This window comes from Panthera onca, chromosome A2 (genome assembly GCF_046562875.1).
Source record: "Panthera onca isolate mPanOnc1 chromosome A2, mPanOnc1 haplotype 2, whole genome shotgun sequence".
Taxonomy (NCBI): domain Eukaryota; kingdom Metazoa; phylum Chordata; class Mammalia; order Carnivora; family Felidae; genus Panthera; species Panthera onca.
The window spans coordinates 104,355,896-104,427,984 of NC_138340.1; the positions used below are offsets into that span (position 1 = coordinate 104,355,896).

General features: G+C 37.5%; 1 pseudogene; it reads left to right on the forward strand.

Moving 5' to 3' along the window:
* Positions 1 to 2,943: 2,943 nt before the first annotated feature.
* Positions 2,944 to 50,367, forward strand: LOC132676624 (centromere protein V-like; annotated as a pseudogene).
* The last annotated feature ends 21,722 nt before the right edge of the window (positions 50,368 to 72,089 follow it).

The following is a 72,089-nucleotide window of genomic DNA, read 5'->3' on the forward strand; positions in this document are numbered from 1 at the left end:
TAGAGAATTGTAACCAGTTTTCCACAGGAGGGTAAGGAGCTGCTGAGTCCCTTCCATGCAGCCCTCCTGGGACCTTCCAGCCAGCAGTAAATCATCTACATACTGAAGCAGGACACAGCAATATTGATCCACTGGGAAGCCTTTTAAGTCAGGGGCTAATGCAGTGCCGAAAATGGTTGGGGAGTTTTTGAACCCCTGAGGCAACCTGGTCCAAGTTAACTGGCTCTTGTTACCATTTTTAGAATCCTCCCATTGGAAGGCAAAGATCAATTGGTTCTGGGGGGCCAGGTGGGTGCAGAGAAAGGCATCCTTAAGGTCCAAACAGGTGAAGAAGGTAGCTTCAGCAAGAATGAGACCCAAAAGTGTATAGGGGTGCGGGACCACTGGGTGTGTGGTGACAGTTACCTGGATTACTGCTCACAGGTCCTGAATTGGCCAATAGTCATCTGTGCCCGGTTTTTGGACAGGCAAGATGGGTGTGTTCCAAGGTGACTGGCACGGTAGGAGGATCCCATACTTTAAAAGTTTCTCCAGGTGCTTTTGGATTTCTTTCTGTGCCTTGTGAGGGATAAAGTATTGTCTCTGGAGGGTGGGCTCTGCCCGGGCTTCTTCCTTGAGACTATAGAGACGCCACTCTTTTCCTTGGGGAATCGTGAGAGTCATAATCTTTGCTTCTGGTTTCCATAGGGTCAGAGCAGCCTGCCCCCAAGAGCTGAAAGTTATCCAAGCCTGTGCTTGTCCAACAGGTCATGGCTTATTAAAGCTGTGGGGCAGTTGGGGAGGTACAGGAATTCATGGATGACTTCACAGCCACCTAAATTGTATCCCCGTCAGCAAGAAAGGATAGCACATCTGACTGCCTGTGGCCGCACTTGTCTCTGTGAGAGGGGGCCCATGGGTTGGGTCACTACTGAGTGTTCTGCTCCAGCATCCACCATAAAGTCAATGGGTTGCCCTCCCCCCCCACCCCCACCTGCCACATTCATTCAGACCATGGGCCCCTGAGGGCCTAGCAAAATAGAGCCCGGCCTTTCCTAGTCCTCCTCATAGTCCTCCATGGTGGTTATCCCCACAGAATCATCTTTGGGGACCCTATGAGGCTTGGGGCCAGTTGGTACAGGCCCTGGACCACATGGCCTCTTTCTGCTTGGGTCTTGCTGAGAACTGTCCAGTCGCTGGGGGCATTCACTTTTCCAGGGCCCTCCTGACGGCAGAAAGCACACTGATTCTGTCCTAATTTTGGTTCAGGGTGAGACCCTCCCTGTCGTTCCACCTTCTGGCCCTTTCCCCATGGGGCACCTTTCCAGGAGCATTCCTACCACTCCACCAAGGCAGCAGCTAACAAGTCTGCCTGTTTTTGCGTCTTTCGGCATTCTTCCTTCGGTGCTACCTGGTCACAGTTAACAAACACCTAGGTTGCTACTTCTAGCAACTGACTGGCATGCTGGTGAAACCCTCTGGTTTTTGCGGTTTGTGCCGAATGTCCCCCTGGGCCTCACCTACAAAAGCTGCACTATCTCCTGGTTAGCAGGCGCTTCGGGATCAAAGGGGGTGTGGAGACAAAATGCCTCACATAGTGTCTCATAAAACTGGCTCAGGTTTTTCTCAAGTCCTTGGAGCACTTCTGATGTTTTACTTATATTTATGCCCCCCCCCCCATCCTCATGCCATTTAGAAGGGCTTATTAGTACCTTTCAGTCCTTGCAAACCCTCCATCTATACTGGCGTCATTTGTATCCCATTTGGGGTCCTCCCCAGGGAAGTGAGCCCAACTGTAGGCCTGGGGGCCTAGTGTTCCACCTGGGGCATTCTCTAACCATTTTAGGGCTGCATAGGTAATGCGGTGATGCTCCTCTGTATCGAAGAGGGTTAGAAGACGTTGTCGGCAGTCCATCCAGGTAGGTTTTTGGGTGTGAATTATGGACTGAATTAGGTTGATCATAGCCTGGAGTTTCTCCGTATAGGAGGGGGTATGTTGCTTCCAATTTAAGAGTTCTGTAGTGACAGACACAAAAACACGCTGGCCTCCTTGGGTCTGGCCTTCCTGATCATAATAGATGGGTCCCCTGGTTTCCCTCAGTGACATCTGTAGAGCTCCCCGGTGCTGCTGCAGGGAGTGGCTGCCTCCGCTGGCCTAATTCTCTAGTGCAGTCCAGAAGGCATATGCGGGGTTAAGACTGGTGGTCCGGGTGGTTCAGTCATGGTCAGGGAGGCTGGTGGTGCTAGAGGTGGTGAGGCCTCGGGACTAAGGGCAGACTCTGACAGGGTTTCAGCAGTGAGAGCTGCTGGGAGGCACAGGTGGCAGTGAGGGGTACAGTGGGGCATATGGTGGTGGGATTTCTTTAGGTTCTCCTGACAGTATGGGCTTTTTAATTTCTGGCCAGTATTTGGAAGAAGCCGTGACGCGAGACATCATAACTTTACAGCTTTCTTCAATAGAGACTTTTAGCCAAGGTGGCCGAGATAGGATCAGGTCTTGCCAACAGTCAATGTAAGGAAACTGGTCAGAGTGTCCTGGGTCCCCTGCAATGACCCTGATCACTGGGCCAACTAGTTCCTTATCAAGTGAGCCCTCAGAGGGCCAGCCCACCCCAAATGATGGCCAATCAATTTCACAGAATGTCCTGGGCTTTCTGGAAGTTAATTTCACACCATAATTTCCTGAATATCCCTTTTTGAAATTCCTCATCATACACTCTAGGGGAGTCAGTTTACTCTGTTTTTCACCCATTTCCTTCCCCTAACAGACAACTTTGATACACATGAGGGGAAAAAAAGAGGAAGGAGGGGGGACTATTTTGGAGAGGACACACAGTTGCTTTGTCTGTTTCCGACCACTCTCATCTCAGAGATATTTCAGGCACCTCTTAGCATTGGTGGGTTCAGTTTCAATCCCTGACCTGGATCAGACTCTTAGGGAAGTCTGACGCTGCCTTAAGCCGTATGAGGTTGCCACGGAACCTCGGATCAGGACTTGTCAGGACTCAACTCCCGCTTCAGCCTTTGGTCAGGTGGGAACCTTTCTGTTGTCGGTCTCATTCAAACACATTCACAGAAGGACTCCAACCCATTGCCCTACATTCAGCGCCTTAGAGTTGTGGCTTTGTTCCTCTTCCCTTGTGGAACTACTAGGGCAACCTGGGGGGATAATCAGGTTCCCCTTCTGCCTCTTAGCGGCAGGTCTGCCAAAACCAACCTGGGTTCTTACCAGTCTGATGGGCAGCATTCCGTAAGCTGGTTCCTGGGCCTCATGGGTTCCTTTGGGCACACACAGGGTATTTGCCCCTGTGCACTGGTATAGGCTAATCTCTTAAGCAACAAATGGTCCACTGGCACCAGGTGAGGTTGCTTCTCCTAGCGCTCAGAGGTTCATACCCTGGGGGCAAAGGAGGTGGAAACACACCATGGCAAGTTCCCAAATAACGTAGCAGGATTCTCTTTGACACTGAGGCTTACTTTCCAGGAAGCAAGTTTATTTGTGGTGCTCAGTTGGGTTCGTACCTGAAGAACTGAGTCCCAAACGCCATGTGGCATAGTTTTTTTCATACATTCTCTATTTCTTTGTCTCCAATATACGGTAACACAGACATGCAGTCTGATTAAGTGGTCTCATGTTACAAGGTCGTGAGGGATGTTGTCACTCTGTGTACAGCCAGGTTGCCTTGAGGTTTTGTTTTGTTTTTTTCTCCTTAGGGAGAGGAACTTACCACATGGTAACTTACATTGATTGACTTTCAAATGATAAACCAATCTCACATTCCTAGAATAAACATTACTTATTCATGATCTATTATTAATTTTATATATCCCTGGATTTGGTTTGCTAAAATTTTGTTTTAAGGGGCGCCTGGGTGGCTTAGTTGGTGGAGTGTCCAGCTTCACCTCAGGTCATGATCTCGCGGTTTCTGAGATAGAGCTCCGCATAGGGCTTGCTGCTGTCAGCATGGAGCCCACTTCTGATCTTCTGTTCACCTCTCTCTCTGTCCCTCCCCTGCTCTCTCAAAAATAAAATATTTTTAAAAATTTGAATATTTGCATCTATGTTCCTGAGAAATAGTGATTTGTGGTCTTTATTTGTAATATCTTTGTCTAGTTTTAGTATCACAGTAATGTTCTTTCTTTTAGAATAAAATACAAACTGTTCTCTCTTTTTCTGTTTTCTAGAAGAGTTTCTGAGTAATTGATGTTTCCTTCTAGATATTTGGAAGAATTCACCAGTGAAGCCACCTGGGCTTGGAGTGTTCTTTATCAGAACATTTTTTAACTAAAAATTTAGTTTCTTTAATATGTAGGGGAATATCCAAGTTATCTATTTCTTTTTGAGTGAGCTTTGGTAGTTTGTGGCTTTCAAGAAATTCTGACTTGTTAAATTTATTCAATTTATTGGTTCTCAATTCTGTGGAAACTCTATCAAAGTAGTTGTTTGGAACAATCAAGGGATTTATCTCATTTATTTTCCATCTCTCAAGGATCATTTTCTTTTATTGCCTAATATCCAATGTCTTAAAAACTTCATGTATTTTGTATGTCTTTTGTTTTTTCAGGAAGGAGAGAAAATTCAGTTCTTGTTTCTCCATTTTGATCAGAGACAGAGGAAGGGGCCCAACTATTTTAAAATTAAAATTTTAAATAGAATAAAAAGTTTCTTAGAAGTCAGTTTGTTGGGAGTCACTGTGCCAGCCCACATTCATGAACTTGAGTCCACTTCCATCTATTCTGAGGAGTTATGTGCTTACTAAATTATATTCGTATTAATAACACTTTCCCTAAATGAGATTAATTGGATTGGGCTTCTTGTCCTCATTTAACTAAGAAAATATGAAGAAGTCTATATTAACTCACTATTGGTAGTATCCCTCCTTTCCAAGACCAATCCTTTCTTAAAAGGAGAGGGAGTCTTTTCTTCAAGAGAGTACCAGAGATGATTTCGACATAAGAAACTCCTAGTCAGTTTTATTATTTGTAATTTAGGGCCTTATCCTGGATCAACAGTGAAATTGTTGTTGGATAAAATCACAGTTCCAAAGAACAAGAAAGAGCCACAATGTTGGCTGTGTTACTAACCAGAATAGCAATACATTATAACTACCAAAGGAATGTTTGCTTTATAGAAGCAAGAAATGCCTTATTTTCCTATTTGTTTGCTTATAATTGTTTATAGTTATGAAATATGGCAAAGCAGGTCAAATTCAATAAACCTTTTTAATAGTACACATATGCACTGTTTAAGCAAAAATCCTGACATCTGGGTAGAATATGAAGAAAACAAAAATATTTTTGCAGCCTTATATTTAAAACAGGTTGTACACTGACAGACCAATTTTCTTTGTGAGCCACCAGTGCTCAGCTGCTCTGTTATACATAGCTTCTTTTAAAATTTAATCTTACTCCCTCCAAATGTTTTTATTTTAAATATACATACATATATGACACAATAATAAGATGATACTACTTAAGTTTAAATCATTAGTTTTAAAATATAATTATTCCTATAAGCATAATTTAAGACAGTATTTTCACTCCACTAGTTTTATCCTCCTAAAAATATTAAGAATAACAAATAAGAGTATATAGGTAAAAATTATTGTGTGGTGACTATACTGTTGCTAGTGTCCCTACTTCCCAAGTATCACATCCTCTGTTGTAAGAAGTTTCTATTTATTTTAATTACTTAAACATTTCTAAGCCTTAGGTCTTAAAGTTAATTAAGTCTGAAGTCTTGGAGTTAATTAAGGGTTTTAGAATTACAATTTAAGCTGACATTAAAGAACAGTAAATCTACTTGCTCTTAAATGCTTATCCCTAAAATTTTACTCAGATAATACAAATAAGGTAATTGTGGAGTCAGGTAATTTTTAGCATTGCTTGAACTCTATAAAAACAATGTTTAAGATGTTCATTATTTTAACTCAACATGGTTTTATATACATATTTGCATCTTTGCAATCTTAAAATCTCATTGTAATTAGTGATTACTTATCTGATCTATATGACAAACGCAAGTTGTTGCCAATAAATTAGGCTCCTGTCAGAAAATAAATTAGAATCATAGATGAACTAAAATGTTGTTTGCATTTTATCCTGCACTGTAATAATATTTCATTTGTACATGTATTACCATAATTAGGAGTATTAAATAATGTAATTTTATATAAAGTATTTATAAAATATTTATCAATAATTAAAACATTTCTGTACTAATATTTTTAAAAATTTTCTTTGAGTAATGATAAAAACTCAATACAGAAATGTTTCGTCGGGCGCTTGGATGGCTTAGTCAGTTAAGCCTATGACTCTTGATTTCATCTCAAGTCATGATGGTTGGTGAGACTGAGCACCAGCCCTGCATTGGGCTCTAGGCTGATAGTGCAGAGCCTGCTTGGGATTCTCTCTCCCTTTCTCTCTGTTCTGTCTTTGCTTGCACACACATGTGCTCTCTCTCTCTCTCTCTCTCAAAGTAAATAAATAAACTTAAAAAAATGTTTATTAAGGATGACCTGATGAGTGTTTATCTTTCATTTTTTTTTGGTCTTAGTCACCAGGATCTTTTTTTTAATTAAAATTTATTTTCTTTAATGTTTATTTATTTTTGAGAGAGAGAGAGAGAGCATAATCAGGGGAGGGGTAAAGAGAGAGGGAGGCACAGAATCTGAAGCAGGCTCCAGGCTCTGAGCTGTCAGCACAGAGCCTAAAGCAGGGCTTGAACTCACAAACTGGGAGATCATAACCCCAGCCCAAGTCCAAAAGGTGCCCTACCAGGATCCTTACCATTAAATATAATTCAGGGGTTTCCTTTTCAGGGATTTTTGTCCCTTTCTGGTAAGGGGAACATAATTATTTTTATGCTTTTAAAAATTTTTATTTATTTATTTCTAGGGGGAAGGGGCAGAGAAAGAGGGAGAGAAAGAGAACCACAAGCAGGCTCTGCACAGTCAGCATGGAGTCCAGGGCGGGGCTTGAACTCATAAATGGACCGTGAAATAATGACCTGAGCCAAAATCAGTCATGACCTGAGCCTAAATTAAGTGTCTGACCCTTAACCGACTGAGCCATCCGGGCGCTGGAACATAATTATTTTTAGAACCAACCATGGAAAACTTTATTGCAACACAATCAATATGTAGGTTATTATTTCTACTTAGGTTTCGTTTTTTCAATGATCTATTTCTTTGCCAATATAGAGGTGAATCAAAAGGGCTTGACATTTACTGGGGATTTTGAAATGGATTTGGACTAATTCAGGCATCTCTGAAATCTCTGTACTTGCATGGATTTTCTTAATTGTTACATTTCTCAAACTAACACTTATTTTTTGTAGATTTCTTATTGCCTTCTAAGATGTTATATTGGCAATGTTCTTTTTGTTTTTGTTGTTGGCAATGTTCTGATGCACTTTCAATCTCATCCACAGTGGCTTTTTAGCAATTGAACTTTTGCTCTTCACTAAGCTTTGAATTTTAGAACTTAGCCTTAAAAAGTATCAGTCAAAATGTTCCTATCTTATTTTAGGATATGAGATATCAGAATGTTCTAAAAATAACTAATAGTAGCAGACTTAGTAATTTGATATTGGCTTTCCAGAGTTTTGTATACATTTTTATATTTTGGTTCATACAGAGATAATTTAGGTTCTTTATTTGGAAGAGTAGTTTTAAAATTGATTTTGTTTATTTATTTAATCTTTTAATTTGTTTAATTATTTAATCTTTTAATTATTTAAAGAATTATTTAATTAAAAGAGTAATCTTTTAATCTTTTATTTAATCTTTTAAGTTATAAAGATTCTACAAAAACTTCCATATGAATTACCCTTCCTATAGATGCTGCAAATGTTAACATTTTAATCATACTTGCTTTGTTATTTTCTATGTAAATATGCATATAAGTATTAAAATTTTTGAAACATTTAAGAATAAGTTGCAGATCTATAATACTTTAAAGCACCATCAACACTTCAATGTATATTCCTTATTAAGGGATACATTTTCTTATATCACCATTGCACAATTATCAAAATCAGGAAGTTAACACCAACACAATACTATTGTCTAATCCAAAAAATCTCATTCAGATTTCATTGTCTCACTAATATCCTTTAGGGCACACATGAGATTACTGGATCCAATCAAGGAACATATGTTGCATTTAACTTTCATGTCTTTTTAGTTTCTCTGAGTCTGCAACAGTTTCTAAATCATTCTTTTTCTTTTATTCCCTTGATATTTTTGAGTAGTGAGGTTCATTTATTTTGGTAAAATCTTCTTCACCTTAGTATTATCTGAGGTTTTTCATCTTGATTAAATTCGAACTCTATAGTTTTGACAAGAATATCACAGAAGTGATGTTTTGTTCTTCTCAGTACATACTATCATGAGGCACATGACATTTGTTTTTCCTATTACTGGTGAACTTAACTTGGATCACTTGGTTAAGGTCATGTTTGCCAGGTTTCTCTTTGCTGTAGCTAAAATGCCTTCATGGGGATTTACTTTAAGACCTTGTCAATACCCCTTTTCTCATCAAACTTACATCCACTAGTTTTAGTATCTATTGATGATATTTGCCTAGAGGAATTATTAAGTGGTTGTTAGATGGTGATTTGTCTAATTCCAGTATTCCTTCTTCATTTATTACTTGGCCAACTACTGTAAGGAAGAACAGTCTTCTTTCCCTCTATTTATTAGTATAAATTAATGGACTCATGGACTCATTTAATGGGATGTAATCCATTATTATTATTGTTATTATTTATTTTTATACTGAAATTGTTCTTCCTCTTGCCAGTGTGAACCTTTGTGCCCTTTTGCCATTTCCCCATCATTCTCTGAGCACTGCTCTACAAAGCAATCAAACAGTATTTAAGAGGACTTCACACTTGAGACTTGTGTTGTCTTTTTGAGAATACATTGCCTCCATGTTCTAGGGCAGACCCTGACTTCAAGAAATTTTGTCACTATTTGATTTGAAGCTTCTCAGCTTTGTTATAGTCATATTAAAAGCGACCTTCAGTGGTCATATTGATAGATTAAAAATGGCCATAGAGTCTTTGCAGGCCCTTCCATCAAGCTTTGTGACTTGCTTTGACTAATAATATATGGCAATTTCTACTTTCACCTTCTTGAAATTTTGCTCTGAGATCACCATGCAATAAAGTTAGTCTAGCCTATTGGAGGATGAAAGGCTACCCAAAGGAAAACCAAAGCTCCCAGTGAGAACAAGGACCAACGTCTGACATGCAAGTGAGGCCATCATGTATGTTCTAGCACACATGACCCTCCAACTGTATTGGCTGCATGAGTGAACTCAGGCAAAACCAGCAGAAACATTTGGCCAAACCACAGTATTGTAAAGAATAATAAACTTTAAAAAAATCTTTCAAATATTGGGATTGCTTGTTACATAGCAATAGTTAATATACCATTGTAAATTCAAATGATCTCTAATAATTACATGTTCTTAATTATCTTAGACCTTTTCTCTATATGCATACATAGATAAAAAGTCCTCTTGAGTCCCCTTGGGGGGACTTGACTGGAGATCTATTTGTTTTGAGTTAGATAACCCCATGGTAACACAAATGATGAACCCTGCAACTAATGACATTTTTCATGGAGTATTATTTTTACTTAAAAGAAAAACACAGGTTATTCAGACTTGGGCAATTGGCAGACATTTCTCTGAAAATGAATTAAGTATCACTTCAAGAAAAACATCTGAGGAATGCCTGGCTGGATCATTCAGTAGAGCGACTCTTAATCTTGGGATTGTGAGTTTGAGCCCCATGTTGGGTGTAGGGATTACTTAAAAATAAAATCTTAAAAAAAAAAAAGAAAACAGAAAAAAATATCTGATAGTATTTGTTGCCAATGATGAAATTTCAAGTAAAGTTTTTGAATTTTAGAAAACTTGTATCTGTTACTAAGAGCTTTATAACTTAATAATCTTTTTAAAGTTTGGTGATGATATCAATTAAAATGATTCTTTTGTTTTATTTTATAATAAAATTTGTCAGCATTTGGAAGGTCTGCATAATTCAGTGAATACACATTGTCCAAATGACAAATGCATGATATTATAAAATCATTATGTGTCAAAAAGATCCACTTAAGCAAAGTAGAACAATAGATTTTAATGTAATGACATATAAGAAGTTCATTCATATGGTATCACGTTCCACATACCAACTAACATTTTAAAAACTGCCAGTTACAGAGTTTTAGTGTCAAAGAATATTCACAATTGTCTGAAAAGTTATTAAAGAATTCTCTCCTTTCCAACTATTTATCCATATAAGTCTGGATTTTCTTCGTTACTTAAACCAAAATAACATATTACAATAGGCTGAACATAGAAGCAGGTATGAGAATATGGCTTATCTTCTATTAAATCCAACAATAAAGAGTTTTCCAAGAAAATAAAACAATGCTAGTCTTCTCCTTCAGTATATTTTTGTTCTAGGGTGCCCCGTGGCTCAGTTGGTTGAGGAACCAACCACCTCTTGATTTTGGCTCAGGTCATGATCTCATAGTTTATGAGTTCAAGCCCCACAGCCAGTGCTGCACTGACAGACCAGAGCCAGCTTGGGATTCTCTCCCTTTCTCTCTGGCCTTCCCTGATTCATGGTCTCTCTCTCTCTCTCTCTCTCTCAAAAAGAAATAAACATTTCATATATATGCATATATATATATGCATATATATTTGTATATGTATATACATTCTGGAAAATGTTAGTTCTTTTTCATAAAATATGCTATTTAGGCTAATATGAAATTGTTTTATTAGTTTGTAAAATAATAAATATTTACAATTTTTCTTAGTTTTTATTTACAATATATTAAAAAATCAGTGGATAAAACTCCTATAAAAAAAGCTGTTTGGAATCCTCAATTCTTTTTAAAAGTATAAAGGAATCCTAAGACCAAAAGTTTGAGAATAGCTGCTCTCAGCAAATGGGGAGTTATATATCTAAAAGGTTTTCAGAAAATTTCGCTGACCATAAACACAAGGGCTTACAAGTAACTTACTAGATATGTAGGCAAACATATAGAGACTCCTGAGTGAAATATAATATTCTAGCCAAAAGACAGACACAAATGTGTCCAAGAACAATCTCAATCTTGGCAGGAAAAAGACAATATATGATCATGAATTCCTCACATATCTCTAGAATTCCTGAACCAAAACCTTAAGATTTTGGTAAACATCTATCTAGTTCCCCTGTCTGAGGGAACCTGATATTCCCTATATGCCAAATCATGTGCTCTTGCTCTGGAGGAAGTCACTGATAGGACCCACACTACAGTCCCAAATTACCTTTATCAGCTCTTACCTCAGATGGCAAGATGTCTCAAAAGTAATCATCTTTTAAAATGGCTGAGTAATAGGCCTCCAAATATGCCAGTGCTCTAATCCCTGAAATCTATGAATATGTTATGGCAAAGGAGACTTTGCAGATATAATTAAGACATTAAGAGAGACATTATCCTGGATTATCTGGGTGATAGAATCTATGAGCCTGTAAAAGTAGAGACTTCCTCTGGCTGCAGATGGAAGAGATGGGGCTGAAAGAAAAGTCAGAACAATTTGAAGTATGAGAAGGACCTGATGCATTGTTGCTAGTCTGAAGATGGAGGGGGCACACATGACAAGGGAAGGAGGCAGAATTTTTTTTAATTAATTGGGGTTAACTAATAATCTGAAAAAGGTTATTTCAGTCCTATAACCACACAAACTGACTTTGTTTAGCAACCTGAATGAATTCATAAGATTCAGCCTCAGAGCCTCTAGAATGGAACACAGCTAGCTGACACCTTGATTTCAGCCTATGAGACTCTTAAACAGAGGAACCAAGCCACCCAGTACCTGGACTTCTGACCTAAAGAATCATAAGTTAATAGATTGGTGTTGTTTTAAGATGCTAATTTGTAGTCATTTGTTATTGTGGCAATAGAAAATGGATATAGTACCCATTGGACTTTGACATATGAGCATTCTGAAAATGAGCCCAGTTTTTCACAGCTCAGCAGCACCTTCCAGTTGAAGCTCAGAATCTAGAAGGTTAGGACAATAGAAAGGATCTCACCAGCATGCTTGTACTGTTCCTTAATCCCTTTAACTCTGGTGGGTCCTTTTGAGAAAAGTGATCTTAATGGGTTCTCCAAGACTGTTATAAATACTTTTGATGATAGTCACGAGCTCATGTCAACATTTTATTACAATTTTGCAACAACTGAAAAGATCTCTAGCAAGCAGCTCAGAGATTTACTTCAGTAGTGATATTTATAGAAATAAAAAAAAACAACAAAGGATGGTTCAATAATCATGGATGTAACAGACAGAAAGGGAAGCAAGTATCTGGTTAAAGGTCAAATGACAGTCAACTGGAATATACATATTCCAGATATAAACTGGATTATATTGCACTGAAGGTGCTGTCCAAGTCAAGTGTGGGACTGTTTTTTCTTCTGCAATGCTCTTTACTTCCCTCTTGACTGAATTAACTTCTATTCACATTTCTTAGGTCATATCATGTATTACTTCCTCACAGACACCTGTAATGACCTTTCTAATTCCTAGATCCCTCTTTGCACCCATAATGTACTTCATGCCTCCAAAACTCTCCTTACACAGGCAATTTTACATTTGTGCCATCCATTATGTAAACAATGCCTCTTTCACTTACTGGACTTTAAACTCCCAATGGGCAGGGGCTATGACTATTCTTGTTTATTATTATTTCTTCAGTGCTCAGTAGTGCTGTCCACATAGGAAAGGCTTAGTACATAGATTTAAATGAATAAATGAATATTATACCATTTAAATGAGGTCATATATATGAATATCCTTAATAGGAATATTGAAATTTTATCTTTCACAGTGGTTCACCGTCACTTGTGAAGACCAGTAAGAGGTACAGTATGAATGTATGAGAGCAATTGCTTTAGTTCACTGTGTTAAAAAAGAAATTTTGGTCGGATTTAGATAAACTCTGATGAGAAATTGGACCATTTTGTAGTTAGAGAAAATTTGGCCTTTAACAAGTTTACTGAAATCAAATAGAAAATCAGAAGTGAGATTATATTCTTAGGTTTTTCATCTATTACTTTAATAAACAAAAAAAGCACCCTTAGGAAAAGAAAATAACTTTTTACATTGCCAAGTAGCGACTGCAAAATGCTAATAGGAATGGGAGTATATCTATAAACAGAAAATTTAGTTTTCTTGATTATAAATAGGATAATATACTGGGTGTTCTACAAAGCTCATATATGCAGGGAGGGTTTTGTCAAGTCTTTGTTTTAGTGGCTTTCTATTCAGGATATGAAATATTGAGCCCACCATGCCTTCTCCCATTCTTCTCCACACTCCATTCTGCTGGTCACCTACTTATTCTTTTAGTGAATAGCTGTAAAATATCATGGTGCTTAGAAAAATCTCTTTGTAAATGTTTTTCTTGCTTTCTTTAGCCAGGAGCCAAAAATATCATGTGTTTCTGTTTTGGGAGTGTAACAAAAAGAGCTTCTGAAAAATACGGATGGTGTAGCTGAGATAGGATGGCAGTATTTTTTAGGAACACGTTTTTATAGAACCAGATGGTCTAGTATATTCTCAAACAAATATGTCACCTATAATTTGATGAATATCTTCCAAAGGAAAATAATTTTTTCAGTAGATAACAGATGGTATCAGTCAAAAGCATATCGAGACACTTTAAGAAAAACTTGATGGCTCAAGTGATTTAACCAACAGGATTTTCTTCAATGTACCAAGCGTGTTTTAGGGTCTAAAATTTGTCATCTGCAAATAATTCAGCCTCATTTCCAAACTTCACTCCATGGAGAATTGAATGCAACCTGTTTTATATGCTAACTATAAAAATGATGAAAATTCTAAAGTTGTTTTCTGGCTGTGTTTTTGAAGTATCCATTATATTATGCTAAAAGAAAAAAAGTACATATATAAGTGTCTTAAAACTATAAACAATTTATACTCAAATATAAAAAATATTTTAATAGAACTGAACTACATTTTACCTATGTGTAAGGTTATGTTACTAGTGACCCTTTCGTTAGTGCTTTTCTTAAAGCTGTAGATATATGAACATAACAGAAAAAAGTTCTGAAGCTACAGATATAAATTATTGAGGAATACTTAGAATATAAGAATGTAAGTCATTTATTTTGCTCTGGTTTTGACACATGGTACTGTAACAGGACCATGGTTCAAAAACCCAACATAGTGGTGTGTTGATAGTAAGATCTAATGACATATATAAACATGGGAGGTAGGAGGTACAGTGAAAATTGGAATATTGTCTTTTTTCATGCCTTATATCTATATATGAACTAAAGTGGGACCACATAATTTATCATTAACCTGTGATATGTTTTTGAGTAAAAGGGAAACTGCTTGTAGTTACTTAATCATTGCAAACATAAACTGGGACTGTCCAGGGAAAATTGGTCTGTCTGTCTATCTATCTATCTATCTATCTATCCATCCATATCTATCTATCTATCTTTCTATCTATCTATCTATCTATCTATCTATATCTATCCATATCTATCTATCTATCTATCTATCTATCTATCTATCTCTCCCAGGTATACACAATTAGTGCCATGATAAAAGAATCTACTGCTTTCTAATTGGCATGTTTTGGAAAGTGGTCACATCTTTGCCACTTTAGACCTGGTTAGGTGGGGCAAACACAATTATTTTATATTATCTAGAGTATCATTATTATTTCCAGATACTGTTCAACATTATAGGCAAAAGACTTGTTTTTGAGACCATATGCGATTCTATTTCTTAACGTGGATCTCAAATAATTGAACATGTTTGTTCGTTTAAGTGTAATAAGGTTGAGATTATGGTTACACGTATGATATAATGGAGTATGGGAAGACAACAATTCCACTATAACAAATTTTAAAAAGAAGATAAATTGCAAAATTATGTTTACAAAATATTAGACTGTATATCAGTAAGGAGACTACATGAACTGAAATTCCAGAGAGGGAAGAGACTTTTCCTAGATGAGTTCACAATTGCCAGTCATTTTCTTCTTTGGGGGCATTTGCTTACTTGGTACAGGTATATGGGCCTTAGTCTAAACAGAGGGTAATCATGCTGAGGGGAAAACTGAGGATATTTAAAAAATTGAGATATAATTGACATATAACATTATGCTAAGTTTAAGGTGTATGATGTATTGATTTGATACATTTATATTGCAGTAAGATTGCCATTGTAGTATTAGTTAAACATCTCTGTTGTGCCATATAATTATCATTTCTTCTAGTGGTAGGAACAGTTAAGATTTAGTCTTTTAGCAAGCTTAATGTTTATACTACAGTATTGTTACCTATAATCACTTTAATGTGTATTGGATACTAGTATATACTCTTAAACAACATCACTCCTATTTTTCCATTTCCAGCCCCTGGTAACTACCATTCCACTGCTTTTTCATTTTGGTTCTTCTTTTTATTTTTTTTAAGTTTGATTCTTTTGGCAATTGTATAAGATAGTATGATTGATTGAATTCAGATTGGACTCAAAAGTATACTTCCTTTTTCCCATGAAACATAGATTAAGGACAAGGTCAAGACTTCTAAAACACAGGTAAAATTTCTTTCAGTTTCCTCATGTGTACAGACACAGCCCAGCTGGAGCAAGGGGGCTTGGCATGGCCAGTCTCCACATCAAAATATTTAACACATCACTATATTTGATATGTATTTGAAATAGTGTGAAACAGGAAACTATAAAGTTAAGCTCAAAATCTAGAAAGGATAGAATAGAATCTCCTATAGTTTTTCAGGGCTAAACAAAGACCTGCCAGAGTCTACAGAAATAGTACAGAACATCCAGGCCCAAAAAACACTTTTGAAGTAATGGTATACTGCATTTTACTAACACTGAAACCTAAGCCTGACTAAGTTAAATCCCTTTTTGGATTTAGGTAGCCAACTTTTCAACTTATCTGCCAAAGAGGGGAAAAGAATAACTATCCTTTGGGGGAAGTAATATCATCAGCAAGTGCTGCAAGTTACCCGCCCCTCCCCCCACCCCGACACACACACACACACACACACACACACACACACACACACACACAATGTCAAGCATACAATAAAAATTATGAGACTATAACAAAGTAGGATAGTATGACCAATAAGCAAGAGCAAAAATACACAATAAAAGCAGATTCTCCCAGCTATTAACATATCAAATATTGCTAACAAAGACTTTAAAATAATTATTTTAAATACATTAAGAAATAGAGGAAAAGATGGACAAAAATGAATGAAAAAATGAAATATTTTTCATTTTTGACATCTTTATTGAGGTATAATTGTGAGTGTACAATTAAATTAGTTTTTAGTAATTTTATAGCATTATACAACTATCACTACAGTCAAGTTTTAAAACATTTTCATTACCCCTCCACATTCCCTCAACTCCTTATAGTCCACCTCCTGCCCCACTCTGCTTTCCTCAAGACTGAGGATTTTAATATAAGATTAGAAATTATAAAAAGAATAAAATTGACATTTAGGAGTAAAAATATAATATCTGAAAATCAGATTAGTTTGGTGGCTTAACACCAAACTGAATATAGTGGAAGATAGTGTTAGGAACTTGAAGACACATTAATAGAAACTATTTAAACCAAAGAGAGCAAAAATAATGAAGATAATAAATCAAAGTACAGGGGACACAAGGCACAAAGAAATTCTAGCATACATATATTGGAATTTCAGAAGGAAAATTGAGAGAGAATCAGAAAATTGGGAATAAGCAATATTTGTAGAGATAACATCTGGGAATTTTCCAAAATTAAAAGAAAGTATCAACTTTGTACAAAGGTACAAGAGACTTCAGTGGACTCTAATCATGTACAAAGAAGTCTATATCTAGGCACATGATATTAAATAGGTGAAAGTCAGTATATAATAAAAAGCTTAAAATCAGCCAGAGGCAAAATAAACACACCTTATCTTTAAAGTAACAGCAATAAGGGTAATGACTAACTTTTTTTGTAGAAACTGTGTAATAAAATAGTCGAATGACATCTTTAAAGAGCCAAAAGGAAAATAATGACCAATACAGAATTTCATACACAGTAAAAATATTCTTGAAAATAAAGATGCTAGGTGTTATACGTTATCTCAGATTGTATTCTAGGACAGAAGAACATTAGTGGAGCATATGGTGAAATATGAATAAAGTATGTAGTTTAATAGTAGTGTTAGTATTTTACTTTTGAAGTGTGCCATGGTTATGTCACATGGTAACATTAAGGGGGATCTGGGTGAAGGCTATAAACGGTACTACCTCTGCAATTTTTATGTAAATATAAAATCATTCAAAATAAATTGTAAAAAGAAGTTAAGATAAAATAAAGAAGTTCTCAGATAAAATCTGAGAATATTTGTCACGAGGTGAAGCAGACTCTATGATATGCTAAAGGAAATTCTTCACAGTAAAAGTTAGTGATTCCAGATGGATGCATAAAATGGCAGGAAGAAATAAAGGGCAATGGAAAGTGTAAATGTAGGGGTAAATATGAAAAGATACTGGTGTTTAAAACAAGAGAAATAATATCTTTGTGGTTTATAAAAATGGAAATATAAAGTATATGCCTATAAAGGCATAAATGTCAAGATGCATGTAAATGGAGTTAAGTTGTTGCCAGGTGATTTTATTGTTTGAAAGTGATGAAAGTACTAATGTTAGGATGATTGTGTGGAGGCAAAGATGAATATTGTAATTTCTAGGGAAACTTCTGAAAAGTAATAAAAATGTAAACAAACTAGCTAAAAGAAGAAATAAAAGGAAATTTAAAAAATTGATTAATTCTAAAGGAGGCAGGAAAAAATGAAAAAAGGAACAAAGACCATATGGAGCAAAGAGAAATGACTGTTGAGATGTTGTTAAATGCAACTACATAAGTTATTACATATAAATGGATTAGGCACTAGAAAGCAAATGGATTAAAAACCAAATCTGAGTATGTGCTCTGTAAAGAGATCCATTTTAAATATAGATATAGATTGAAAAGAAAAGGATAAGAGTCAAAAGAAAAGAAAAGGATAAGAGAAGCAGCCTGGGTCTTCCAGAGGCCCCACAGTTCACCCCAAGGCACCTCACATGCCATGCAAGGGGAGAGGAGCCCAGCGGTAGTTGATGCTATAAGCCCAGGAGGTGGCCAGGCCATGGGCAGATGTAGCCAGAGCTGGCACTGGTCATGATGCTGTCCCCTCCATTGTCACAGCCATAGCCAGCCCCAGCAACTCCAATGGCTTCAGTGGCCATGCTGGACCTGGGCAGCCAGCAGGAGCACTGGGAGATGTCCCAGAAGTGGCTCATCTTCCAGGGCACAACTAAGCTGCTGCTGGATACCTTCCAATACCAGAGCCTGGTGAAGCACACAGGGGACTGCTACTGTGGAGCTTTGAAGTTTGGGCCTCAGCAACTTGCACATCTTTGACTGCAATGGCAGCATTTGCAAGAAGAAGAATAAACACTTCTTTGTTCTGGCTTCTTGCTTCAGGCTTAAGAAGGGCCCTAACCAAATGCACATTCAACAGGCACAAAGCACAACATGCCTTCTGTAAGAGAAGTGGTATTCAGAGCTTTTACACTCCCTGTTCAAATCCTGGAGGCTCCAGAATTGCCCCCACACTGCCTGGATTGAGGGCACTGCCAGGGATGTGATCGTTGAGAAATCCAATGACATCTATTGGGAGAAAGCCATAATAGAGCATAAGACCATCAAGAACATGTCTAAAGGGTAAGCTCCTGCTTCTTCCTTCCTGAAAAGGAGGAATGATTGGGAAAAATAGCTTTGCTGTCCATGGTGCTCATGAAAATATGGCTGACCCAGGTTGCTGGTTCTGTTGGCTGGTGGTCTTGATCTCTGCAGACTGCTCTAACTACCAGTCTCTCTAGGCAGAACTTTGTGCTGCCCAAACTTTGATGTTGGCTGGTTGACATCCTACTTTCTCTTCCCAACTTTTGTATGATTTTTTACAAAATATTTTTAGCATTAAAACAAAACAAAGGGATGTAAGAAGACAGATCATATGGACAAAGAAATTTAAGGTGGCTATAATAATGTAAGGCACAGAAGACTTTTCTATAAGAAATATTGAAAGATATAAAAAGATAATTAATAATGAAAAAAGGTCAATTAAAAAAGAAGTCCAAATAATCTTAAACCTGTATGTATTTAATGACATAGCTTTAGAATACATATAAAAATGGACAAAATTAATCGTGATTGTGAATTTATCTATTTCTCATTTTAATCTTGTCAGTTATATTCTAGATCTTGATCTTGGCAGTGATTGAATTTAACATTTGTGTACTGTATATGTTATACCTTCATAAAAACATTTATTAAATAAGTTAATAAAAATGTATTATAGGCCAATTATCCAGGTAAAAATTTAATATAGTATATTTCTTTATTATTTTGCCAAATCCTTGAGACTGAATAATGAATAATCCTATATTAAAGTTTGCTAGCATGTTTAAATGATGTTTAATAGAAAGAAAAGGTCCTAAAACTCATTGTAGTAATAAAGATATTGTGACACCCAGTGTTTATAAATGTTCCATTGTTCTAAAAACATAATTAGACATATGAGTTAAACTGTGTTTTAAAATATTACTTAGCAAATACATGATCTTGTTTATTTTTAAATTTAAAAAAAATTAAATTTCATTTTTTGATTAATTTTTTAAAGCATTCTTTTTTTTAATGTTTTTAAATTTATTTTGAGAGAGAGAGAGAGAGAGAGAGAGAGAGAGAGCACAAGATGCAGAGGGGCCGAGAGAGAGGAAAAGAGACAGAGAATCCCAAATAGACTCCACACCGCCAGCACAGAGCCCAACACAGGGCTCGTCCTCACCAACCGTGATATCATGACCTGAGCTGAAGTCAAGAGTGGGGACTTAACTGGCTGAGCCACCTAGGTGCCCCTTAATTTTTTTATTGTAGAGAGAGGGAGAGGGAGAGAAAGTACACGTGCATGCACTTTTGAGTGGGTGAAGGGCAGAGAGAGAGAGAGGAAGAGAATCTTAAGCAGGCTCCACCCTCAATGCAGAGCCCTAGCAGGGGTTGATCCCACTATCCTGGGATCATGACCCAAGCTGAAATCTAGAGTTTGTCACTCAACCAAATAAGCCACCCAGGCCTCCCTATTTCCCATAAATTTTTATGCTTACTTCTTCCTAAGGATCAGCGGGGTTGGTGCTAGAAGTTTGAACTCTTACTCAAAGTAACTGAAACTCCTATGATATTAGATGATCTGTTAGGTTATTATCTCACTCTCCACCAAGTATGTCATGGAAAATTGCTCCTCAAGAGAAATAAAGGCATTAAGAGTTGGTATGTTTCCTTCTCATTTGAAGAGACAGATATTGAGATTTTGTTAATCCTGAAAGCCATGTGTTAGGAAGGGTTCCTTAGTTTTTAGCCTAACATGGCCCCTACTGATTCTTCACGCTTCTTATGATTTGCAAATCAGTGGCTTTGGTCTGACATGCTAGAAAGCTTGATGATCTAGGTCTGTCATCTCTGAAATGCTGATACACACTCTTGACATCTACTTCCTTTTTATTCTTTTGTCTCTAGAGGGCTATCACTGTAGTCTCACTAGAATTAATCACTCTCTATGGCTCTGGTTTGATAAGACTTAATGAGCTCTCTTGGATTCTCCAGGGAAATAAAGTTCTGTATGTTTCATTATGTTCTATATGTTTTTCTTTTTTTCAGAACTCTGGACCACAAACTTTCCATGGTCTTTCTAGGGTTTACGGGGGATAACCTATTCTTATTTTCCAGAAGTCTTCTGGGTTTGGTATTCGATTGGTTTGGCATCCACTACAGGATAGTTTTCATGCACTAGAGGAATATGTGTGTATTGAGAGTAAGGACTAAGCTTCAGCTTCCTATTGCTCTCAAGGACAAACCTACAAATCTGAATTACAGGATCAAAGGGAAACCTAGCTTATTGATTATAACAAGAAAATCTTGGGCATTTAAAAGGGCTCAGAAAAAATTCATAAGCCTATTTCCTTTTTTAAAATATTACTTCATATAATATCTTAAATCAATTTGTATTTTCCTGTTCATAGTTCTAAGTATGATCATTCCTTCAGTAGTCAAAGATTTCCACATTGTCTTGAAGAGAGTCAATATTGTTACAATTGGAAAGCAAAGAGAGAGAATCGATGGCTGTTCAGTTTTTGACTTCCAAAATAGGCTCTTGAAATCCACATCAAAATCAATATTTTCAAAAGCTGAAGATTTTGTTTTATAAAAAGCTGAATTGAATTGGAAGCAAAACAGTCTCTTGAGAATCAAAAGGAAAGACTTTGAAAGAGGCAGACACACAGGCATTAGGACTATAATAATAGGGGCGCCTGGGTGGCTCAGTCGATTAAGTGTCCAACCCTTGATTTCAGCTCAGGTCATGATTTCAGGGTAGTGAGACTGACCCCCAAGTCAGGCTCCACACTTTCAGCGCCAATTCTCTCTCTCCTTCTCTCTCCTTCTCCCCACTCATGCACATGCTCACTCTCTTTCTCTAAAAAATAAAATAAAATAAATTAATAAAAAAAAGACTGTAACAGTAAAAGAAATCCAGAAAAGCCTGGCAAGGCAGTTCCATGATATCAAGGCTCTGGCTTTTTGCTCTGTTATCCAGTTATCTCTGATTCTCATTTACATGGTGATTTCATGGTCACAGTAGTGCTCTTTCAGCCCCACATCTGTGTCCTACCTAGGTAGGCAGAAAGAAGAGGAGGGAAGCAATGAGGGGAGAGGAAAAGGAAAACACTCCCAGAAGTATGCTGAAGTATTATAGGCTAGGGGCGCCTGGGTGTCTCAGTTGGTTAAGCATCTGACTTTGGTGCAGGTCATGATCTCTTGGTTCATGAGTTCAAGCCCTGTGTTGCACTCTGTGCTGACAACTCAGAGGCTGGAGCCTGCTTTGGATTCTGTGTCTCCCTCCCTCTCTGCCCCCCTGCTCACACTCTGTCTGCCTGTCTCTCTCAAAAATAAATAAACATTAAGAAAAAAAAATTAAAGTATTAAAGGCCAAAGTTGGTTCTGCTATACTTAGTTGCAAAGGAGTCTGGAAAATATACATTTTTAAAATAGAATTTCCCCGGGGAAAGAATTACATTGGGTTAGGGGTGGAAAAATGAAGAGTTGGATGGGAAATACATTAGGGGATTTGGTGAGACCTGAGACAAAGGCCCTCCTTGGGGATACCATGTGGAGACAAGCTGAATGAATGTCATTGTGCCAATGCCTTGTGCTTCATGCAGTTTGTGCAAAAAAAAAAAAAAAAAAAAAAAGAACCAAAACAAACAAACAAAAAAACCATTAATTTTTGGGGTGGAGGAATAGGGAGGGTTTTCCATTGACACTTGCCCAAAGCTTTTATAAGATGTTCTTGAATTCCCTCCTTTGAAACCAACCTTTTTAATGGTTACAAACTCAGAGCCTCAGAAATAAAGGGTGGGTTTCATGACGCTTAAAGATGCAAGCCAGGATAAAAGGGAAAAATGCTAGCTCTTACTCGCAAACTGGACTGGGTAGGAACAAAATCTCCTCCTGTTCACTGCTCTGCTAATAATTTATATACAATATCTCTTCTGTGATTTAACCTGTGTTCTTCTTTTTTCTTAAGTGTATTTACTTATTTTGAGAGAGAGAGAAAGCATGCAGGTTGGGGAGAGGGGCACAGAGAGAGGGAGAGAGAGGATCCCAAGCAGGCTCCATGCTTAGTGCTGAGCCCAACATGGGGCTTGATCTGATGCCCAGGAGATTATGACCTGAGCTGAAAGCAAGAGTCAGATGCTTAAACGAATGAGCCACCCAGGAACCCCTAACGTGTTTTGTTAAATTCCTTGTAGCTCCAATTTCAATTTTAAGAAAATATCAGTCATGAACAAATTTGGAAAAGAAATAGGAAAAACCCAAGAGGAAATTTCAAATAAAACTGTACCTGAGCTTAATACTACAATAAATTCAAGAGACCTGCACCAACTGTTCTAACTATAAATGCACTTAGGGAATGACCTTCATCATTGTTTTTAGCCTTTGTGTCTGTATGTGCACTTCCCATTACCTTTGCTGCCAAAGTTGTTTTACTTCTATTATGGGGACTTTCTGTAATGGATGTTCATGTGCTTATCATTTTTTAAAAGAGTGTTGGGCAAACAGGATGATGTCTTTCACAGACTCTCATAGGGAGAATGCATTGTAAATAAGTAATGCACCCTAAAAGAAGAAGGGACCAAAGAAAGTGTAGATTTGGATAAATATAAGCCTTTTTAAAATTTTACTTCCATAGTTTCAGAAATGATATGCTTTTGGTCTCCCTAAAATGCATCAGATGGATACTTCCAGAAGTGTGTGCTTTTATTATGCTATTCACTTGATCCATGATTCATAAAGCATCTTTGTAAGAATGCTGGTTAGTGTCTAAGCCAATGTATTGACTTTAAAGGTAATGCTTTGGCTGTATTTTTCTGTGCTCTGACTAGAGCAGTCCAGAATGCCAACAGAATTTAAACTCAGTTTCTTCAAAGTAAAATTTGATAAAGAGAAGCCTACCTAAAATATTTTGGTAAAAGTAAAAGGAAGACAGTGATTAGGGAAGGGAAAAAGAAACAGACTTGTTCCCTTTTGGAGATGTATTTTGAAAAGAGTATGGTTAATATTTTCATTTGTTGTATTAAATTATTTTCTCCAACCTTCAGAAAAAAATAGTATTATATTTTCAGGAAACGGTGGTTAGATGCTTTATTTTTAACTGGAGACTGAATACTGTGATTCTGATTAGTTACTGCAAGTTTTAAAATCTGAGAACCTCGTCTGAGCCAGGAGTACATAAGGGCTTTTAGTGGATGGGGAGTTTGCCTGTTGATATTCTTCTTGACACAATTCCAAGGGTGCTGAATTCCAACCATCACAGACAAGTCTGCTCTCCATTTGTTTTGATGAGCAGAGCATTTCACACAATACCGATAAATTCTTTAAATGGTTTTGTGTAACGGGCTTTTACTCTCTTCGGTAACAAAATCAGAGAAGTAAATAATAGCAGTTAGAGCAGAATGAAACAATGTAGTCAAGGGGAGAACCCACTATTACTCTTAGGACTCTATCCCTCTAGCGCTGAAGAGCTTTGTAATAAATGCTTTTTACAAATCATTAAAAATTTTTCTACTAACAAAAAAGGGCACCATTTGGGGGATAACTTTCATAGTAACCTTATATTCATAAGCTTTAAATACATAGGAAGCTGTGAATAGGGAGGAAACGTTTTGTGTTCAGCACAAGCTGAATTCTTTGGATTCTATATTTAGAGTCTTGGTTAGTAGTTGACATTATTGGTGAAGGATAAGAAAGTAGAATCTCCAATTCTATTCTGCTTTGCTAGAGTCTGTCTGAAAATGCTGCTGCAGCCTGTTACCTTTTCTCTCTGTGACTCCAGCACCAGGTGTATAGAAATCATACAGTCTAGGTCCTTCCAAATGAGCATGGGAGTGGCTCTTCATTTTTTTCCCCCAAATAATAACCACTTAAATAATACATACATATATGTGGAATTTTTATCTTTTGTTTTACAACAATACCTTATGATAATCAGAATATGGATATTCCCTTTTGCAGATATGTATGAGATCTTAAGGTTTGAAAAGGTTAGGTGACTTACCCACAAACTTGGAACATCCTAGAGCTAAGACTAGGGTGTCCTAGAGTCTATAGTTTCTTCTTGATGTTAATATTCTATGGTTTTCCACAACAGTAAGATTGGGTGACCTCCAGAAATTCATCTGAGCCAGTGCCCAAGATGTCAGGCCAATTGGCTTGATTTCCAGCATTGGTGGAGCCCAGCTGCTCACTCCCCAACCTGAGAGTGAGGGAGATCAACTGAAAGACAAATATCAGATTCCTTTCTGGAGCCCTCCCCCTGACCACCCCCCCCCCCCCCCATCTTAACATTGGCCATTAAAAGTATGGATTCTGTCTTCTATGGTAGTTTTATGTCTGGCATAGAGTTCTGGAAAGTATTCTTATGAAATACCTGTAGAAAAAGAGAAAGAACTATTTGCCTCTCTCTGTAGTTCTTAGATCATTCTGCTGTGAGTAAGCAATGCCTAATTGCATGGAGATTGTCATGAGGAATAACTAAATCAATTCACACATGATGCTAAGGAACAAAGATAACAGCACCTATATAATATCCAGTTAAATGCACCATTCAATGCTTTTACTTCCATTATGTGAAGTTGATATGTTGATTAAAATAACTTTCTGTTATTAGGTGTTCATTTCAGAAGGAAATGCTTTATATTTGGGGGATATTTTCCATTTTATTAATGAGGTGCTAATATATAAAAAAATTAAAATCTCATTAAAGAATCCAAAAGATTAATATTTTATAAATAGTAATCCCATCACGTAGCATCATCTCAGAGTTAGAAGTGTCCTTGGATAAGTTGAGAGTCCTACCTTATGCATGAATTTCCTCCACAGCATGCTGAGTGCACTATCTACAGCCTCTACCTAGCTCCCAACATGGACAAAATTATTTTCTTACAACAGTTGATTTGAGTGTTGGATTGCTATAATTGTTTTAGCCCTTTCTAATACTGAACTAAAATCAACTTCCTTTGATTTCCACCCCGCTAGACTTTTTTTTTCCTGTTTCCTTTTCTTTCTTCCCCATTCCTTTCCCTTCCTTCCTTCCTTCCTTCCTTCCTTCCTTCCTTCCTTCCTTCCTTCCTTGTAGAATGGCTCTAAACTTAACTGGTCTGGCATTTAAAGTTTAATTGAGAAATCAGTGTGTGGTGTAAGGCATATGAGTGCTTAAATGTGCTTTGTGAATGATCATTTGAACTGGGTCTTTCAAACAATGCAAAGAGGGTAAGGAAAAAAGTGAAAATATTTCATTCCCCCCGCCCCTCATTTGTTGTGTTTTTAAGCACTCCCAACACATTGTTTTACTCATCTGTGTGAAATAGAGATCTCAGTTTTGACTAAAGTGGAATTCAAACATGAATGGGCATGATTGCCTTCTGGTAGGTGAGTCTATGAGAAGGTCATTTGTATTTCAAAAAGTGAGGCGGTGTGAAGGGGGGGCGTTTATGAAAAAAGTGGTTTGCTTTGCTTGTGCAGTTGATTTAGGAATTGAGACATAGAGAGCAAGAATGGCATTTGCCTGTCAGTCTGTTCCTACATGAGTCTATGGAGCTGCAACCAGAGGTAGAGGAACTCTTTGCATAAAGGACTCCATGAAAATAGGAAACCTGATAGTGCCTTTGGCTTCACCATGAGTTACAAAGTGTGAGTCAGGGAGAGAGATGTTATCACTGTATCCCTTTGAGTCCCTGGGGGTTTACTGGTCTGAGAGTTTTTGGCAGTGGCACTTTTGCTCTGGAAAAATTGCACTGATGGAGTTAAACAGGCAAAGTGAGTGATTCAAGACCATCGTAATAGGGGAGCAAGACTGAAACTCAACTGCACTGAGACAAAAGACGGGAGAGTTTTTAAACACTGGGGTGAACTTGTGGAAAGTAGCTAGAGGATGTTAGTGGGGAGGTTAGTCTATAATAGTGGTGAGTCCATCTGTTTTTGTTAATTGGCATTTATCAAGGTCAGGTTCCTACATTCCCACAGACAGGGAAACAGGTGCCCTATCTTTTGGGATGATTATATTTCAAAGAGATGGCTCCCAAGTCCTATAGAAAGACTTTCCTGGGTTGTAAAACTGGCAAGAGGCTGGGAGAAGATTTACATCTCAAAGGGGCAGGAAAGAATTTATAATTACAAGTCTTCTAAAGTGAATGCTCTAAGAAAAGGGAAAGAGAGGGTGGGGGGCTAGAGTCAAGAAGAAGCCTGTCTGAAGTTTACTCAAGCTGAGGGGCTGGTAAGGCCAATTTGGTCAGACATCCACATTGTCATGGGAAACAGCTATAGGAGTGGTCCTGAGAGACACTGCCTTCAGGTGGTTTCAAGAGAGTGGGCATCACTGAAAAGACAGAGCTTGAAGACAGTGAGAGAACAGCTTGTGATATCTTGCGAGACACCCTCGAAACTCCTGGATGCATGTGGAAGGGTTTGCAAAGGGCTGAGAGTATGTCTAACAATGGTAGGAGGCAAGACCAGTGAAATCTGAGTTATTACCATTAAAAGCATCCTACAGATTGCCAATAACTGGCAAGGCCTGAGGAAATACTGATTACTGCAGTAAAACATTTCAGACTGACTTTAAAATTACTATACCCTTCAGTACTGGAGTGCTTCTCTGTCCTTCATTATCTGAATGCTCTGGGAGAGCAGAAGTGGCATTGATAGACAGCTAAAAGATCTGAGTTTTTGTTTTGTTTTGTTTTTTGCTTTTATTTTTTATTCTACCTTTTATCAGCTAAATGAGCTTGTATGAGTCACTCATATTTCTTTTACTTCTTTATCAAGAAATTGGTTATAATATATCTACTTCATATGGTTGTTATCAGGATGAAATCAGTGTATGCCTTCAGTAAGATGCCTTTCTTTTGACCTCTAATGTTGCATGCATGACTTAAACACAGCCTTAATGTGACCCTAAGTAGGACTATTGTAGCTTTTCATAATCAGATCACTTCTCCTATTCTTTGTTTATGCAAATTTATTCCAGTTCCCATTAATTTCAGCAGCACATGCATGTTTTAAATAGTTTTTTTTTTTCCTATTTCATCTGCCATGCTTTATCTATCTCCCAGCTTACCAGGTGTTGGACTTGGGCTTCCTTCGTGTCTACATAATCCATCTTGCAGGAGGGCCTTGTAAGACAATGTAAGTCAGAAAGAATCTTGCCCCATACGCTCCCACCTGAACACACATGTCGCTATTTGCTTATCAGTGTTTTGGTGTTTTGTTAGTGGTTTTTATGTTCTTTATGCATCTGCTGGAATCTGTCCAAAGTACACTATGTAGCCATACGCTGTTGGATATCATTATCTATTATGATCAATGATCCAGTTTAAAGAACATCTAAAGAAGATGCCAAGGAAAAGTGTGTAATCTTTGATAGAAAATGTGGGTGTTGATAAAAAAAAAAATCATTGTTTGATGAGTAAATTAAACATTTGCTTATCAGAAAAAAAAAAGAAATTCCTATGTTCAAAGGAATTGCTTGTTTTTTCATTAAATCCTCAGGATAAAAAAATAACTATTTTGAGAGGACTGTCTAAAGATGCAGTCGCAGTTACTTTGGTAGCTGGCCCTTGTTCTGTACTAATTTAGTCTGAACAAGACCCGAGTGTGTGCTATTCTTTGGCTTTATAGTCCTCTAACCATAGGCACTGATGGCATTCATGATTATGGATTAAATAGGGCCAACTCTTGTCAGTAATTTGTTAGAAAAGTCCCACAGAGATACCCATGGTGCTGCTGAACAATGATGTTGGTAGTGTGTTGTTTTGCTTTAGGAAAAGCTATAGCATTCCAACATGAGATTCAATGCCTGGTTCTGGAAGCCTCCTCTCTATTTGATGTAAATTAAGCCTTGAGTACACTCTGCCTGGTATTGCAATTAGCTTCTGCGGCCTGACCAAATTCTAATGTGTGCAATTGCAGATTACTTACCACTGGATAAGAAATACACTCCGTCATAGCCTAGCTTTGTTATATAATTTTGCCTGGGGTTGTTAAATCACTGTTGCATTCTGACACTGTGTGTAGCCAGTGGGCTTTTGAAGATTTCAGCATGAAAGGCTCTCAAGAAAACATGAAAATCTTTTAACATAAGGTTATCTCCAGGAGACTACTTTTTGGTTTAGTTATGTGATTATATTTGAACAAATGTATTTTTCTTCACTTCTACTCAGTGTTTTTTAAATCGATGGACTTTCATGATAGGTTTTCAGATCTTGTGCTTTCAATATCATTTTTAGGGGGTAGAAGTTTCAGAGTGAGATACTAAGTGTTTTGTGAGATGAATAAATTAAAATATCAATTAGACAATATTTTGCTGATCTGATTTTTTTCTGGAAATACAAATATTAGAAAACTGGTATTCTTAAGAGAAAATAAAATTTTTGGAGGGTAGCTGCTGGATAGTCTAATATTTTACCTACTGATGAAGTCACATTTTGCAGAAAGTATTAATTGAGGTGCAGTTGGATTCTTTGTGAGGAGGCAACAAAGGGCTGCTTGGTTAACACCAGGATCAGCAAACTACAGCCCACAGGCAAAATCAAGCCCACCAACTCTTTTTGTAATCAAAGTTTCAATGGAGTATGGCCACACCCATTTATTTATGTATTTCCTATGTCTGCTTTTATAGAGACTGTATGGCCTAAAATATTTATAGCTGGCTGTTTCTAGAAAAAGTTTGCCAAGGTGCCTGGGTGGGTCAGTCGGTTGAGCGTCCAACTTCAGCTCAGGTCATGATCTCATGGTCTGTGAGTTCGAACCCTGTATCGGGCTCTGTGCTGACAGCTGAGAGCCTGAAGCCTGCTTCAGATTCTGCATCATCTTCACACTACTCCTCCCCCCTCCCACTCTGCCTCTCTCTTTTTCAAAAGTAAATAAATATTAAAAAAAAAAAAGTTTGCCAACCCCTGGTTATACCATTAACTTTATCTTGTTGAATCAGAATTGAGTGTGCACATCCTCCAAACTATGGGAGAATCAAACCACATATTTGACAAACAGTATAACCTAGGACTTTCCCGTCCCTTGGACTCTGGTTAGACATTGATGGCAACTGCAAGCTTCCCTTTGTCTTTCCTCTTTCTCAAGGTACTGGACCCTAGCTTTCATTTCTAATTGTGGCACCAGTAGTTTGGAGTTGATAAACTATTGTTGGACTGATGGTGTGTATTTTTATCCAAATCATTGGAGTTATGTTTTGAACCCAATGAAAACATTATGTGTTTTGCAGCAGCTTCACATTTTAGGTGGCCTGTTTAGAACTACCCTTGTGCTACAATTTGTTACATTATAAAGTAGAAAAACATACTTCTCTTTTATCGTTGGCCCAAGCTGGTCACACGTCTTTTTCTAAAACATTACTATAGACTTGATCAGAATTGATACCTGCATTTTGGAATAGGCTTACTGACCCCTGCATCACTTGGGAGATGGAGGGACACTGAGAATGCTTATTCTCCTTTGGCCCCTCCAGAACTACCCATTCTTCATCTATTTTATCTCAAATTCTTCCAAAAGCAGAACTTGAGAAAAGGAATACATGAAGGTAGTTATTTTGGGATATGATGTTAGGGAACACTAACTGGGGACTGAGATTAGTAACACCGAGAAGGAGGTGAAGCTAATCCAAGAATGGAATTATTGAAGTTGAGTGTTAGTTACTGTTATGAACGACTGGGGCTCAGTCTAGCTAAAAATTCTCTGAAGAACTATGTAGTTCCACTCCCAGAATGGTTTGCTCAAGACATGGAAGAGGATATATTTATTGACTGGCTTCCAATCCTGATTGGTTAAGGGTTTCCCCAGCAGCCACTAACTACCTTGCATGTACACTTTTGAGTATGCTGCAGCATGGATAGGCAGTCTAGTTTCATGTAGGGGTCTCACCCAGTGAAGGCAAAAGATTGCGAGGAATAAGAGATAGCTAAGTCCAGGGGCTATTGCTGCAGCTGGTTGACACAGAAATGGCCAGAAAAGAATAGTGGGCCAGGGGAATGTGAGACAGAACATAAAAGATGTATGTCTCAACTGCCCTTCTTAACCTGCTCCATGCCTCAGAGGGCTGATCTCTGTGGCCTAGATCATCTGAGCTCCCTTGCCAATTTGACTTCTCATTGAGTCTTGGTACTAGGAGACATGACCAGAGATCCGAAGGCAGGAGAATAGAATGGTTGGGGTATTTATTTCCCCTGCTTCTTCCCTCCCTGTACTGCCACTGGATGCAAATCCAACTGGGTAGTGCTGCTTCTGAGGCTCCAGCTCTCTTTCGGTTTTGGTATTGCCATTCTCTTTATACCAAAAGCCACAGATACTTCCAGGAGGCCTTCTCCCACAGCTGTTGCTCTCCCTTGGATACAATAACCTCTTGTCCTTTTTTTTCTTCAGGCCTAGAGTAGGTTTTTAGTTTTCTGCTGCTGCTGATCCTTGGACCCTGCCCAACCACTCTAAACAGTCTTTTCATTAAACTTTCATCTGTTTAATCCTTTGTGCTTTGTTTTCAATCTAAATAATATTGAGATTCTGTTAGCAGTAAAGAAGGGGGAAGTGTTTTTGGGGTTGGCATTAAAGAGCGTCCATTATTCCTGTTATAAGGGCCAAGATCAACAGAAAGCTTGCCACCGATGTAATGACTTCAGTACACTTTGAAAAATAGCATAGAGATTAAATTCCTATTCTGGGACAGTTTTCATCTTCATTGGCCCCTATTTCCACATTTTGGATTATTGAACTGAGGCAAATGCTATATTTTAAATGCTGTATTTTAAATTTTCATTGCATTATTTTTTCTTCTTATAACATTACTGTTTTTTTTTTTCAGTGTAAAGGATTAAAATAATGCAAAAAGGTTTAAAGATGAAACTGAAAATCTCCTTTAATTCAACCTCCCACAGAGAAATATTAATATATTGGTATGTTTTCTTTCAAACATTCTTGAATGGAACTATAAAATAAGTCAGCACTTCCATTTTATGTGTGGAAGGAGGACACAGAAAATATGTAGATGGGGGGAGAGTAAAGGAGAATTAAGTCACTTTGTTGCTGGGCAAGCACCAAGTTTAAATATCTCTTATTATTCAAAGATGCACAAACAAGAAAAAAGAATATAGAAGGAAAAAAAAAGAAAAAAAAGCAGTAAATATTTATAATTTCCCCCCCAAAACATAAGTCAACAATCAAAGGAAGACCATGCTTTTCAAGAACATTTTCTATGGTTAAATACTTGTGGCAACTTAAATGCCATCATGGGGATATGGATAAATGAATTATGGTGGGTTAATTCAGTTGTACTTGCTCATTACTTTGAGAACAGTGTTAAATTTTTGAGAACAATGTTATTTCAAAGAATGGACGTGATAGCCATTCTGTGATGCATATGAAGTGTTTATAAGCATGTTAAAAAGATATTTGTTCAAATGCTATTTGTGCACTACTTTGAGAACAGTGTTATATGTCATACGTTAATAGAATGAGGTAGACTACTATATGATAATATGAAATGATCTTCAAGATGTATTAAGTGAAAAAATCAAGGCTAACATAAAATGATCCCATTTGTATTAAAACCAGAAAACATAGGGGCACCTGGGTGGCTCAGTTGGTCAAACATCCAACTCTAGATTTTGGCTCAGGTCATGATTTCATGGTTCACGAGTTTTAGTCCTGTGTCGGACTCTGTGCTGACAACGCAGAGCCTGTTTGTAATTCTCTCTTTCCCTGTCTCTCTGCCCCTTCCTTGATCTCTCTCTCTAAATAAATAAACTTAAAAAAAAGCACAGAAAACATAAATATGCATTTACATGCTCTTGTATACATAAAATATTTCTGGAAGGAAATGAAAAATTATTAACAATTTTTGATTTTAGGAAAGGGGTAAATATTTGGGATGAGAGATTTGCTTTTAATTATATATATTTTTGTCATGTTTGATTGCTTTTTCTGTTCACATATTACTTATTCAACTGGAGGAGATTACTTGAGGGAACAAAATCACATTTTAATTGTGCACTCAATTAACTTTCAGAAGGCACAGAATCTCTGAAAATGAGAGAAGAAAGAGGATATAAAAAAAGTAGAAAGGGGTTTCTACACAGTTGTAAGTAAAAAGGGAACTGACAAGAAAAGTTTAAATTGGAAAGAAATTTAAAATGTAATGAGGAAATTAAAGCATATGTTAGAGTACAGATAAAAATCATTTCTTAAGAGAAATAATGGTGACTTGAAAGACTTCTTTCAACAATTTCCCGGAATTCATAAGATAAGTATAAGAAAAAAGGAGAAGATATTAACAAGAAAGAAGAGGACAGGTGTATAAGGCAAAGAAGAGAAGTTCAACCTACAGAAAATTGTTCTTCCAAGAGAAGAGAAAAAAATTGAACAGAGCAACATCAGGAAATAATGGCGTAAAACCTTCTTGAGGTGAAGAACATCCTGCAGCAGCACATAAAAATTGGGCAAAAGAAAAACAACATTTAGACATATTCTAGTGAAATTTTTGAATTTTAACAGGAAATAAAGAATCTTCAATGAAGAAGGAAAATGTAGTGAGAACTGACTGGCTGATCTTAATCCAGCATAATAATGAACATTAGATGTCAGTGGAGTAATGTCTACAGAATTTTAAAGTAAGTAAAAATAATTTGAGATCTAACCCTGAATTTCCTGTTTAGTCATGGTAACTATCATGTATAAAGAGAGACTTTTTATTTAGTATATATTGATGTACTTATTATGAACTTTAGAAAATATACCCCACATATTACTCCTGATGAAAAAAGATTACATTAAGATACATTTAAACCAGACAAGATTTTTAAAATAATTTTATTTTTAAAGAAAATAAATGTTTCTCATCCTTTCTGCTCCTGAAAGGATGAAATAGACATGTTTCTCTTTATTCTTCCTGCTAAGTACAAACTTCCTGCACATTACATATAAAACAACTATAAGAAGACTTTGAAAGGTGGAGAGAAGTCACTAACTGACGATCTTGGGACCCAAGAAATAACACAGTGCTAAATTCCCTTGGATTTCCTCTTTGCCTCATACATCCCAGATTTGGAGCTAAAGAAGCCAGCAACCCAGAAAAACCAATGGATACAGATTTAAAAATCCCACCAAAAGCTTCCTCCTTCTAGTCAAAGGACCAGGTAAGGGGAAGCCTAAAAATACTGAAAACTTTTAGACAATAAGCACTCTATTATAACAAAAAACCTCAGAAATTCTCTGACCTCTCTCTCACCCATGACAACAAAGTTTGAGTGGGGATCCTAGACTTCTGTCCTTGCCAGAATGGGGCAAGGTTTTCATTCTTTAGGTCAGGGTGGTGTCAGAGAAGGCTGAATAAGGGCCCAAACTTCCATATCTGTTGGGCAGTAGTAAGGAGGCCTCACACACTCTACTGTGCCAGTGGAAACCACATAGAAATCTTGGACTTCCAACCCAGTGCAGTAATGAAGCACTTCTACTCCTCCTTCTGGAGTAGTGTCAGAGGACATCTAGAATGGAGTCAAGGGTCTCATCACTTCCCAGGTTAAGAAGGCCGCTCATATTTCCCATGACGTCAGTTGAGACCACAATGAACAATTTTATACACATAAATTTGATAGTTTATATGAATGGACCAATTCCTCAAAAAAGCAAATTACCATAATTCACCCAGTACAAAATAGATAATTTGAATAGCTCTGTAACTATTAAAACATTGAATTAATTATTTTAAAACATCCTAAACAGAAATCTCCAAGCCTAGATGGTTATCCTGGAGAATTCTACCAAACATTCAAGGAAGAATTCACATCAGTTGTATACAATCTCTTCCAGAAATGAGACAAGAGGAAAGTATTTCCCAACTCATTTTATGACACTAGTTTTACTCTGATAAAAAAAAATTAGTCAAGGGGTGCCTGGGTGGCTCAGTCAGTTAAGCATCTGACTCTTGGTTTTGGCTCAGGACATGATCTCACAGTTCATGAAATTGAGTCCTGAGTCAGGCTCTGTGCTGACAGTGTGGAGCCTGCTTGGGATTCTCTCCTCTCTTTGTCCCTAACTCCCACTCTCAAAAATAAATAAATAAGCTTAAAAAATTAGTCAAAGACAGTACAAAAAAAGAATTATAGACCAATCTCCTTCATGAATTTAGAGGCAAAATTCTTAACAAAATATTAGCAAGTAGAATTCAGCTAAATATAAAAAAATATGCATCATGAATAAGTGGGATTTATTCCAACAGTGCAAGGCTGGTTTAATATTTGAAAATTAACCAGTGTAATCCACCATATTAACAGAATAGACAGAAGAAATTATATGCCTATAGCAAGCAATGCTGAAAAAGCATTTGTCATAATTTAGTACCTATTATGTCAAAAAGCACTTTACATAATTCAGTACATATTTACCACAAAGACTTTCAGAATAAATAGGAATAGAATGGAGCTTCTTAAATTTGATAAAAATCATGTACAAAAATCCTACAGGTAATATTTTACTTGTGAAAGACTGAATACACTCCTCTAATATTGGGAAGAAGGTAAAGAGATATCTACTCTCAACAATTTTATTCAATATAGTGCTAGAAGTTCTACCTAAAGCAAGAAGGCAAGAAAAGGAACTAAAAAGTATTAGATTAGGATGGAAGAAATGGAAATGGAATTAGAATGGAGGAAAAAGCCTGTTTCTGTTTTCAGAAGACATAATCATCTACAAAGAAATCTCAGAGAATCTACATAAAAACTCATGGAATTAGTGGGGCACCTGGGTGGCTCAGTCAGTTAAGCGTCTGACTTCAGCTCAGGTCATGATTTTGCAGCTCGTGGGTTCCAGCCCCATGTCGGGCTGTGTGCTGACAGCTCAGAGCCTGGAGCCTGCTTCAGATTCTGTGTTCCCCTCTACTACTTGCACTCTGTCTCTCTCTCTCTCTCAAAAATAAATAAATAAATAAAATAAGCATTAAAAAAACTTATAGAACTAATAAGTGAGTTTAGTAGAGTCACTAGAGAGGCATAGAAAAATCTATTTTATTTCTATATATTAGCAATGACCATGTAGAAATCAAACTTAAAAATAAAATACCATTTAAATTTTCTCAAAAAACCCCAGAGAAAAATACTTAGGTGTAAAACTATCAAATCTATCAAAATGTGAACAAGACTTGAATACTAAAAACTACATTCTAAATCCAAACATTCAATGCTTTCATAAGAATGCTGATGAAAGAAATCAAAGATTACCTAAATAACTGAAGAGATGTACTGTGTTCATGAATTGGAAGACTCAACATAGTAAAAATGTCAGTTCTCCACAGGTTGATATACAAGGTTTTAATATCTTTAATTTATTTTTGAGAGAGTGCAAGTGGCAAGAGGGGCAGAGAGAGGAGGACAGAGGATCCAAAGCAAGCTCTGCACTGACAGCCGCGAACGGATGTGGGGCTTGAACTTATGAACCAAAGATCATGACCTGAGCCAAAATTGGATGCTCAACCAACTGAGCCACCCAGGTGTCCCTTGATATACAGGTTTAATCAATTCCTTTCATAATCCCAGACATATATTTTGTAGATACGCGCAAGGTTATTAGACTTTTTATTTATATTATTATTTTTAATTAGTTATTTATTTTGAGAGAGAGACAGCATGAGTGGGGGAAGGGAGAGAGAAGGAGAGAGAGAATCCCAAGCAGGCTCCACACTGTCAGTGTAGAGCCTGATGTGGGGATCAAACACCTAAACCACAGATCACGACCTGAGCCAAAGCCAAGAATTGGACACGCAACTGACTGAGCCACTCAGGTGCCCCAAATTTTATTTTTAAGAGAGAGAGAGAGAGAGAGAGAGAGAGAGAGAGAGAGAGAGAGAGATGCCTGTGTGGCTCAGTCTGTTAAGCCTCTGAATTTGGCTCATGTTATGATCTCATGGTTTGTATGTTGGAGATCCAAGATGGGCTCTGTGCTGACAGCTCAGAGCCTGGAGCTTGCTTCAGATTCTGTGTCTCCCCCTCTCTCTCTGGCCCTCCCCCACTCGCTGTCTCTCTCTCAAGAACAAATAAACATAAAAAAGAGAGAGAGAGGCAGAGTCTGTGTGTGTGTGTGTGTGTGTGTGTGTGTGTGTGTGTGTGTGAGTGTGCTTGCATGTACACAAGTGGGGGAGGGGCAGAGAGAATCTCAAGCAGATTTTACACCCAAGGCAGAGTCTTACACAGGACTCGATTACACGAACCATGAGATCATGACCTAAGCCAAAATCAAGAGTCGAATGGTCAACCAGCTGAGCCACCCAGGCACTCCAAGCTTACTCTGCCTTTTAAATGGTTAAGTCAAAGAACCGGAATAGCTAGAACAACTTGAAAAACAATACATTAGGAGGAATCAGTGTACCCAATTTCTACAGCATCCTGACTGTATGTTATTGGCAGGATAGATACATAGATCAATGAACAGAATACAGAATTGAGAAATAGACCCACACAAATATGCCTACTTGATTGTTTACAAAGGTACAAAAGCAGTCCAATGGAGGGAAACTAGTCTTTTCAACAAATGGTGCTGGAGTAAAGTGGACATTGATAGAAAACCAGATATATAAACCTTTGGAAAACCAAAAGTAATCTACTAGTTATAAAACTAGTAGAAGTAAAACAAAAAGTATGACCAATATAGCAAAACATGGGAGAAAAAAGAGTAGACATAAAAGAATAAGTCTAGCAAGTAGGGGGCATAAAACATGTTATATATGTAAAAGGAATAGAGTAAGACCCAATATATAAATTATGATAATACATTTAAGTGGGTTGACCTTTCTAATAAGAAAACAAAGATGTTCAAGTATAGTTAACAAACACATATCAAATAAAGTGGCAAAAAAAATTCTAAAAAGGTAAATGCTAAAGAAGAGATATATGAAGAAGGAGTATTTCAAAGTAAAAGCTAGTAAGAAGATACATTAGGCAAACACAAACAGATATAAAGCACAGATAGTAATATTAACATCAAAGAAAATAGAATTCATGGCAAAAACCATTAAAGGGGACCAGGAAGATTTTTTTTTTTTTTGTATAAATGTAATAGTCATTAATTTGAATGTACTGAATAAAATCAAAATATATAAGAAAACACTAAAAATATGAGATTTTGAACACACCTCTCAGTTTTTTTAATGTTTATTTATTGTTGAGAGAGAGAGAGAGAGTGAGTAGGGGAGGGGCAGAGAGAGAGGGAGACACAGAATCCGAAGCAGGCTCCAGGCTCTGAGCTGTCAGCACAGAGACCGATGTGGGGCTCGACCCATGAGCCTTAGAGCTGTGAGATCATGACCTGAGCTGAAGTCAGCTGCCCAACCAACTGAGCCACCCAGGTGCCCCCATACCTCTGAGTTTTGAACAGATCAGTCACACATAAGGAAAAGAACATTTTAATCAATTAATCGTAGCATTTAATAGTATAATTTATAACATTTATATTTATAATATATAATAAATATCCTATGTAGTATTATAGTATAATAATATGGTATACAAAATAAAATAATAGTGTCTGAATTAAATAATTTATAATATATTTCATTCAAACTCTATTTATTACTAACAGAGTATACATTTTTGTCAACCCACAATCAAACATTTACAAAAAAATTGAGAACTTAATAGTGCACAAAGAAACCATAAGTTCTAGAAAGCAGAATATAATGGGTACATTTTTGGCTCTAATGAAAATAAACCAGAAATTAATAATAAGGAAGCAAAATATCTCCAATTTTTTGTTTGTTAAGATTAAACAAACATTAATACAAACTGGTGTTCTGCAAACTCAAAGAGAAGTTCAAATCAGTTATTAGAAAAAACAATGGCAAGGAAGTCGTTAAGTAAAAACATTAATGGCATCTTATCAAGCCTGCAGTCAGAAGCAAATTCATAGTTTTATATTTTTTCATTATTAACAAGAAAAAAATAAAGCAATTAACTCAGTAAATTCTTAAAGGTAAAACCAAATAACAGGAAGTTAAGCAGGACCTTGTGTGTTCTGTTCAGAGCTGGGGGCGCAGGCCTGGGTCCTGAAGCTAGGACATGTGCTCTGTAAACATTTGTTAAGTTGATATGTGAATGAGTGATTAAGCGAATAAAAATAGAATTTGTGGAATAAAAAGAATATTAATAGAACTGAAAATCTATGACTTCCTAAAGAGGCTCAGTCTGCATTCTTCTTAAAAAAAAAAAAAAAAGTTTATTTTTCCTGAGAGAGAGAGAGAGGCAGAGAGAGAGAGGGGCAGAGAGAGAGAGGGACAGAGAGAATCCCAACCAGACTCCAAGCTGTCAGCACAGGGCCCGACGTGGGTCTTGAACCCACGAACCTAAGATCATGACCTGAGGCAAAACCAAGGGCTGGACGCTCAACCAACTGAGCCACCCAAGTGCTCCATCAGGCTGCATTCTTGAAGAGGACTCCACCCTTTGCTCTGGGAAGCTGTGATAATGGACAGAAAGGTGCAAGTACCTGTTTCTAGGGCAAACAGGTGAGCTGAGCCAAGTGTGGTCTCAGATGTACGGGTGGGGGTGCTAGAGGCCTCATGGTTCATTTCTGGAATGTTCGGCACCTTCTAGGGGGAAATCTGTCACAGTGGAAGGTTTGTCTTAGAACCTCTCCTGAACACACAGTTTTAAATAGGAGAAGGTTGTTATACTGCTGGGCCTGAGAAACGGAAGGAGAGGGAGGGTTTTCATTGTTACAGGAAAGAATGTAGAATCATTAAAGACTCATTTTGATTACTCACTTCCTTCCAGAAAAGAAAGAGCAACAAATAGTATCCCAAGCTAATGACACATTGTGAGATATATTAACTGTAGAGAAAGTCACTTTTCACAGTTTCCTGTTTCAAGTCACTCTGACCGGCTGCCTTCACTTCTATGTGCAACATCCCCAAGTCTTCTGCTGTTGAGGGGAAATGATATATTTTTATCCATTATCAATCCTTAGCTCTCAAAAAATTCCCATTCCTTTTACCTGTGAAAAAAATCAGCCAAATTGAAATGAAAGTCTTCAAATTTCAAAATATTGAATAATATACATAATTAAAATTTCCTGTCATAGCCTGGCCTCCCACTTAAAAGAGCCCAACATACTCCTTTTGAATTAGATAGTATTTTTCAAGATCCTGTTTAGACTCCTACTCAACCCCTCTAACTTCTCAGGTGCTTCACACAAAAGACTGGTTTGCCGTTTTGCTTTTGTTTGGAAGGTCACCTTTATCAGGGCTATAATTAATTCTTTCCAGGCTAATAGTGTTCCCTGTGATTCACACAGGTCTTAAGGGGAGAAAATTGATAATCTAATAACCATAGCAAAGTGAGACATCTTCACCTTCCAGACCAGGTATCTGGCTTTCTCTTTTTTGGCTTACAATGTGGTCTGTGGTTATGAGTGCTGCTAGCTGTAGGAGAAATTAAAAAAAAAAAAGTTCCTTGGCTTTCTGCAGTTTAGCAGCATGTCCCGGTTTTCAAGTACAAAGTCAGATTCTGAGTCAGCCCATCCCTGTACCTGGAATCAGAGGCTTTTCATGCAATAAGATACAACAGCTTAGCTTGCATGAGGTTTTTGGGAAAAAGCCAAATATTCAAAAAACCATCTGCTTGCACTGCTCATAAATCACAGAAATGATTGCCCTTGATCTGCAGCCATTCCCCATTATAGAGGATATTGGTTTCCAAAAGATGTCACAGCATATTGAAATGAGACAGTCTCTTCCAAGCAGAAAATTCCTCTTCACAATTACATGATATAGTGGAGTAGAATTATGTCATGTTAGCCCTCAAAGGCAGATAGGATCTCAGAGAAGATGCAGGTGGAGGAGTGGTTGTAAATTTTGCAACTAGCATAAAGGACAAGCCACTAACATTTTTTATGCTTTGCTCCAGTCAAATGTTGTAAGAGTTTGAAATGATTGGGAGCGATGAGTTGTATTTCTGAAGATGTCTTTTAACCAGGTGTCCATCTTGTCACTTGTAATACTGTTTCGCACCAAGAGTGAAGACAACGGCAGTTAATAGAATGAGTATAAAGAATGACTGTACTGCAAACAGCCCTTGAAATCTAGACACCGTTATTATTTAGCACTTGGGGAGCCATCTGCAGAATACTTGGCATTGTGCAAAGCATAAGGGATGGCAGGACAGCTGGCCGATGGCTCTGATGATCTAAGTGAGACACAACCTTCTGAGGAGCTGGCATGGCACATGCATGCTCCACTTATTTACCCTCTGTTGTAACAGCTAGTGAAGGACTGGGTCTGAAATCCACAAAGCATTGGGAAATTCCTACTTTAACACCCAGGGTTCATTCCAGCTGGGCTGATCTGACAGCATGTTTCTGGGTGATCTGTAGGGAACAACTTGCAGTAACAGGCTCATAAGTAGTATCTTTGTGGAGGAAACGGTTCCAGTGGGGGTTCTCTCATCCTAAGTTTACTTCACCATCTGGCCTGAAGTCACTAATGTGGTGTATACCTATCTTGATTGACATGAAAATTCTATTGTTATTAAGTGGTGTTATGTGTCTCTGGTAAGTATTCAGATGGTCTTCAATAAGCAGTAAGTACTATGAGTGTTAACCAACCTTGATGATCATTTTTGGTTTAAATTTGTTTTTCATGATGGTCCTGTGAGATTTTATTGACCTGTTTTAGCTACTGAGGATGTTGGGCTATCATATGTCTCATGCTTGGGACTGGGAAGTAGGGAAAAGTCCAGAGTAGATAAGCAAAAGATTTTGGTGTTTTACAGACTTGGGTTTGCATTCCAGTTCTACTGCTTAGGAAATACATGATGTTGGACAAGTTATATAACCTCTCTATGGCTAATTTTCTTCATTGATAATAATAATGCTACCTCATAAGAATGTTATGAGGATTAAAATATGCATATATGTATAGCCAAATGAGTACTCAATAGTGGGTAGCTATTATTACTCCCATTCAAGAAAGTGATAATTCCAGGACAAACTCTGATAGAGTAAAGTTAGTGTCTGAGACAGAATTGAACAACCAAAGTGAAAATAAAGACTAGGGCAAGATCATTTCCTTTATCCCTCAATTCCTTATGTGTTTCATCAGTTCTTATGGGGATAGATTGTTCAGACCGAATTAATATTGAACACTCTGTGTGTATGTGTGTGTGTGGGGGGGGGTGCATGTACACATGCATGTGCCTGTTTCTGTGTGTACATGCTTCAGTTTGCAAGGAAAAGAAATAGGCTCTGTACCTGAGGGATGGAGATCTGTCTCAAGGACACATAGGAAGTAAAGAAATACTGGGAGCTCTTTGCAGCTACCTTGGGCGTCAAGAGCCTGGAATGAGGTTCCCAGCTTTTTAGGCTACAGCAGCAGCTCCAGTGACTGCTGTGTGTGAAGACTCAATCATTCATCATTCCTCAGACAGATGCCCATTACCCACTGCCCCCGTGCTCTAGTGAGCACAATTGTCTTGGCTAAAGTTGTACCTTACCCTCCTTCTCTTGACTTTCAGAACAACTCGTTGTCTGCCTTCTATTGCTTCTCTCTGAGGACCGAGTCTCCAGTTGTCTTGTATGTACTCCAAGAACTTGCCTCCTTGGCATAGTTGAGTGATCCAAGGATGGACGCCTAAGCTGAGACAATATTATTCTTTCTCACAGGAATTACAAACTCAGGATGGATAGGTAGGGAGGAGCAGCTGAGTGTTGTTAACAGCCACCCTCCAGAGCAGGGTTTCTCAACTCTGGCACTTTGACATCTTAAGCTGGAAAATTTGTTGTGGGGGCTGTCCTATCTGAGCATTATGGGATGTTTAGCTGTATCCCTGGCTTCTACCCACTAGATGTTGGTAGCACACTCTCCGTACCCCTCTCTCCCCATCAGTGTGACAATAAAAAATGTATCCAGATCTTGCCAAATGTCCCTTTGGGAGGGAAAAGCACTTCTGGCTCGGAACCATCACTCTAGAGCAGTGCTAGAAAAGTGTGGCCTAAGGACTGACAGCGTCAACATCATCTGGGAGCTACTTATGCATAGAAAATATTGTCTCTCACATCAGAACCAATGAATCAGAATTCAGTGGTAGAGTACCAGACGATACATTTCACAAGGTTTGCAATGACTTTTATGCTTACTAAATTTTGAGAACCACTGCTCCATACTTTGTTATCCCAGGTGTGATTGGAGTGTCCACAGCCTCAGATCATATGAGAGTTTGTTAGGAATACAGAATCTTAAACCCACCTCAGACCCAGGTTCAGCATCACCTAGGAACTTGCTGTAAATGCAAATTATGTCTAATTGATTTTTATGTATATCAGAAACTCAGATTGGAGCCCAACAATCTGTTTTAATAAGACTTCTAGGTGATTTTGATACAGATACCTTCAACAATGGCTGCGGATTGGAATCACCTTTGGGATTTTAAAGAATATTGATACTTGGGTCTTATTCCAAAAGATTCTGATTTTAACTCATTTAGGGTATGGACTGAGTATCAACACCAGAATTTTATAATTCTCTTGTAATTATCATGTGCAGGAAAACTCGAAAACCACCACCAAAGACAGAGGGTCTTCAAACTCAACTGAAAATGTCTGGAGTTTCCATGGTTTCTTCACATCTCAAATCTTCATTGCTCAACCCCTATTTTAATTTGGGGGCCACTTCTATACTCTTCCAATAATGTTTTCAACTAAGCTAGCCAGAACCCATTTCTGTTGCTTACAACCTTAATAACCTCAACCCAAATAGCCATCATATAGGGGAGACATTGAGGTAGACTCTCAGGAAATCTATAAAGTCAGGTATTTGGAAATGGTCATTGGATTGTGTGTGTGAGGGGGAAGCACCCCAGTATATTCTGGGATAGAAAACTAGAAGTCTGTGATACACAGTCAGCCATGAGGGACACTGTTCAAAAAGTATCTTCCTGCCTGTAGCCATTGGGCAAAAGGTTGCAGCTAGAAGTCATTAGCTTGTAATACTCAAAGGAGCTGAGGGATTGTTGCACTGGCTTGGTCATGGAGGTTTGGGTAAGCCATCAACAATAGCTTCTATATGGGTTCATTACACTGATGATGTTAAAGTGATGGGCCTCGGAGAACAGGAAATGGGGGATACCTCAGATGTTTGGGTCCAAGGGCTAGGAGATAATGCCTACAAAATCTCTGGGGTTTGATACTTTGACATTTCTATGGCATTAAAGATTTAGAGTATTCTGGGATATTATTTCTATTTTATTTTTTTATTTCGTTTTAATTTTTTTTTGAGAGAGAGACAGAGAGAGCGTGAGCAGGGGAGAGGGGCAGAGAGAGAGAGGGAGACACAGAATCTGAAGCAGGCCCCAGGCTCTGAGCTGTCAGCACAGAGCCTGATGTGGGGCTCGAACTCATGAACTATGGGATCATGACCTGAGCCAAAGTCAGAGGCTTAACTGACTGAGCCACTGAGGGCACTCCTGGGATATTATTTCTAAAGTAAAGGGCAAGTGTATGTACCTGGTGTCTCCTACCATGGAGAAGGAGGCACAACACGGGGCACGGTGGTCTTCTACATATTCTGAAGATAGTTTATGATTATTTGAAAGAACATGTTGTGTATTGTCTGTGACCTATTTATTTGTTAATTTGAGTCAGCTTTCGTAGGTTTTACTGTGTAACAAAAGCCTTGAGAATCTGAATGGCTTGCAAAAATAAGCATTTACTTTTCCTTTCTTTGAATCACACATTGCCATGGCAGCTGTCCTACAGGTAGCAGGGAGGGCTCAGGGTGCTCTATGTCTTTTCATTGTAGGCCCAAAGCTGAAAGAGTGCCACCTACTTGGGATGTTCTCCTGGTGCAGGGTGGGGGCACAAGAGAACAATTCATACACGTCACATCTTAAAGTCTCTTTTAGGAACTGGAATACTGTCATATTCACCCATATTCCATTGATCAAAGCAAGTCATATGGTGGCGAAACCCACAGTCTGTGAGAGAAGGAAACACAGAGTAAAACATGGCAAGATAAGACGGAGAAAGAATTATAAATTTATCTGAAAGTCTCCCAGACCAAGAGATTTGGCTCTTTCATAGTAAAGTTCATGTTGTTTTTTACTCAACCCTAATTACCCAGCAGTTCCAAAGGTACTGTTTGGAGACCAGGATGCACAATGGAGTCTGTGATAAGCCCTCATGGGACAATCCAGTCATGATCTCTAGAATTTGAGAGCAGAGCCATGCTCTTCTTTCTAGGTAACTCCTCCTTTTTAAAGGGACTCTGGTGAAGACAGAATCCCTGCTCTTGGACAACTACAGGCTTTGAACTATTTATAAGCAACTAATGCTATTTGATATACTTAGCTTGAAAGCTGGGTATAGCTAGTAATATTCCATCATCAGATCAGATACCAAAGGCACGAATAGTTTGTACAATCAGGTTGCACATGTTCCCATCGTTCACATTGCCATGAGTTCCTCAGTTTATACCTATAGATAGTTTCATGGGTAGTTTCCCATAACCATGTGGCTAAAGATAAGACATTCTCCTTGGCTCTCTGTAAAATACTGATATGAATTGGAAGTAGCCTGTTGTATTACAGCTCCAGATAGGAGTGGCCCTGAAAGATGGTGGAGAAAATTAAACCTCTCTCTGGCCAGAAAACCAAACATAACAATTTGCTATTTACTTTGCCTAGAAGGAAATTTGGCTTAAAATCAGGATTTGTATTGATTTTTAGGCGATTTTTTTTGTCTGACCCTTGTTGGGAAAGAGCAAGATTAGGATAGTGTTGACAAGATAGTAAAGGAATGGTTTGACTGGATCTCACAGAATGAGCTTGGAGCATGAAAACAGTTGTGTCTCATTTATACCTTTCAGAAGACTTTCACTGTGGAAGAGACTCTTAGTTGTCAGGTAGACAGGATGGCCCATAGCTACCAGTCTTTTTCCTTTATTAGGCAGTACAGGTTTTAATCAGCCGGCTTATGAATAAAGCAGGCATGGTGGCAGAGATAGATGCTATACTTGCTATAGGCTTAACTTTGTGAATTTCACCTCACTAGATATGACTTGCCTGGTTAGTATCATTGCTGAGTGACCAATTTTTCAAGCAATGGCTTCAAATCCTGAACCACAATCTGGCACCAAACCTCAGGGGTGCTTCCTGGATACCCAGTAATTAGATCAACTAAATTGGGCACCTGTCATCAGTGAATAAATCAGATTCTTTCTTTTCTTTCTTTCTTTCTTTTTCTTTCTCTTTCTTTCTTTCTTTCTTTCTTTCTTTCTTTCTTTCTTTTCCTATAAGAATAGATATGCATGTTCTGGACTTATATTTCTTTTTCTTCCTATACTCGTCTTTTTTGAGTTTATTGAAGGTCATATACTCTGTCAGAGTAAACATGTGACCCCTAAATTCACAGCAAAAGTAGTAAACAATGGGATGATACCCAAGGGATTACTGGACCCTATCATATGCCCTGTCATTCAGAAAATACTGGCCTTATAGGATGATTCAATGACCTAATAAAAACCCAGCTGTGACATGAGCTGGCGGTTATCACCTTGCAATTTTAGGGTGCTATTTTGTAAGATGCACTATTTGGTCTATATCTGTTATTGGCAGATTTGTAGAGGAAAACTCCAAGACATCCTTGGAACATCCTTATTTTTTTTTCTTTATGAGAGTAAGTTATTCAAACTTTTCTTCACTTTTATGAAATAACTTGGTACCTGTCCAACAAGCCACCTTCCCCTTTTTTGCCTTAGTTTGTCAGTTGGTTTCAGTTGCTTGCAACCAAGGATTCTTTTTTTTTTTAATATAATTTATTGTCAAGTTAGCTAACATACAATGTATACAGTGTGCTGTTGGCCTTGGGAGTAGATTCCCATGATTCATCGCTTACATACAACACCCAGTGCTCATCTCAACAAGTGCCCTCCTCAATGCCCATCACCCACTTTCCCCTCTCCCCCTCACCTTCCCATCAACCCTCTGTTTGTTCTCTGTATTTAAGAGTCTCTTATGGTTTGCTTCCCTCTCTGTTTGAAATTATTTTTCCCCTTCCCTTCTCTGGTGGTCTTCTGTTACGTTTCTCAGATTCCACATATGAGTGAAATCATACAATATCTGTCTTTCTCTGACTTATTTCACTTAGCATAATACCCTCATGTTCCATCCATGTTGTTGCAAATGCACCCAAGGATTCTTAATGAATACACCCTACTACTAAAGTATGTTTCTTCTTCTTCTTTTAAATAGCTATAAGAGAAGCCATAATGATCATTTTCATTGAAGCAAATAAAATAGTTGACAATTTTTCAAAAATATGGTGGACATTTTAGTTGTACACCCAGTATCCATTCTTCTTTACTTTATTCCTAAAAGAAATCCTGATATTCTTTAAGAAAGAAAGGTGCCCACTTTTAAAACATGAATTGCCCAGCCTCTTCTGCTGCTGGGGATGACTAAAGAGAGACATAGCTCTAAGTAGATGCTGCTTTCGGAAAAGCATTTGAAAGGGAACAAGTAAGTCTTTCACCTTTTGCCCTCAGCATTTCCTTCTTTTCTCTTGCCTAGAATTCAGAGTGAGTTGAAGTTGGAGCATCTATCTTGTATCCCATGGATTAACAATGTAACGCAAAGCCACCTGCTGAGGATGACAGGGCAGAAGATAGGAGCTGAGACACTGATGTCATTGTGAAGTCCTTGGACTAACCACGGATTGCCAACCTCTGAACTTACTCTAATGAGAGAAGAGCTGAGACCTTTTTGATTAAATCACTGTATTTTGGGTTCTGTTACATTTAAATGAAGGCAACATTGAATTGGCACATATAACTTCCCTTTTTATTAGAGTTTCAGGACAGAACAAAAACGTTTTTATTTCCATATAGATGACAGAGCTGCACAGATTATTTGAGGCTGTTGAAAGAACAATTTATGGCCATTTTTTTTCTTTTTTAGAGATTGAAATAACTAATAACTTTTGTTAAGATTGCTATGATTTTAGCTGACAAAAGGAACATAGATGAGGAATTTAGGAGAGGAATAGGTTTTGATGTGCCAATTTCAGGCACATCTGCTTGTCTTCAATTTATTTCCCAAACACAGAAATTACCTTATTTGTTAAAAGGTGCTGTTTTTTCCCTGTTACCATTGAATTCTACCATCACCAGGGAATGTGCTCTTCCCTTTAGTGGTGCTGATGGCTTTGTGTTTTACCTTCAGCTCTGCAGAACTCTCTCCAGATTTCCTTGAGAAATATTCACATTTGCCTCAATAAGCAGTCCATTGTGAAGATTTTTTGCATGGCTAATTTAAGGGCCTTGTCTTTAGCTTCTCTGGTTCTCTTTCTTACTAAATAATCTTTGAGGTTTTATACATGACCATCTGTGGGCTTTCTGCATAAAATGCAGGATTTTATGTCACTGTATCTACCATGCCAGAGCAGAGCACAGGAAGGTAAACTTCAAGAGCCCCAGGGTTGAACACTGAAATATCTAGGCCAAAATCTAGACAGAAATTTGAGTATCACAGTATCCTAGAGCTGGAGGAGGTCTTCAGGATCATGTCACTTAAGTCCCGATGTCAAAGATGCCTAGACAAAAGCTAAGAAGGCGAGAGGACCTACCCTACTCTGTAAGTAGAATCAGGAACAACGGAACCCTAATTTCTGATGTAGAGTTCTTTCTAGGGCCTTACACCTCTCTTTCCTTCTCTGTTCAGGTTGAGAAACCTCATACTTGGTTTCTCTTTGAACTTCCTCCCAAGTCACCATTCATTGCTATTCCTACTTCTTTTGAACCTTTCCCCCTTAAAGCAGAAAGCATTTGTATCTAGTTGTTCAGTCATAAGGTACTTTCTTTGCATGTGTCTGAAGTTGCTACGTAGAAGTCAGACACTGGCTAACACTGGGACACTCCCCTCCTGAGGCGGGATTGTGGAGGCTTCTTTTGTAGTGACAGCTCAGAGCTTTACCAAGAATTCTCATCCTAGGCATTTCCGCTCCTTCTTGTATTTTAAGAACTTCTACATTAGTTCCCTATGGCTGCTGTAATAAAATGCCACAATGTTGGCTTAAAACAGCACAAACTTATTCTCTTACAGTTCTGGATGCCAGAAATCTGAAATGGTTTTCACTGGGTTGAAATCAAGGTGCCGGCAGGAATGTGCACTCTTCTGAGACTCCAAGAGAGAATCTTGTCTTTGCCTTCTCTGGTGTCTAATGCCTGCTTGTCTTCCTTGGTCTGTGGCCCCTCCTTTCATTTTCAAAGCATATCACTCCACTCTCAGCTTCCATCTCCTTTCAGTGGAATTTCCCTCCGCCTGTCTCTTTTAAGAACACTTGCTTCCATTAGGGTTCACATGATCATCATGGGTAACCTTCCTATCTCAGGACCCTTAACTTAATCACATTTTCAAAGTCACTTTGGCCACATAGGTAATACTGAGTTTCCAGAGATTAGAGCCTGGATGTCTTTGGGAACCATTATTCATCTTACCACAACCATCCTCTCTCTTTTTGACCTTTATCTGGCCATTTGGTTGTATTGGGTACTGACATCTACATACACCTGAACACAGTGTACATCCCAAGATTAAGGTGCCTTCATAGGAAAATCAAAGTTTTAGCCTGCATTTAAAAATTTTTCTGGGAAAGATAATTCTGTTGTGTGTTTCTGCCTTAGGAACAGAGAAAATGATACCAGCATTGGCGAGAGCAAAGTGAGAAAGACTGAAGAACACTCTGCAGAGATGGGGTGCGGAGCCTTGCCATGGTCCTGCTTCCATCCATGAACCCCATCTGAGTCTCTGCCCTTGCTGTGGTCTGCTGATCAACCCTTTCTTGGTTTCTGTGAGATGCCTTCTTCTCTGAACCACAAATTCTTTTCTTTCCTGTGAGTCCACTTTTGCCACTCTCAACCAAGAGTCTTAACAATTGCAAGATTAGAAAGACAGAGAGAGAATGTCGCTGTTCATGGGGTAGAGAACACAAGACCTGTAGGTAAGAACCTGACTTTGATTCCCTTGATATTGGGCAGCAGGAGGGTAATGACTGGGACTGGAGGCAGAGCTACCAGGATGCTCTGTCAGTGTAATATTCTGGCTGTGATAACTAGCTTTCAAAGTTTCAAAGCCAAACTACACAGTCTAGGCACTGTGTAGTGAAAGCAGATAATATGTGCAACCAAAGAGTAGGGAGGGAGGTATTTGTGGCCTTAACAGAATAGTTCTTTTGATTCCCTGAAGCACTATTACTTAATCTCTTGAAGATTCTATAGTTCAAGGTGTTCAAGCCAAAGGACAGGCATTTTATTAGAGAAATGCTATTAAGATGAAGGAAGGGGAGGACACGGTGAAGGTCCTTGCTCTCTTCAAAGTCTCTAATCCTGGATAACATCCTTGGAGTCACTTCAAAGACTTTATTTAGATCACGGAAAAGCAGCCTTCCAAGGTCGTACAGCAGGCCTTCCTTGCTTCTCCCTCCCTGGAAATGGCCCCAAATTAAGCTGGTTTTAATGATCTTTTAGCTGGCAGCAGACGGCCAGCCAGAAGGAAAAATGGGGAAGAGGTGCCTGGGAAAAGTGGGCTGATAAAGGTGGAGGCAGTTTTGCCCCAGGTGTGCTGTGCCACCTCCCAGTCATCTCCTATGTCTAAAGTACAGGGATGGAAACCCATGCTTTTTTGAGCTTGATGACTGGAAATCAAGTTTTCTTTATTATACGCTGTATTATATGGCTATTATATATACTAATATATACTACATTATAGTCCTATAGTCACTATAACACATATAGTCTCGCATTTTAGTGAAGGTTGAGAAACTTGTGAATTGAAGAGGAAAACTCAAGTGGGATATGCAATGTAGAGCCTGGGAGGAGAGATGCCCTGCCATGTAGTGCTATGACACCATTATAAGCCCCCAAATGACTTGATTTATCAATTCTAACTAGCCAGGTTTCCCAAGAGGAAATCAACAATTCCCACCTAATGCAGAATGAATGAAAAATGGCATCTAGGACATTGGAAAAATAAAAAGGATTCTCTCTCCTCTGAAACAAAAGGGTTGGAGATGATCAAGGTCTTTCCAGCAATAGAGGTGGGTAGGGGGAAAGAGAGAGAGTCAGGGACCTGGGGTACGTACACGTGGCAGTGGGGATGCTGGATCCTGTTGAGGCATAGGTGAGGGAAGATACTATGGTGAGTTCAGAAAAAAGTGAAAAGCCTCTGAAGGAAATGGAATAACAGCATAGTACACTCTCTCCTGGAGGAGATAATCCCTCTCAAATCAGTGTGCCCACTTGCTTCCTGTGAGGGATGAGGACTGCTCATTGCTAGGGTTGTGTTACAAATGTTAGCGCGACTGACACGACATCTCTTAATAAGGGGCGAGTCCTTCGTGTATTTTTGATGGTACACCGGTGACACAACCCCTCTCAGTTAAGCAGAGAAACGGTGCAAGAGTAAATTGTCAATGACAATATCAGAGTCCTCACTCGGCTTCAGGGATTAAGTGAACAACAGCCTGGCCAGGCCCCGACATGGCTTTAGGCACCTTAAAAAAAAGAAAAAGAGCAACCAAATTAAAGCCACATATATGAGAGAGGGAAGCCTCTCGGCCCAGCAGGGAGATACCTTTGATTAAAGCTCGGTCTGACCTTCCTGCTTCATCTGTACAGAAATTGAGACACGATTCCTAAATGGCAGGACTTTGCAGAATCATAATGAGCAAGGACCGGGATGCTTTGGGTAACATTTCCATCTTCATTCCTGGAGTAGGCAAAGGTGCAATTCAGGGAGGGTCTCTGTTATTTGTTATCAAAAGAACAATGCACTCCTCTTCCCCCTGTTTCTTTTGTGCAAAGGCAGGATTATCTGCGGAACAAATAATTCATTCCTGGACACTTCAGATTGCTTTTCTGCCCGGCTGAATTCTTAGGTTATTAGTGTTTAGTGGATGCCAATAGTTTGATGGGAAATCTTCTATTTGAAGGGTGATATGTATTAGTAAAGAATTCACTCTGGGAAAGCAACTCAAGCTTCAGAGACTTTAAAACAAAAACAAAACCCAATCAAACAAACCTGTTTCATAGTTAATGAGGGTAAAATAAACCAGAATTTTATTTTAAAATCTATTATGTTTCATTGAGTTACAGTTATTTAAATGGCAAAACGCCCAAGTAGTTTATGTGGTTAACTTGACTTTCACATTAATGGTGTGGGATTAAAATAATTTCTACCATTTTGGAAAATACATCTACTACAGCATTGTCTTCCTACAAATTAAAATTAAAAAATTAATAAAATCTGGACTCTTACATTATTAATACCCTCCATTTAACTTTATTTTCTATAACTATGTGAACTATAGTACCTAGCGCCTTTTTGGTACTTAGAAGATTAAAACATTGTAATATAATATTTATATTGGAGGCAAGGTCCTGGCGAAATTGTATAGATATTTTTGAAGCTTGAGAAACAGTACCCTTATCCGTCATATTTTTACACTAAGGAGTATATGTTGCTATAAGATTTTGGTGAATATATACTCACCCAAGAGAGAAGGGTAGATTTTTCTGAAAGTCAACAATGCTTATTAAAAAGAAAATTTCTGCCAACTTGTGTAGAATGAAATTACAGGATCTCAAACAGCTTCTCCACTGTCAACCGTTGTCATTTAACATGCTTTTTATGCCATGTCAGGTCTGTGTTCCTGAAAATGGCGAACATGTGTCCAATAAAATCTCACCTGTGTCTGCATCGGGAAGGAATGTATTATGTTCACATCAGCGTTCCCAGATGAAACCAAACACGTTTATGTTTAGCAGTGGTCTGCTAGGGGGAAAAAAAAGAATTTTGACTGGAGAAGAGAATGGAAACCAACCGTAAACCAAGCCCTATTCAAAAATGAGGACATGCTGCCCTCTTGTGGAAAACTGTCGTGCTAACATGTGCAGCCTGAATTGAGTGCTTTTTATTTTCCTGAAGAAATTGTTTTAAGGTGGCACTTAATTCATCACCCAAAACAATACTTGAACATTTCTAGTGGCATCCATATACTATATTTATTCTTTCACCTACCCTTCTGATGCAGAAGTTCAAATCTAGACCCAAAGGCTAGGCTTAACAGTTGTTATAAATACATACATACATACATACATACATACATACATACATACATAAAATCATTGATGTTCCTTCCCCTGAAAGAGAATATCCATCCTTTTCCTTTAACCACCTTCTCTTTCTCATCTTCACTGTCCTCACCAATCATATCATGAATAAACTTTGCAGCTTTCTATGTGAAGTAAACTAGAGAAATCTGGACATTTCAAGCTTTGTTCCAAGGCATGGCTAATCTTTTCCTCTTTTGTAATATACACTTCTAAGGTGTGTTTGCATTTTGAAATTCTGCCCCTCTACTCACCCATTACCAGTTACTACTTACAAACATATACATGTGTCTTCCACATTACAAACAGAAACAGAAAGAGCACCCACAAACAAAGCAGTACAAAACACACCTGCCCCCAATCCTATACTGCCCTCTCTCTCTGATCCTACTTCTTTGAATTTTGCTAAAAGAAGAGGCTACACTGTCTTACTTCTTTATTGTCCACTCATTGCTCAATCTGCCTGCCCACTACCTTCTCAGAGACCACCATGCTATTGGCTCTTCTGTGGAAAGAGGTCTCAGCCATTTTCTCACCACCAAGTAGCTCAGCATACTCTCCAAGTTCTTTCTCTAAACCACTAGTTCCTTGTATCCGTGAAAGATTTTGGTAATTCAGTAATTTTTTAAGTGCTGCCTGCTATTGGTCTTCATAGACTCAGAGCGCAGGAAGCACATCTGATGCTCTGAGAAATCCCATGGCAACAAAGTCAGGTCAGTTTAATTTAACTTAAGAGTTTCCTCAACCTACCTGACTGAGAAATCCTTTTTTTGTTTTTTTGTTTTTTGTTTTGCTTAATACCAATTAAGCATCTGGAGAGATAGTGTTTCTCTGCACAGATTTTTTATCATACAAACAATTCTTGACGTATCCTTGAATATTCTTCTTGTGGAGGTGTGCGAGTCTTCTTCTAGGTGGCATTCAGAGGAGGAATGCAAGGAGTCTTAGATACAGTCAGAGAGACTGCCCTCCAATGGCCGCCATGCCAGCTTGTAGTGCCCATGATATGCAGTGATCTGTTTGCTCACCCCGTGCTCAGACCGTGGTGTTATCAGTTTTTTTTTAATTTGATGGGCAAAAAAGGAAATATTGAGCTTTAATATCTAATTATCCGGTTTTTAATGAAGTAGAGGTACATTTATGTGTTTTCCCCTTATCTGTGAGTTGCTGTATATATGATTTGATTTGGGGGGATGATTTTTATTCTTTATATATATTCTGGATTCTGGTCTTTTGCCTTTTATGTATAATGGGAACATTTTTTTTTTTACTCAATTTGTTACTTATGTTTTAATTTTTATGGTGCCTTTTGCAACTTAAAAAAAATGCCCTTTGCAAAGTTTTAAGTTTTGACATTGTCAAAATTATTAGTATTTCCTTTCCTATGTTTTAAAAAGACTTCCCTGTCCCTAAGGAAAAAATGTATTGTCTTATGTTTTCTATATCAAACTTCTTAATTCAACATTTTTATTCAGTCTATTGATATTATCTCAGTATCAACTTGTCTGGGCACATTTGTTCAAGTAAATACATGTGTTTCTATAGATTTATTTTACAGTGAATTTTATTTAAAGCAATTTCTTTAAGCGTATTAATTTGTTTTTGAGAGAGACTGCATGCAAGCAAGGGAGAGAGAGAGAGAGGAGGGAGAGGGAGGGAGAGAGAGGGAGAGGGAGAGAGAGGGAGGGAGAATTCCAAGCAGGCTTCACATTGTCATCATGGAGCCTGATGTGGGGCTTGAACTCACAAACTGTGAGATCATGACCTGAACTGAAATCAAGAGTAGGATGCTTAACTGACTGAGCCACCCAGGCACCCCTGTAGTGAATTTTAAAACATAATGCATGGAAAGTGTTGAGGGGCACCTGGCTGGCTCAGTCAATGGAGTCTATAACTCTTGATCTCAGGGTTGTAAGTTCCAGCCCCATGTTGGGTATAGAGGTTACTTAAAAATAAAATAATTTTTAAAACAGCTTGAAAAGAAGACTTTCAGGTGCACATTTGGGTACATATAGAGGACGATTTGGATGAGAAAGGACATCTTTATTTTTCTTTCAAATGAAGAATATTTGGTTAGATAGAAAGATATCTAGTCGCCACATTTTTGAAATAGGCTAGGTACTTATGCTTATGTTATTGTATTCCACGTTATTGATAATGTTGCATTGCTTGATAGCATTATTTTTAATTTTGGCAGTTGAAGTTTATCTAAGTTTTGATTGTTCTGGTTGACTATGTTAGAATTTAAAATTCATGTCCTGAAATTCAGTCCAACATTCTTGAAGATGTAACTGGCAGTTGCCTGACATTCTTATTTTTTTTTTTTTTTTTATGTATTCATGAAATCTCCCTGTTTTAGTGTTAAGAATTGCAGACAAATATTGTGCTGCTAAATTCTGGAAGGGGAAGACTGAAGGATTAGTGTTTTGTAGAAGAGTGAAATAGAGTCACTATCCTTCTTGACCCAGCAAATGAATGCCATTAGGTGATTTCTACAGAGGTTTTGCACTAGCAATTTGGTCTCAATTAATGATGATTTTAGTGGAAGGATAAGGACCAATTATCAGAGCCTCAGAAATATTTCTTTGTCCAGGTAGTTTAGTGTTGTTGGTAAGTTCATCTGTGACATTCTTGAAATAACCGGAGACTTAATCCCATTCCCAAAATGAGAAAAAAGTAAGGATCCAGAGGAAAAGCATAGAAAGCCACGTAAAAGTGACCTGCAGTCTGAAGGCTGACGACAGTGTGGGGCACTGTTGCACATCCTTTCTATTCTCAGAAAGAAGAGTTACTCAATTTGAAGGCCTGGTAGGGCCAAACTTTGCTTCTAGTTTTGACTGCAGCCAAAAGGAATCAGTGAAATTGTTCCAACTGTTGGGGGTTCAGAAATAGCCTAATTTAAATTCAAAGTAATTATCTTTGGAATAGAGGTGAATCATTTAATTAGCACAAGTTAAGGTGATATCTTGGGTAGAGAGGAGAGATGAAGGTATATGATAAGGCTGCCATTCTGAGTTGCAGATTTGTGTCTTTGTGTGTTTTGTTCGTGTCCTTGTGTGCCCCTAATTTTACTTGCCGTGTGTGGGAGCCATCACCAAGTGAGGATGATTCCAAAGCCAGAGAAAGATGGCCCCTGGAAGGCCACACTGAATCTGGTCCACCCATTGATGGGACTGGTCCAGTGAGGACATGATTATGGAATGATAAACACTGTGAAGGGACATTGCTGGCACAATTCAGACCCATGACACGAGCATGGTCAAACATTGGCACCTTCACAGCGCAAGTGCAGACTATTGAGATGTGGAAACTGACCAAGGGATAATCCTTGTTATTTCTGACCAGATACCCTGTTGCTAAGCACAGTGATGGCAGCCTTCTGGAACTTCTCCACACAGTCTGCATGGAAGGCCAGGGTCATCTTTGCTACACTATAAACCACCTTACATTCACATTTTATTAGCTATATCTCTCCTTCCAGTGAACGTGTTCAAGAATTGAACTGCTTTCCACCTAGGTTGTGGGATGTCAGAACAGATAACCCTTAAGAGGAGAATTGCCCTTTTTGGGTCACCAAATGGAATGAGCACAATACAGTCTACTTTTTAGCTTTGGAGTCCAAAAGCCTTTAGGAGAAGTGATCTCTGGATTCCAGCCACAGTTAAATCTGGGAACTGTCTCAGCTGTCCTCAGAATCATGATCTATGCCAATACGATGGCCTTTCTTTATTATGGTCCAATTTATCTTTCTAATTTTATTTCTTTTTATCCTTTTTGTGTGCTCCTGTCTCAGGACTTTGGCACATCCTGTTCCCTCTCCTGGAACACTTGTCCTTCATTTTCTCTTCCTTGATGGCTGTGGTCCCCTCCAGCACAGCTCTATCTCTGGTTAGACATTCTTTGTTCATTTACCATCTTCTGATATATGTATATTTGACTCATTTATAATATGCCACAGAAACAGGGATTTTTAAACCATATTGTTTATTTTATTAGGAAGTAGACACACTAATCAGCCCAGACTACTCCCTGCTCCCTCTGCCCAGTTCATGATTTATGAACCATCACTTGTGCCCAGTATCACAGTCCAAGTCGTACCCACCCTTCAAGGTTTGCTCAGTGTCACCTCATTCATAGAATGTCTATTGATTCTTCCCAGTTACAAATAATGCCACCTGTCTGGCCTTCTAGAACTTTTATGAAAGTAGCACCTTCTAAATGGTATACATACTTATTTATCCCTATTATTAGACTATAAGTGGTTTAAAGGGAAGATATATTTCTTTTTTTTAATGTTTATTTATTTTTGAGAGAGAAAGAGAGGGCAGAGAGAGAAGGAAAGAGAATCCCAAGCAGGCTTTACGTGGGGCTTGAAACTGTGGACCATGAGACCATGACCTAAGTCGAAATCAAGAGTCAGATGCTTAACCAACGGAACCACCCAAGCACCTGGGAAGACATATACCTTATTAGAATGTTGTGATATCAGAAACTGAATATACTGCTTTGCATATAGTATATGTAAAGTAGACCAGAGCTTAAAGCCACAGGCTTTGCAGTCAGATGACCGTGGATTAGGTATTTGTTCCATTTCACATGTGATAAATGGTTTTGTGTATGTCACACCCCTTTGTTATGGGCCCTGGGTTCCACTTGTGAAATCATGGTATGTGGTATCCCAGCCCTCCCTCCATTACTCCGTGTCAGCACTTCCCCTTCTCACAGCACCTCTCCCCTTTTACCAGGTAATAGTTCTAGAGGGCATTACTGGAACTTTTTCCTTTTAACCCAATTGAGTGTCTAGGGTATAGTAGAGATTCAAGAAATATTTGTAAAAGAAATGAAGTAGTAATTGTGAGATCTTAACTTTTAACAAATGAGTATGTTTACCCCCTAAATAGCTGCTTGGTGAGCTATAGTATAGTGATGGTGGATATTAGAAAATGTCAGCCTGGGCGTAGTGTGTTCTTTGTTACATCACACAGAGAAACTGCGGCAGGGTGGTGAGTATAGATCACAAGGAGCTTGGGAGTGGAGTCTTCACTCAGTTACTGACTCACTGGGTGACCTAATAGAGTAATGCTCTCTTTGGGGCTGGATGCAGGCACAGGTAATCACTGGTAGAACAGGATTGTGGAATGCATACATTTTACTGTCACTGAAAATCTGGATTGTGCTGTGCCTGCACAGAGATAGTCACCAGTGTTTGCTGAATGGAAGAAAAGTGAATGGATCGTTATTAGTAGGGACAAAGATAATGTTATTAAGATAACCATTGATAGCAAAGAATTATTTTTTCATCAGCATGTCTGTGATTCATACTTGAAGACATTCCAACATTATTTTTCAAGGTTGCTTAGTTACCTCTCTTTCTTTGTGGAATATATGTTTTTCTTAAAAACATTTTATAATCAAAGAAAGCAAAGTATGAATGGGAGTGTACTATATACTGAAATTGTACACTTAACAAAAATAGAGATTTATCACTTTTATTTCCCAGTATTCATCTCAGCTGTGGTTATTCAATATTTCCCCCTTGCTTGTTTGTATTCCTTCATTTTAGCATTTTCAACCTTATTTTACCTTCTCATGGTCTTTTTTCTTCTTAGTCTTTCAGTTATTGTTCAGAAATGACTCAATTTGTTACTTGTAGCATCCCACGTCTGCCATCTAGTGGAATAGAATGGTCAACACAACTTTTAATCATGATCCTTGAAAAAGTCTGAATCTGTGGTGATGTTGCTTGGAATAGAAATTACTCCTTTCATCAGACTTCAAAGCAATGCCTAGACTCCAATTTATAAAATTTCTGTAGTGAAACTGAAAGTTGCATTTAATTGTCTAAAATGGTTGCTGGATATTTTACTAGGTTTGTTATTTTTTATTAAATTTTGCAGAGCCTCTGAAGAGTTGAGTAACCAGAGGTAGATCCGTTGTATTTGTTGGGAAAAGTGGGATGGTGACACTAATGACAGAAACGATTTTAGAAGAAAGGCTGAAATTTAAGAGCATCTGGGGACCATCAAATATCACAGCCATTTTGTCCTAGGGAAAGAAAATTATAAAAATATGTCATTAACCTCCTTATAGTAACTGTATGCCATGGGAAATTTTAGGCTGTACCCAATGCACTTCAAAGGACAAAGGGAGCTTATAGCTGTTCTGTGGAACCATACCATGTCAAATGACTTTACTTACCTCATTCACTCATATTTTTCTTCATAGATGAGTGAAGATGTATTTATTTTTATCAATTTGTAATTCTAAAAATATTTTCCTTATAAAACAGTGCAGTTTCATTATAGCTAATTTTTAAAATTCAGAAATATTAATAAAATAAATAAAGAATAAAAAAAAACACCTGTAACTTTGCTTTTCAGGCATAACCACATAAAAAAAATTTTTTTCTTACATTTATTTATTTTTGAGAGACAGAGAGACAGACCCCAAGTGGGGGAGGGGCGAGAGAGAAGGAGACAAAATCCGAAGCAGGCTTCAGGCTCTGAGCTGTCAGCACAGAGCCTGACGCGGGGCTCAAACTCACAAACTGTGAGATCATGACCTGAGCCGAAGTTTGTTGCTCAACCAACTGAGGCTCCCAGGTGCCCCAGGCATAACTACTTTTTAAAACTATGGTTACTTATTTAATTTTGAGAAAAAGAGAGAGAGAGCACAAGCAGGGGAGGGGCAGAAAGAGAATCCCAAGCAGGCTCTGTGCTGTCAGCACAGATCCTGACGTGGGACTTGATCCCACGGACCATGAGAATCAAGAGGTGATTGCTCAACCAACTGAGCCACCCAGGAGCCCCCAGACATAACCTTTATAATTTTGATGTATTTCCTTTCAGCCTTTGTAATTTCATACTATAATGTATTTATAATTTTTCTTTGATGAAACTTTAATCAATATGGTTCCAATTATCTTAACTAACATTACAAGGTGAACATCTTCATTCATGCAATTCAAGAATACAACTTTTAATGTCTGTAAAGTATTTTTTATATTTATATGTGAAAGTTATTTAACCAATTCTAATTATTAAAATTATAGGGGTTTTTTTCAAAATATTTTGCTCTTAGAAATACTGCCACCTTGATCTAACGTGTATATATTAGTGAAAATTTATTTCCTGAGGACAAATTCTCTTGAAGTTTAAGTGTTCAAGATTATAAAACATTTTAAGGCTTTTGATTTAGATCACAAAGTTACCTTTCACAGTTAGAATAATTTTGTTTAGGCTAGCGCTGTATCAGAGGATCATTTCATGTCACCCTTGACAACATTATTTTTATTTGACTAAATAGAGATATAAAGAATATCTCGTTGAAGAATAATTTGCATTTCTTTGATTATTAAACACACTGGATTCTTTTATGTTTACCAGAAATCACATGTCTTTCGCAATTATTTGTGCTTTTTTCCTCCTGTGGCATTTTGTCTTGTTGATTTGCTAGAGCTGTTTATAAAGTTAGGCTATTAATCATTTTTCATCATATATGCTGCCAATCACTCCCCCAGCTTGTTGTATGTGGCTTTTTTGATTTGTGAAGTTTTAACTTTTTTTGCATGTAGTAAAATTCACTGGTCTTTTCCTTCACACTCCATTTTCAGCTTTTATGTTCAGAAATGTACCTTTTATTTTCCACCTTCATTTCTATCTTTTGCTTATGCTTTCCCATTTTCACTTCATAGAGGCCATGCCTGTTTACATCTTTTTGAAGATATCTTTTAGAAATGAAAATCATTTTCTCTTTTTTTTTTTTTGTCAGCCATTTCCCAATATAGTTTTTTCCCTTTAGTCTTTGGGATTAATGAAGCACCACCTTCTATAGGTCATAATTAGTGAAAATTTCTCCCTAATTATAGAAAAGTTTTTATTATTAGAGTTAATTTTCAGTACTGATAGGAGGGTTTTTTTCTCTTTTTTTAATTAAAATTTTAATAGGACACTGGGAGACTCTGGGACATGAATTCCTTGCCATCATAAATCATACATCTATTTTATATCTTTTATTGAGTAAGGATCAGGAGACAAGGAAAGATGAGTGAAGGCTGGGAGTCGTGGAAAATTAAGGTAATCCTAAATGACACTGACAAATTCATGTCTGATGCTGATGACAGAGATATGCTTGCCTCCCTTCTGGGATTGTGGGTCAGGTTAATTCCTTTAATCAAAAATATGGAGTTCTGAGGAAATTTAGACAGTATGAATGACTGGTATTTTTATCCTAAAATATTTCTCCCACCTACACTCTGCTCAGCAATTATGGAACGGGGGCATCTCATTTTTCTCCAACCCCTGCTTACTAAAGAGACAAGTAAATGAAACTGAGCAGTGTGACATTTTGAGCCACAGTGTGCCCTTCCTCTGTTGTCTATCTGATAACCTGATTTTTTTGCCCTTTTGTGGTAGGAAGTCACCTTGAATAGCATTACGGCACGGCACACTTTGTGGTTTTATATCCTCATTCAAAATGAAGGCAAATGAAGGTAGTGCCCATCAGTTATTTTTTGTTCCTTCTCTTTTCTTTTCTTTTCTTTTCTTTTCTTTTCTTTTCTTTTCTTTTCTTTTCTTTTTTCTTTTCTTTTCTTTTCTTCTCTTCTCTCTTTTCCTTTCTTTTCTTTTCTTTTCTTTTCTTTTCTTTTCTTTTCTTTTCTTCTTCCCTCCTCCAGCTTCTCTCATAACACCACAATCTAAAGTTTATAAGCATCTAAATAAATGGTGTTGGGAAAACTGGACAGTTACCTGCAAAAGAATGAAACTGGATCATTTTTCTTACACCATACACAAAAATAAACTCAAAATGGATTCAAGACCTAAATGTGAGACCTGAAACCATAAAACTCCTAAAAGAAAACAGAGGCAATAAACTCTTAAATATCAGCCTTAACAACATTTTTCTGGATTTTTCTCGGGTAAGGAAAACAAAAGGAGAAAGAAACCATTGGGACGACACCAACCTATAAAGCTTCTGCACAGCAAAGCAAACTGTCAACAAAATGAAAAAGTAACCTAGTGAATGGAAGAAGATATTTGCAAACGATACCTCCAATAAGGGGCTAATATCCAAAATGTGCATAGAGCTCATACATCAAAAAACCAAATAAAAAATTAAAAAATTGGCAGACGACCTGAAGAGGCATTCTTCCAAAGAAGACCTACAGATGGCCAACAGAGACATGAAAAGGTGTTCAACATTGCTAATTATCAGGGAAATGCAGATCAAAACCGCCATGAGGTATCACCTCACACAAGTCAAAATGACTAGTATCAAAAGTAACAAGTGCCTTAGTAAGAATGTAAATTGGCACAGCCACTGTGGAAAACAGTATGGAGTTTCCGCAGAAAATTAAAAATAGAAATACCATATAAACTTAAAATTCCACTAATGGACATTTACCCCCAAAACCCCGGAAACACTAATTTAAAAAGATATATGCACCGATGCTTATTGTAACATTATTTATAGCAGCCAAGATGTGGAAGCAATCCAAGTATCCTCCGATGGATGGATGGATGGATAAAAGAAGGTGTGGCATATATATATATACAATGTAATATTACTGAGTCATAAACAACAATGAAGTCTTACCATTCGTGACAACATCGTACGACCTAGAAGGTATTAGGCTAAGTGAAATAAGTCAGAGAAAGACAAATACATCTATATTTTACTTACATGTGGAATCTGAAAAACAAATGGATAAGCAAATGAAACAGAAACAGACTCATAAATAGAACAAACTAGTATTTGCTAGAGGGGGGATAGGTAAATTAGGTGAAAGGGATTAAGAGGTACAAACTTTCAGTTATAAAATAAGCCTTGGGGGTGACAAATACAGCACAAGGAATATAGTCAAGAGGATTGTAATAACTTTGTATGGTGACAGATGGTAACTATGCTTACTGTGGTGAATGTTTGATAATGCATATAATTGTGGAATTGCTATGTTATACATCAGAAACTAATATAACATTATATGTCAACTATACTTCAATTAAAAACAAATACATAAAAGGGAGAAATTTGCTGGTTGGAAAAAAAAGCCTTGGTCAGACCCCTAGGTTTGAGTGCCTGACCCACCACTACTGCTACCCGTGGGCAAGTGTGTAAATTCGTGCTGTTGCCTCCCTTTTCTCATGACTGGTTATAACCGTACCTACTTCACTGAGTGGTTGTGAGGATTGACTGAGATTATGCATCTAACATATTTAGAAGAAAGCCTGACACATGTTAAGGGCTCTAGAATGTTATCGGTAGGTTACAGATTTGATCTCCTTTAAATAAAGTACTCTACATATCTAAGTGGAGCTTCATTACCTCAGAGATAATCTAAGGGATGATAATTTTATACTCTTCCTGCTACAGGTCTCTGTTACTGCATTCAAATGTTAATTTGTGTTGGAGGGGAGGGGAAGCAGAACTTGGGGTGTTAGAAATTACAGATAACTGGAGATCAGAGATATATACCTTGTCTCCCTAACAGTACAGATCTAGGAATTTTGGGAGTGCAATCACGGTGGCCTCTTTGAACTAGCATAATTAAATTGGGGGTGGGGGGGGTGTGGGTGGGGGAAGGTTAATATAGCTGCAGATGAACTTTATGAACCAAGAGAGTTAAAGCCTTGCACACTCTGAGGATTTCTTTCTCCCTTGTTTCTGGCTTTACTCTTTCACTTCTCTGTTGACTGGCTCTCTGCTTCCTAGGCCACATGGTCAGAAATACTACTCCCAACAATTCTAAGTTTCTATGTTAATGCTTCAGTCATTAGAGCAACAGAATGAATCAATTCTGATTCCAGTTCCAGTTCTACCCATCCCCCCAGATCCATAGATTGAATTAACTCATGTGACCCTCTTTGGTGAGTATGCTTCCCACCCTGGTCCCATCAGCTGTGACTGTCTAGTAAACGTGTCCCCTGGGAATGCTCCACACAATGTGTGCTTGGAGGGAAGTGAGAAGGCCCAGAAAGGAGGGGCTAGGAGTTAACGCAGAGGGTGTCCACTAAATGTTGGTTTATATATACCTTAATTCTGTCCACAAAACTGATGTGGATAGATAAATGGCTTGATTTACAGAATTTTATTTTATCAAATAATTTTTTGGGGGGATACACCCATTAGTAAAGCAAAATGGCATGCATAGCTGTGGTTTATGTCAAATCACATTCACATTTGACTGTTCTTAAAATCAGTATTTATGAATTATTAATATAGCATTTAAAACTGAATCTTTTAAGAGACTATACTCCTTGTAGCTGATATCCAGCAAATTATTTTTTTAATAGATTTAATTTATCCTACAACCACTGACTGTGGGATTTAGAAAACCTAAAATAAGATGTATGTTTACCACAGTCAAAGATGAATGTCTATTCTCATCATATAAGATCTAAAATAAATATAAAGTTCCCTGTCCCGATAATCAGATTAAATAACAAAGTGTGTTTTTTCCCCACAAACTCCCCTTCTCACTCCCTGCTTCTCCCTCTGCCAACCCATAGGTACCCAATGTTCTCTTGTGCCTCCTTGGGGCTGTTGGGATTTCCTAGAAAACCAGTTTACAGAGTTGTTGTTGAAAATACATGTTTCCTTCATTTTCAAAAGTTAGGTTTTATTTCAAATTACAGAAAAATAGAAATTAACAAAAGCCACTTATTTATTCACCACTTAACATTTAACAAGCATTAACATTTTACAGTTTTGCTTGAGAATTTTATTTTCTAAACTGATACAAAATTTACATGCAGAGAAATGCACATATCTGAAGCCTAACGCTGAATGAGGTTTGGTAAATACTTATTTCCATGAAAGCCACACTGCTATGAAGAGACAGTTTTCCCATTAGTCTAGAAAGGTCTGTTATGCCCCTTCCTAATTAATCACTGTCCTAGACCCCCAGAGGTAATTCTGATTTCTATCAGTGTCATTAGTTCTAGAATTCTGTATAGTTGAAATCTTACTATAAGGATTCTATGGCTTAGAATAATGTTTTTGCGATTCTTCCATATTTGTCATGCATTAATAGAATATTCCTTAAAAAAATTGCAAGTAGTATTTCATTGTAGAAATATTCCAATGTTTGTTTGTTTGCTTATATTTTATTGGAGGGAGGGAGAAAGAGAGAATGAAAGATGAGAGACCAGAGAGAAAGAGAGAGAGAATCTTTTTTTTTGAATTTTTAACGTTTATTTATTATTGAGAGACAGAGAAAGACAGAACATGAGCATGGGAGGGGCAGAGAGAGGGAGACACAGAATCGGAAACAGGCTCCAGGCTCCGAGCTGTCAGCACAGAGCCCGACACCGGGCTCAAACTCAAACTGTGAGATCATGACCTGAGCCGAAGTCAGATGCTCAACCGACTGAGCCACCCAGGCACCTCAAAAGAGAGAAAGAATATTAAGCAGGCTCCATACTCAGCATGGAGCCCTATGTGAGGCTCAATTCCATGACTCTGAGATCACTATTTGTGCCGAAATCACGAGTTGGATACTCAACCTATTTAGCCACCCAGGCGCCTCCCAGAGTTTCTTTACTCATTCTCCTATTGGTGAACATTTAGGTTGTTTTAGTTTTTGGCAATTATGAATAAAACTACCATGAACATTCTTGTACATTACTTTTTGTGGGCATGTTCTTTCATTTCTCTGGGTAGAATTCCTAGAAAAATGTCTGGATTATATAGTAGGGGTATTTGTAACATGATAAGAAACTCATAGTTTCCATCCATAGTTGATGAACTGGTTTATAATCTGACCAGTAATATGTGAGAGCTCGAGTTGTTTTGCATCTCCACCAAGGTAAGGGGGCTATTGATTTTTAAACATTTACAATTGTAGCCTTTCAGTGTATGTATAATGGAATCTCACTATGGTTTTCATTTGGATTTCCCTAATGTGTTATTTTGAGTAACTTTTCATGTGCTTATTGGCATTTTTACATCTTCCTTTGTGAAGGTTTATTCCTGTCTTTGCCCATTTTTTTGGATTGTTACCATTTGTTTATTTTTGTGTACTTATTTATTTTATTGAAGTATAATTAACATATGATGTTACATTAGTTTTAGGTGTACTATATAATGATTCAGTAATTCTATACATTACTCAGTGCTCATCACGATAATGTACTCTTAATTCCCTTTATCTATTTTACTCATCCTCACCCACCTCCCCTGTGGCAACGACCAGTTGGTTCTCTGCATTTATGAGTCTGGTTTTTTTTGTTGTTGTTATTTTGTCTCTTTTTTGTTTGTTTATTTTGTTTCTTAAACTCCACATATGAGTGAAATCATATGGTATTTGTCTTTCTCTGACTTATTTCACTTAACATTTTACCATCTAGGCCCATCCATGTTGTCTCAAATGGCAAGAATGAATTGTTTTTATAACTGAATAATACTACATTATATATATGTACATACATACATACATATATATATACATACTATACTTTCTTATCCATTCATCTATTGGGTTGCTTCCCTGTCTTGACTGTTTTAAATAATGCTGCAATAAGCATCAGTTCATATATCTTTTCAAATTAGTGTTTTTGTTTTCTTAGGGTAAATGCCCACTAGTGGAATTACTGGGTCATATGGTAATTCTGTTTTTAACTTTTTGAGGAATCTCCATACTGTTTTCCACAGTGGCTGCACCAGTTTGCATTCCCACTAACAGTGCACAAGTGTTCATTTTTCTCCACATCCTTGCAGCACTTGTTATTTCTTGTCATTTTGACTGGTGTGAGATGGCATCTCATTGTGGCTTTGATTTGCATTTCCCTGATGATCAGTGATGTTGAGCATCTTTTCACGTGTTTGTTGGCTACCTGCATGTTTTCTTTGGAAAAATGTCTCTTCAGGTCCTCTGCCCATTTTTTAATTGGATTATTTGCGTGTTTGCTTGTTTGTTTTTTGGTGTTGAGTTGTATGCATTGTTTATACATTTTGGATATTAACCCCTTACAGATCTATCATTTGAAAATAGCTTTTTCCCATTCTGTAGGTTGCCTTTTCATTTTGTTAATGATTTCCTTTGATGTGCAGAAGATTTTTAGTTTGGTGTAATACCAATAGTTTAATTTTTTCTTTTGTTTCCCTTGCCTGAAAAGACATCTAGAAAAATGTTTCTATGGCTCATGTCAAAGAAATTACTGTCTGTGTTTCCTTTTGGCATTTTATGACTTCAGGTCTCACATTAGGTCTTGAGTCCATTTTGAGTTTATTTTTGTATTTGGTGTAAGAAAGGGGTCCAGTTTCATTCTTCCCCATGTAGCTGTCCAGTTTTACCAGCACCATTTGTTGAAGTGATTGTCTTTTCTCCATTGTATTTTCTTGCATCCTTTTTCATAGCAATTGGCCATAAAATCATGGGCTTATTTCTAGGCTCTCTATTCTGTTTTGTTGATCTATGTGTCTATTTCTGTACCAATACCATATCATTTTGATTACCACAGCTTTGTAGTGTATTTTGAATGTGGGATTGTGATATCTCCAGCTTTGTTCTTTCTAAAGAATTGCTTTCGCTCTTTGAGGTTTTTTATGGTTCTGTATAAGTTTTAGTGTCATTTTTTCTAGTCCTTTGAAAAAGTTGGTATTTTGATAGGGATTGTATTAAATCTGTAGATTGCTTTGGGTAGTATCACATTTTAACAATATCGATTCTTGCAATCCATGAGCCCATTTACTTTTAATTGCATTGTTCTCTTTTTAATATTGAATTATAGTTGCTATGTATTTATTTTTATATTCTGGAAATGAGAATTTTGTGATATAAAGATAGAAAGGGAAAAGCAAAAGTGTTTCTGTTTTCAGATGATAGAATTATTTACGTAGAAATTCTTGTAGCAACACTGGAAATTATGCAGTCTAAATTTTTGATATTTTTATTTTTCAGGATTTTTTTGATGTTGCTAGGTTCTTTGCATTTCCACATGAGTTTTTTTTTATTTAATTTTTAAAATTATTTATTTATTTTGAGATAGAGAGAGAGAGAGGGAGAGGGAGAGGGGCAGAAAGAGAGGGGAGGAGAGAACTCCAAGCAGGCTCTGCACTGTTAGTGCCTGTTAGTGTGGAACTCCATGTGGGGTTCGATCTCACAAACCATGAGACTATGACCTAAGCTCAAATCAAGAGGTGGACGCTTAACTGACTGAGCTACCCAGGCACTCCTCCAAGTTTTAGAGTCAGCTTGTCAGTTTCCTCAAAAAAGCCTGCTGGGATTTTAATTGCTACTGCATTGATTTTACAAATTAATTTAAAAAGAATTTATATCTTAATAAGTAATAGTGATTTTTCCAATTCACAAATATTATATATCTCTTCATATAGTTGATCTTTAAAGTTTCTCTCAGGTAATATTTTGCAGTTTTCAGTATAAAGATCTTGTACATCTTTCATTAAATTTATCTCCAGTATTTTACTTTTTTTGATGCTATTATCAATCATATAGTTTGTAGATTTCATTTTCTATTTGTTTGTTGCTTGTATATAGAAATGCAATCAAATTTTATAATTGACATTGTATCCTGTGATCTTGTTGAATTCATCTATTAATTCTCATAGTTGTTTTCCTAAATTACCTGCAAACTACTATGTGAACAATTGTATCATCTGAAAATAGAAAGAGTTTTAATTTTTCCTTTCTGGTCTTTATATATTTTATTTTATTTTATTTGCCTTATTGCATTGTTCGTGTCCAACATAATGTTGAATGAAATGATGAACTCAGACATCCTTGCTTTGCACCTTATCTTAGGGAGAAATGATTTATCGTTAAGTATGATGTTAAGTGTAGGTTTTTTTATAGATGTCTTTTATCACTTTGAGGAAGTTTCCTTGTATTCCTAGTTTAATGAGAGTTTCTATCAAAAGCAGATTTTGAATTGTGTTTAATTCTTTTTCTGCATATGTTGAGATGATCATGTACATTTTCTTTTGCTTCTTTTGTATGTTAATTTGGTGACTTAGATTGGTTAATTAACAGTATTGCTTCACCAACACCTATATTCATGGGATAAACTTGATTTTGTCATCATATGTTGTCCTTATGTATTTCTGTGTTTGCAAATTTTTAAAAGGATTTTTATATCTATATTATGACGGTTATTTATACTGATCTTCAACTTCCTTTCATGTTATTCTTCAGTTTTTATATTGGTTTAGGCTGGTTGGTTTGGTAAAAACTTTTTGGGTATGTCCTGTCATCATGTATTTTTTTAAGGTAATGTAAGATTGGTTCTATTTCTTCCTGAAATATTTAAAAGCATTCACCAGTGAAGGCACCTGAACCTCAAGTTTTCTTTCTGGGAATGATTTAAACTATAAACTCAATTTCTTTAATGTATGGGGAGATACTTGGATTTTATATTTCTTCTTACATCAGTTTTGATAATATCCTTCAAGAATCTTACTCATTTTATTTAAGTTGTCACATTTATTGATATCATGTTCATAATATCTCCTGACTATTTTTTCAATGTCTAGAGGCTGTGTAGTAAGTTTGTTCATCATTCATGATATGGATAAGCTGTGTATTCTTTGTGTTAAAAATTTGTGTTTTGATCATTTGGATTAGGCTTTTATTAATTTTATTAGTCTTTTTAAATAATTTGCTTTTGATTGTACTGTTTTTCTCTATTGTTTGTTTTCTATTATTGATTTCTGCTCTATTCTTTATTTTTTTCTATTTACTTGGGATTTAGTTTACTCTTCATTATTATTTTTAGCTTTTTATGGTTATAGTTTAGAACATTATTTGTTACCTTTTTTATTTCCTAATATTAGCATTTAAACCATAAAATTTTCTCTAAAGCTCTGCTTTAGTTAAGTTCCAAGCGTTTTGACATGATCAGATAACTTTATTTCTTCCCCTGGTGTAGTCTGAGCTCTATGGGAAGAGAGACCCTGTCTTACTTAGTATATCCTCAGCACCTACTGCAGCACGTGATAGTAATACTCAATAACTCTTATAATAACTCTTATAATAAGAATATCTTTCTTTGCCGCTTTCTTACCTTATTCTCTGCTAACAGGATCCTTCTGATAGTTGCTTTGCCAAGGGGCCATTTTATTCTTCAGTAGCATATAAAGTCCTCTGTATGCACTGAAAGCCTAGGTTACTTCTAGCTCATGTCCTGTCAGTTATTCAGGACATTCTCATTCTACCTTTGCACTGTTAATCATAGCAGATAAGATACCCAAGATCCCTTTCTAATCCTTGATAAAAAAAAACAAAAAAAAAACAAAAAAAAAAACACATAAGAAAACACCCAGAGCTGTATAAATTAAAAATAAAAGGCAAATCTGAATTTAAACAGGTTTATCTCATGGATGTTTTTTCCCTCAAAACCTATGCCTTTTGTTCCTACTTCAGAGTACTCATTAAACCACCTCCTCATGATATAGACATTTGTCCACCATAGTTAACACACTTATTTCCACACTGCAGGACGCGACTTACCTCTCTGAAAAAGTGGGGCCAAGAAATACATTACTCTCCTTTGGGATTTGTTTGCCTTAAGAACAATCAATAGAAACAATGGAATCTCAACATTGTGACTAATGTTTTAATTAACATTTTCTGAAGTCTCATGTTGCCTTACTTTGTAATCTGTTGGTTTAGACAAGCTCAACTTTATCATGCTAGATCATGAACTACATAGAAATGTGTATACAACAGGTTTCTTATTTTCTAGAGATACATGAGACATCTGTGGCCTCCTAAGCATCAGCAAACAAAGGCGCCATGGCAGTTTTATTATGAGGACCCCAAACAGATCCTCTTGTTTTCCATTTAAGTCAATTGCAGATTTTTCTGTCAGAACTGCTAGGCATAACAGGCTTGGCAAGTTTATCTAAAAACCCATTTAAAGTAATTTGTGATGGAGATTGGAGACACTTCCGTTGCCTGACAGCTGCTCTGTAGTCAATCATGATGGCAGAAGTAAATTAATCCCATGGCTTTCTCTCTAGAGAAACCTTTATGCAAACAATCTTGTCAAAGAGAAATGTGACGGCTCTCAGTAATATTAAAGAGAGGTTGAAGCAGGTTTTCTTTAAGGTACACAAAGCTAGCTTTGATTTCTACATTTGACTGCCAGCCTCGCCCTCAGAAGCCCTTCTTGAATTGCTGAATCATGTAGCTCTTAACAGGATGGAATCTGGAGCATGTCCTCATACAGTACTTGGGTGAAGATAATGCCAGTGGTTTATGAAAGAAGCTCTTGAAGATTTGTGTGCAAAACATAATTTTGGGAAATGTAGGCAACTGAGGTTTAAAATTGTTTAAGCCAAGTGATTCTGTTATATGAATGAACATGTTTGATGATGCACTGGTTCTCCCAGAGAATAGGAGAGAGCTCAAAATATACATGTCAGGCCATCCTGATACAGAAAGAGTTTCTTCTCCTCCTTTACCTCCTCCACCTCCTCCTCCTCCTCCTTTTATGGATAGCTTTCCACTGTTCTGTGACAACTTTTGGAATATCTTTTGGAAGATAGAAAAAATAAAAGCTAGAGTAGTTTACAAATGTACTGAGTTTTCACTAAGTAAAAGAAATAATCAATTCTGAAAATGACACAGAAACCTTTGGTTCTTTTTTTTTTTTTAAGATTTTATTTTTAAGTAATTTCTACACCCAACAGGAGGCTCGAATTTACAACCCCCCATGATCAAGAGTTGCACACTCCACTGACCAAGCCAGTTAGGCACCCCCCAACGTCTTTGGTTCTTAAAGAACACTTTAAAAAAAATAATCCCTTTCTTTTTCCTTCTGGTAGGTTTTATGTGAAGATAGAAGAAATTTCAGATTCAGTGCACCATGGTCTGAATTCCAGGGATATAGCTTAATGAGCTCCAAACTGAAATATTTCTTCCTGTGATCCTAATTACAAACAGAAAATGAAATAGAGGTGTTTAAATGCTTCACCCTGCAGGATAATAATAGCCTATGTTTGCAATTATCTCATGTTATTCTTGCCCCAACCTGTGAAGTAGGCAAGGCAGGAATTAGCATCCCCAGTTTTCTTTGGAGGGCATGGTAAGGTGAGTTGCTTAAAGTCATATGATTAATGAGTGAGAAAAGCAACAGTCTCACGGAGAGTTGTGTATTTTATCTCTCCTGAACTTCAGTTATTTCTTCCTCTACACCTTCGCCCCACCCCTCCCCACTCCAGACCTTTCCTTTTTTCCTCCTAGGAAAT